General features: G+C 30.1%; 1 protein-coding gene and 1 pseudogene across 1 annotated transcript; both read right to left on the bottom strand.

The window, feature by feature from the left end:
* Positions 1-15,979: 15,979 nt before the first annotated feature.
* Positions 15,980-24,338, bottom strand: LOC111634180 (annotated as a pseudogene).
* Positions 24,339-39,155: 14,817 nt separating this feature from the next.
* LOC111634179 lies at positions 39,156-40,049 on the bottom strand. Its single transcript, XM_023378888.1, has 2 exons — positions 39,314-40,049; positions 39,156-39,253 (listed from the first exon to the last, which is right to left on the bottom strand). Exons 1-2 carry the CDS (start codon positions 40,047-40,049, stop codon positions 39,156-39,158), a joined length of 834 nt encoding a protein of 277 aa, XP_023234656.1.
* Between the last annotated feature and the right edge of the window lie 14,590 nt (positions 40,050-54,639).

The following is a 54,639-nucleotide window of genomic DNA, read 5'->3' as shown; positions in this document are numbered from 1 at the left end:
TAATTTTTTTTCCTCTGATATGTATTATATATATATATTATATATATGTATATAATATGTATGTAATAATATATATATGTAATAATATATATGTATATAATATGTATATAATATATAATGTATATATGATATGTATTATATATATATTTAACTTTAATTTATATCATTTAAATAAACTATAGTTTAATTTAAGATTTTTGCACGAGAAATGCAAACATTCAGGGTGTTTTTTTTAATCTGTATGTATTGATGTTAGTATGTGGGGGACACGATTTCGCTCACCCTGTTTGAAGCTTAATAGCTCCTGTGCTTTTTGTCGAAATTTTCTGAAATTTTTCAGAGAGATTTGTGTATTAGAGCTATTGATACTATTAAATTTTGGTGGTTACAGGTCGAGGGAGTGGAGAGATAGAGGAGGTCGAACTTAATGACGATTTTACTCTTTATTAGTGTTACTGTGAATGACCGATATCTGGCTAATGTCAACATTCTCCGGTGAATGTCAGCATTCACACAGTCGTTTCGTGTATGTACAGTACGAAATATTTGCTAAATATCATTATTTTTCACTTACACCGGCAAATGTCGACAATCAGCGTGCACTGATGGTGAATGTTGAATAAAAATATTTTTATTATGTTAAGACAAAAATGCAACATTTTCATATGTCAAAATAGGAAAAAGCTTAAGTAACAGCGCATATAAATAAACTGTTGAACCTAAAACGAACAGTACATTCTAAATCATTAAAGAAAATAATACAATAATAAACTTGCACATAAATTATATGAATAACGTTATAAAATCTTATTTATTGCAACAACTTAAACTGTTGTGACACTGAATTGCACAAGAGTCCCTTGCTTTTACAGGTGCATTTATTCGTGGAATACTTCTTTTTGCAATGACAGCGTGTATAGTCTTGCCCTCCACTTTTCGAATTAGCTGCAACTGTTTCTCTCAGCGATATTTCTTGAGAAGAAATCTCATCTATGGAAAGTAACTTTTCTTTACAAATTACGAACTGATCATGGGTACAAAGCTGCTTAAGGGTACCATTTTTGTTTGCTAATTTATAAAAGTCGGAGTCTTCTATTCCAACAACAACAACCGCCAACACATTTTCGGCATCTGTACGGCCACGGTCGACATCAGGAACTTGTATTTGTACGATATCACCAATTTGAGCAGAAGGAAACGTCGAAGAATTCGTCACCTCTCTGTCGACATTGACCTCCACCAAAGCTTATCTGTGCTTGTCGACATACACTGGCGATTGTTCGAATGTATAATAATATAACGAAATATTCGGTCTTTTACCGACTATTTTGTATGTGTCGACATTCACCGGAGAATATCGACATTCTCTAATTTCGGTCTTTCACAGTAACATTATCATTTACTATTTTTATAAAATCCATCTCCACCATTAAAATTAAGTCTTTTTTTTTTGTAATTTTATAATTAAAAATATAAAAATCTGTTTTTAAATATACATAATATCAGTTGGCGCCACAGGCAGTTTTAATTGTCGCCGGGAAAGTTAAGCAACTCGTTGCTGAATTTCTTTTTTAAATAAAATATTTCAATTGCATTTGTCTTTTTAAATTTTATAGGTTTGATATATAAAATATATATTTAATTATTTTTCTGTTATTTAATTTGTATTAGTAAGTAATAATAATGTACAGAATAATAAAACATAAATAATAAAACAACAAAGCAAAATTTTAAAAAACCAAGGAAATAATTTGTATAAATATAATATAATTAATATTAAAATAAAGTAAAAATTATATCTATCCATTTTTTAATCATTTTTTTTAAGCAGTAGAACTATTCAATGTCTTGAATAGGTTTATAGAGTCAAGCTAGTCAGTAACGCGTTATCCTATGGGCAAAAAGGACAATTGCCTGGGGTCCCACCAACAGGTGCCCCCAAACTAATCTTTTATAAAAAAAATATTTTCCCTAAGAAAAATGAAATAAACATTGTACATGGAGCTCCCTAATTCAAATTTGCTTGAATTCCATGAAGTTATAACACGCTACTGATGCTAGTTTTGACCATTTTTAGCAGATTCCCCCCATTAATCCTCCTTCTAGGTGCTTTGTAAAATAATTTTTTATAATTTTCTTTTCAATCTTTTATAATCTGTACAGCCTTAGACAGTTTTAATAGCTTAGCATTCATTGTAAGGAAAATATTAAAGAAAAAATCCACAGATATTCAACTTCTGACATGAGTTAAGATGATCAGGAATAAAAATTTTCATGCACTATTAATTGAAATTTTATTTTGTAAAATGAGTTAAGACTATTAACTTATAAGAAAATAATTTTTTTTAATCAATCTTCATCTATTCAAAATTCGTAAATACAATCAAGTGAAATTTGGTAGTATGTAACGTGAATCGTCAAAGAGATTTCCTGTATAAATTAGGCAGTAAAGGTCATAAAGAAAATAATGCATGGTCTACTCTCCCTAGATTTTGTTGAAGCATTACAAAATTAGCAGACAACTCAGACTGATTAAGTGAAGCAAAGTGCATCATGTTCAGGTTCAATTACAGCGTTTTATGATGTTTGAAATGACCTAACACTAACCAAGTGTTTCCTTCCTCTTTCCTCAATTTTATATAATTTAATATTAAATTTTAAAACAAATAACTTTTCATCAAAGCACTTGTTTCGTTTCTTTAAATAATAATAGGTCTTTTATTTATAATTATGTTTTACTTGTCTATTTATGTGGAAGTTTATCTTACGTAGAATATGTACCTGTACAGTACATAATTCAATATGAATTCGATAATAAAAATCGCACAATGTCAACTAATCTTTAATTGACAAGTGTTCGACGCTTATTCTCGATATATAAAATAAAATAAACTCGAATATATGTTTTAAAGCGAAACGTATAGGTTAAATGAAGGGTGGAGATCCTATAGCACGCATTCCCAAGGTGGCACGTAAGGAGAAATCATCTGGTACGTATCGTATCATACGATTTCGATTTTCAACTGTCTTTTTTCAATAATCCTTTCGATTATCAATAAGTTTTTTTACATTTAAACTTTTTAAATGTATAGTTATAAAACCTATAACTTTTTTTAAAATGAATAAAATGGTTTGGTAGGATACGGCAACGCAACACATGGAAAATCTGCCAAAGAGAAATACCTTCCGGGAGAAGTTTCTATAGCCTTATTTAGATGTTATACACGTTAAGAAAACTGCATGTGATCTTTTCAAGAACAAACCTGCTAACAAGCAGTGTTCAGTAGTTTTATTTACTTGGCCACCGGTGTGCGCTGAACATTAGAATGATTAAAATCATAATAATGATGGTGTACTATTCTGAAAAAGTTTCTCACTCTTTTTAAAACAAAACAACGTTGTAAAAAATGCTAATAAAAACAATTCAATAGCGTTTCTATTTTAAAAGGATTCAGATATTCCTTATTATAAATTTGAAACTTTTCAGTACTCACGAAGTGGAAAGACATTTTTCGGCCCGAGGGTATTAGAAAGCATTTTTCAGCAACCATCAAAAATTTAGCCAGGAGGAACGGAGCCAGACATATCCGCATCAGGTAATCCAAGAAAGTTTTAAGAATCCAAACTCGGATCTGGTTTCCAAAACGGCAGAAGAAAGGACAAAAGCTTTCCTATCCAAAATCCAGATCTGTAATATGTGTCAAGATTACACATTTTCTGGTTTCGGTTTACATTAAACTAAATATATAAAATTACATGTCCTCGCTGATTGACTGACTGACTGACTGACTGACTGAATGATTGATTCATCATCGCCCAGAGCAAACCGCTGAACCTAAAGAGATGAAATTTGGTACACAGTTAGGGTATGTTATGAAAATACACACTAAGAAGGGATTTTTTTAAATCCTCCCCGCGGGGGAGAGGGAAAGAATAAAGGCTTAATCTGAGGAACGGTTTCTACTGTACTATTTTAGGTGCGATTTTTTTTCTTTTTGATAGTAATAACCTAATTTCCAAACATACAATATTTACCAAATCATCCAAATCGTTTTCTCAAGCAACGCCAGGCTCATTTGCTAGTCTAGGATAAAAATGATGGGGTAAAAATGTACGAACACAGTATTATACTCTAATTTTTACTTTATTATCATTTAAGTCAAAGGTTATTATTCTGACCCTGATTAGTTTTTAGAAATTTCACAATCTTTGTAGTATTAAGTGTTTATTAATCTATAAATTGCATATGTTTAAACTAATTCTTTCGGTACATAGTCAATAAGTACGAGTAGCATTTTGGGAAAAAGCACGAATGCTGGTGGGACAAAGGTGCGTAACGCTCAATACTTTGGCCAAGTGTTTACTGATGTTCACTAACGAAGATTTTCTTCCCATTGAGGTAATTGACCAAGATGATAGTAATTTAGAACGTTAATAACATCCAATTATTGGGCCGGGTAGATGTGAACAGGACGGAGGAAGAATTAATAAANAAGAAAAAAAAATTTCTAACGTTAATACAAAGAAGCCAAATGCTATAATAATAATCTAGTGACGTTTTCATAAGTAAAGAAAATATTATTAAATAATTGATTTATTTTTACGAAATTTGTTCCAAAACTGACAAAAATGACAATGTTAAATATTAAAATTAAGTAACAAACATTATTATTTATTTATTTTTTTAATTTTATATAGTTCAAATTGCGACAAATTTCAACTTTATCGCAGAAATTTGTTCTCGTTTTACTCATCAGAATATTTTTATATTAAATTTTATAAAGATATAAATAAATAAATAAGCTATAAAATGCTATATAATACGTTATAACAGATTATATTATAAAATAATCTTTCTCTATTAATAAAAATATTTAAAAAGAGAAAATTTGCAATAAATGTGAGAAAATTTGTTGTTTTTTCCAACAAATAATCGTGTTTTATATATAAATCGCTTACCGTTTGTTTCCATCTTCGGCTTCAGTTGTTAGTTTTAAAAGTAATCTATCGAATAACTTTTTGAAGCATTTATAGTAAGTTAACGACCAATAGCGAGTAACGACGTCATTGAGGAGGTTTTTGTGACGTCAAAATTGTGAGAAAAGGCATAGTTTATTTTTTACTCCATTGAAGATAACCTGTTTGGTACGATAAATTCACAGGGAATTTTACACCTTGCGCTGTGATATATATAACTTTTTTTACTTCTTCTTCTTCTTCTTCTTTTTTGTAACTGTTATGTATTATCTTAACAAAATTTAAAGTTTTGAATAAAATATAAAAAACGAATAATACTTGATATAAATAAAAATAACATAATATGACCTAGACAAAATACTTAACCTACTTTCGAGATTCAGGATGAAGTTTGACAGTTAAAAATTCATCTCGATGCTCATCGATCTAATTTATAAGAATTGAAAGATTGAAATCTATATTAAATTTATAAGACGAAGCGTAGATTAGTGAACTTTATATTACAAACCCTTCTGTAATTTCATTAATTAAAAAGTAATTTCTTTTTTTTTTACTTTATTTTACTTGTTGTCTAATAAATTACGTGTTATCTCCTCTTGCATAGCATTTAAGATCGTTGTAAGTGTTTTTTAGAACTGTAATTTTATTTAGAAAACATGAGTTAATTGATTAGGTTATGTGGGAATGAGGTGTAAATTTCGACATAAGAAATAATAAAAAAGTTATTATAAAGAATTATATAAGAAATAATACAAAAGTTCGTCTCTATTTACGAGTGACTTTCAGATACGAACGTGTACTATTCGTTCTCGAAAACCTATTGTAATTACACTGCAATTGTAATTATTATTAAATTCAAAATAAAAAAAGCATTATTTTATTTCAAGTAAATAAAAGAATTTAAGTTAATAAATTTGCATGCTTTATACAGATATACAAACTACAACGTCCTGTGGGCACTAAGAGAGCATTTTTAGTAAGCCCATTATGGGTTCGGCTAAGTCCACAATGGGAGGCAGAGTGATGAGAGAAGAGGCTAAATTCCTGGGTTTTGCGACCCGTCCGAATTTGATCCCAGATTTTCGGTAACTTGCCACCTTAAGTGCACTTGGCGTGAGCATGTAAGATGTAGACGTAAAGCCAACGTATGCCTAGAAGTCGCTACGAATGGACACAGATACGAGACATCTGTTTCCGATTTTTCGTCACTCCTCAAATAAAATCATTCGCGTACTTATTCTCAGGTGCACGAATAATTTATTTTGCTATCCTTGTGCACACATGCTCTTGTCCCAGTCAATTAATTTTAATGTTTAAATAACTGGGATGCATAAAATGGAATAATAGATATTTATGAAAAGTACAGTGTATTACGGAAACGATACATATTACTATTCTAAAACCCAAGTAACGAGTAAAACGAGATCGCTGAACAATTAAATTCGACTGCACAAGTAGCAAAAGTTAAAATGAACAGTCTTTTGTGTGTTTGTATGTTTTTTCCTTTTGTTTTCCTTCTTTGCTGAATTAATAACGACTTAAAAAGCAGCAGCTGCAACTATAATCATTGCTTCTCACATTTTCACACTCACACAAATGAAAATGGAGGATTTAATGTGAATAATAACGTATTCATAAAATGATTCAAGGATATATATTTAGAGAAAGCGCGAATGTGTGCTTGCTCACTCCATGTGAGCTCAACTCTGTACACAACTTTATATGAAACTTGTTGATTTCGTCCAAAAATTGTATACTCTTTTCGTCGATTTGACGTCATCTTTTAAACTTGTTCATTGTAAGACGAAGAGATGACGTTAAATTGACGTTAAAGTATACAATATGTAGACAAACGAACAGGGCAGAGTTCATTTCATGATTATTTACTATGCGCTATTCAAAAGAGACTTCTTACCACAATACGAATTTTTAAAAAAATGAAAGAAATTTTAATTATAGTTGTCATAATAGATTGTTTTTTTTCACTATATTCTTATATATTTGTACTGAAATTTTTAGAAATACAGCAATAGTATTGTTTGTAGTTTGATTACAATTAAAAAGTAAAGCAGGCTGCCAGAATGTTTATCATTCAATCTCACATTAATCTGTATTTATTTTGCCAAATATATTCAATAGTTATTTCAATTAAAATCATATCTGTAATTTAGCTGCAACTGTTTTATATTTAACCTCTATGAAAATATATTGTATAAACGGGTGTCACGGATATCCGTTATGATATCAAGTTTGTATATCTGTTAGATCAATATTTATCGTTATTATTAATTTATTTTAGTATACTGTAATGCCGTGGAATTATCCAGTGTATATTGTTCTCTATTCTCTAGGGATCTCAATACACTACTCGAGAGCTATTTATTGTGATGCGATGATTCACATAAATATATCTGATAACCTGTACTGATTAGTAAGGCCATTAATTTTCAATGATAACATTTTAATTTCTATGAACTGAACCGTGTAATAAGTTCGTTTTAAATAAAATGTAATAGTAAATTGCATTTTTAAGTTTTATATAAATACAGATATTTATCGAAGTTTTCAGGATAAATTTATAAACAACTGATGTAGTACTTCTTAAATATTAAATTCTACGTATTAAAAATAGAGTTTTCTTTTTGTTAGTTGGCATTTGTTAGTTAAAAGGTCAGGATGACGTCGCGTTGGTTGGGAGAAACTCGTTTCAGCCATCGAAACACACGTGTACTGTACATGTTTTAGAATTGTTGCAACAATTACTTCATTTTTACGCCGCTTCAACGAGTGCGAGTGACGTTATAAATATTTATCAAAATAAAATAAAAATCTTCAACCTTTTATTGAACTTAACATATTTTCTGTTGACTCAAATGCAAATCATATTTTGACAAATTAAAAATAAAAATTATATATTCATTTAAACATATAAACAGATGAGAATTTTGATGTTTCTAAATGATAAGCAGCTAAGTAAGCAAACTAAATACGTGAGTAATTACTTGTCACTTAGAAACAGCCTTTGTTTTAATAAAAGGTTAAGCTAAGTCAACGGTAATTGTCTAATCATTACTGTATAGAAAACATTAAATCACATATTTACTTAATCCGCTTAGTAATACTTTAACTCTGTAATAAATTCACAAAAGAGAATTAATCAAGAAGCCCTGTATAGATCTGTGTTATAATTTTTAATTGTGTTATTATCTAAAATTCATATTTAATACTTTTTAATAATAATTAAGAATAAAATCTAACCACTTCATCCAGTTAAATATAAAACAAAGCAATTGTTACTACCGTATAAGATTTTAATAGATGAGAATTTCAGTCGACTTCCCTATAACACTGTTGATTTTTCCGTTTTATATAAATTCCATGTTGTACGAGTCACTTAGATTTTACAAATACGTGAGCCATTCACAGCCCGGCACACGTATTTATAAAATATAAGTGACTCGTACAACATGGAATTCATATAAAACGGAAAAATCAACAGTGTTATAAGGGGTCGACTTGTAGTTGATTCTCTAAAAAATAAGTCAAGCATATGTTGTAAAGTCGAGTGTTTTTAGAATTAAAAAGAAGTCTTGATTATATAATTATACTTAATTTTATCGATTTTTTTCCTGTTTATCGTTTATAACGTAACACGCGATATATATATATATATAAATTTTAGCTATTAAATTAAAATAGCATGTAAGATTTGAAATGATAGTGATGTTTTCAGACTTAAAAATGCTTTTAAAAATGTCAAATGTTTGAGATTTAAAAAGTAAATGATATTTTTATCCTTATATTAGTGCAAGATTTTACATATTTTCAAACGAGTTTAATAATTTGTGTTATTTATAGATGTTATCAATATGTTTGATTTTACCGTTTGTTCACATCGTGACCGTTTCGCTTCATTTCGTGATTTTCTTATCATACTGCACACTTATTGTCAATGTAAATTTCTATTGATTTTATCATTCTTATGGACGATTACCATATATTTATTTTTCATTGTCTTGTTTTTCCTTACCATTTTATTTTTAGAATTTATATATCTTATATTCATTTTTAAATAGTTTTTTTTTTCTTTTTATTGTAATATTCATTATATCTTTCTTGCGTATAAAACAATTTATATCAATAATAGAAANTAAAATTTATTTCGGGAATTTTTACTGTTTCTATATTAATACTAATTATTTTTTTTATTTGGATTGTTTTAAGATCACATTTTAAAAGTAATAAAGTTGTTTTAAGGTTATAAAGTAAACCGTCTGTTGTTCTTAAGTTAAGATTTTTGAGACTACATTAAATATAAATATGTGTAAAAAAATTCTGCAAGTCAAGTGGAAACATTAGATTTACTTACTTATTTTTATAGAAAATATGCATAAACAATACGCATACAAAAAGCATGGCTTTTCAATATACTTATACGTGAAGCTGACTTTCAGTTTATACAGTAATTATACGCAGAGCCGTAGCAATGCATTGGTAACGGGTTAAACAGAAATGAATGTTGTCGCTTCTTGGATCTAATTACTGATTGGATTTTTTCTCCGAAAAGAAAGTAAACAACTCTATCAATAAATACACAATCCAAAACATAAATTTACAGGAATGAATGGAAACTAAAATATTTTTCGACCAGAAGTTTCCCTTACATCGTCTTAGAAGAGGAATGCACAATACGAATACAAATGATTCTGATACGTCATTTGAATTAATAATTAATTATCGTAAAACAGAATAACATCGTTCAACAAACAAGTTAAATTCCATTCTATTTAACCACTCCGTAAAGTTTATTGCTTTTTCCAAAAGAAATTAAACAAGATTCTAGAATACATACAAACTGCTAAACAATAGTTTAATATTTCCCCCTTTTATAAAATATATATATACTCAATACAAACAATTTATCTATAGAAGTCATCGTAAAGGAAAAAATAAAATAAAAATAAAAAATAAAAAAGGTATTATAATGTAAGCAAAATCATAAGTGGATGAGCATCACAGTCCATTGCATTCGATTATAACAGAATACGTGAGTAAAAGATTATTTGGGGAGGACGATGGATCAGCAGAATTTAAATTATAAATGTTTAAAATTTTCCTGTATTTATTTATTAAAAGGAAAGTCTTTATTAACTCGAAAATAGTATAAATTAACAATTTATTTACTTGTATCAAGGCGAAATTTTGAACAATTTTTTCTTTTTTTTTTTTAGTTTTCCGTATCAATTTTTTCGATCTCAGTACGGCTTTTATTTGTTTTATCAATAGTTATTTAACACATGATTTCTTCGCCAGTTATAGCAACATAAATTCATTTTTCCTGAAAGACAAAAATCATTTAAAAATTGAAAGTTATAGTAAAACTTTATANAAAAGAGAATTAATCAAGAAGCCCTGTATAGATCTGTGTTATAATTTTTAATTGTATTATCATCTAAAATTCATATTTAATACTTTTTAATAATAATTAAGAATAAAATCTAACCACTTCATCCAGTTAAATATAAAACAAAGCAATTGTTACTACCGTATAAGATTTTAATAGATGAGAATTTCAGTCGACTTCCCTATAACACTGTTGATTTTTCCGTTTTATATAAATTCCATGTTGTACGAGTCACTTAGATTTTACAAATACGTGAGCCATTCACAGCCCGGCACACGTATTTATAAAATATAAGTGACTCGTACAACATGGAATTCATATAAAACGGAAAAATCAACAGTGTTATAAGGGGTCGACTTGTAGTTGATTCTCTAAAAAATAAGTCAAGCATATGTTGTAAAGTCGAGTGTTTTTAGAATTAAAAAGAAGTCTTGATTATATAATTATACTTAATTTTATCGATTTTTTTCCTGTTTATCGTTTATAACGTAACACGCGATATATATATATATATAAATTTTAGCTATTAAATTAAAATAGCATGTAAGATTTGAAATGATAGTGATGTTTTCAGACTTAAAAATGCTTTTAAAAATGTCAAATGTTTGAGATTTAAAAAGTAAATGATATTTTTATCCTTATATTAGTGCAAGATTTTACATATTTTCAAACGAGTTTAATAATTTGTGTTATTTATAGATGTTATCAATATGTTTGATTTTACCGTTTGTTCACATCGTGACCGTTTCGCTTCATTTCGTGATTTTCTTATCATACTGCACACTTATTGTCAATGTAAATTTCTATTGATTTTATCATTCTTATGGACGATTACCATATATTTATTTTTCATTGTCTTGTTTTTCCTTACCATTTTATTTTTAGAATTTATATATCTTATATTCATTTTTAAATAGTTTTTTTTTTCTTTTTATTGTAATATTCATTATATCTTTCTTGCGTATAAAACAATTTATATCAATAATACAAAAATAGTTAAAAGAAGAACTTAATACTATTTTCTTGTGGTTTTTTGTTTTTATTTTTTACTCTTTTCGTCCTGTAAGCACTAGAGAGACTTTTTTTTTAGGCCTATTGTGGGTTTGGCCAGGCCCACAATGGAATATTGAGGTTTTGAGAGTCGGTATTGAGTGGTCTGTCCCAAATACGTCGGGATTTACCACTCATCGAAAAATTCCCTAGGATTGTTCATTCGGATCGATCCCGAGTCCCCCAGAGCGATAGGTTGACGTCTTAATCACCTCGGTCAGCATTTTTTAAAACTTAATAATGCTATTTTTTAATGATTATCTGATGTATAAGATTCTAAATATCTACTTTCTTTTTAGCATTAAACACTTTAATCATAATCTAAAATAAATTCAAAATTTTATATAAGAACTCAAGCTATAATTGTATATTGTCGATCGTTTTGTTTTTATTAGTTAGATCTTTTTAGAGAATATTTATTATTGTAAATAGTTTATTGTTCTTTATAAAATTACGCAGAACTACAGTTTTTATTCCGGGAACCCCCGGGACAAAATTCTCAGACTTTAGACGGAAATTTTTTTAAAATTTTTCCTCTAAAGAGTCTGAGAGAAAAACATCTCGAGACTTTTATAAAAATCCCCCGTCAGTGGTGGAGTAGATAATTACTGATTTTCACTGGATAAAACCACAGAAAACTGATAATTAGCTGATTACGTGGAATTTTTCTGGGTTTCTTCAGGTCTAACATTTAAATACGGATTAGTAATTTATAGAAAGTGCTCCCAAGAGATTAGTATTTTTCTTGGCTGATTGCCTATGTATTTTATAAAATTAAGTTACAAATCTGAAACAGAAAAGTGTAGAATTTATTATAATTTTTAATTTTATTAAAATGAATATTAAAAAGCAATAAGCATCATTATATGATTAAATGCCTATAAAAGTAGGCCTACTACAAAACAAGTGATAGATAGTCGGAGACGAGATCAGTGGAAAGCATTAGGTTGCAGTCACTAGGTCCATAATTCAAATCAGTGTAAATCCAATTAATTCTTGTTTGGAAGCATAAATAAGTAAAGGCATTAGCCTATCGCTCTGAGGCATTTGGTTTTCCTAGTCTGGGTCCGAATCTTCAGGCATTTTTCATGGGTAATCTTATTTGAATCCGTTCCTCCATCAACCCACTTTATCCTTTATGTGCTAATCCATAATAAGTATGGAAAAAAGACGTGTTTACTGCTTACAGGGTGAAAACAGTTTTTAAAAAAAGGCACAGGAAATAATTAAATTTTTCCTTATCAGACAGTTTGTTAATTAAACGTAAAACTTTTTTTTACATTTGATATATATTAGTTTTCATATATTTTGTTATATGCAATTAGGAAAAAATATAATATTTATTATATATATATTTTTTTACTTCATTCAAATTCACAATTAATTAATTCTATTTTAAATATATTCATTATAATAAAACTTCTTATTTTAACTACTTGGTCTCCGGATTTGTCGTTGATCGAGCATTTGTGGGACCAAATGGTAGGTCATCTTTCGGCTAATTACCAGCCGGCATTTGCTATATTTGTGGACGTATCTGTCGCTGGATAGTCTGTATGCCTTCGTGACCCACTGTATTTCCACACGTATCGAAACAAAAGGAGGTCCTACAAGTACTACAGGTTCGTTTAAATTCCGTCATTATTTCATGGGAAATTGTCCCTTTGCTATTATTTTAATCATTATCATTGTGTTGACACTAATAAAGTTTCATTCTATTCCAACGTCTCCTTCTGTGTACGTAACTTTTTTCCAATAAGTGTAAATGTTTAGATAATAGCATTTTTTTTGCATTATTGCCTTTAACATTTGGATGTTGAATAAGCTGATTAACATTTTAGATAATGTTAAAATTTACTTTTGCAAAATATATTAATTTAAGTTCTTTTAATTACTAAATAATTTACATAAATTACGTATTATTAGAAGCAAAATGACGCTTGGAAATTGGAAATTTGTTATTATTATATTACGACAATCAGGAAGAGAATTAATTATATTTATTATGTTTTAAAAATATTTAAGAGTATTTAATATGAGTATTATTAATCAATATATTAATGTATATTTATATAAACTATAATAAAAATTGTGAATTATAAGCGTAACTCAAATGATGTATCGCCATCTGTTGAATATTATTAAGACTAAATTATTAATGCCAGTTGTAATTCTACATCCCCATTTTATAGTTGTTTCATAAAAGCCAGACTGTGATTTATAAAAAAAATGATAAAAATAGATTATAGAAATGCTATTAATTAAACCTTAATGTCATAAACAGTACAGTATCAGTCGACTCCCCTATAACACTGTTGATTTTTCCGTTTTATATGAATTCCATGTTGTACGAGTCACTTAGAGTTTACAAATATGTGTGCCGGGCTGTGAACGGCTCACATATTTGTAAAATCTAAGTGACTCGTACAACATGGAATTCATATAAAACGGAAAAATCAACAGTGTTATAGGGGGGCCGACTGGTATATCAGATCTTTAATATTGAATACAATGGAAAATGTATACATTTTCCATTGTATTCAATATTAGTTACTTAATCTATGTTTACATGATGCAATTATAAATGTATATAAACCCAACTAGTCAATCTACTTGTAAGTTTTTAGAATGATTTCACTTATCACTACATTATCAGCAATTACAATTATTTGTAACCGCATAATTAATTAATATTGTATTTTTAATACAACATTAAATTACTAGAATAAAAAGTATTTATAATCTTACCTAAACAATGTAATAGCTTTAATTCACGGTCGTATATACAAATTTAAGCACAAAATATCGATGCCTATTATTATATGTTAACATATCTTAACAATATGCACTATCGATTCGAATCGTCTCACTTCACATGGGCAATGACACGAGTCTAAACAGATGATGAAAATCGCATGAATAACGTAGGGCACAATTTCACTGGTAGCAAGGTATATCAATTGTGGCGCGAGCTGACCTTGCTCTTTGCTTATCCTGCTTATATATATATATATATATATATGTTATGGATCAAGTGATTAATAGGGCATTATTTTTAATCCCCAGACATTATGAATAATGACTAAAATGGCCGCTCAGCCTGATAAATATTCACTAATCTATTAAATTGACTAGATATTATGAATACAGCTACACTCCCGTTGGGCAATTTGATTTGTTTACAAAACTCCACTTTTTTTTTTCATTAATCCCTTCGACGTTTAACTACCAAAATTTACTAGCATCAATTTCCCTAATACACAAACCTCCCTGAAAAATTTCAGAAATTTTCGACGAAAGATACGGGAGATATTGTATTCCCACATACATTAACATCCATACATATAGAAAACAAACCCGAATTTGGTTGCATTTCTGAACATTTTAAGGCCCACTAAGTCTAGAGTACAGTCGTAAATTAAAAAATACCAGGGCGCTAACCGATGCCCCGAGTTTGAATCGCCACCGTCTATGGAGTCTATGAGCAAAGCGCAACTTCGTAGCTCAATATGACTTATATATTTGTGTTCAGCGAATACGTATTGGTAATATTTATGTACAACAGATTTATTCGTGATAGAAATATTTTAGTAAGAAAGGACTGTTGTGCTGTAGTTTGTTCGAAGTAGGTTCAATTAGGTTTATTGAGAAACTGCCGTATTTATTAATCGCCGCTAGAGAATACGTGTTGTATGCTTGTTTCGGGCTTTATTTTTTGCTTTGTAATGTTTAAGAAAAGATGCTTTCTGTTAAATTTAAAGTTAATATCGTTTGACGGTAGCTTATTCGAATTTTTCCCATAGATTTTTAAACAAAAATCAGTAGCACTAGAAACTCTGGATGTGATTGAATATACGTCAGTCCTTTCAGCTTGGACACACACGTCTTTTAGGTTTATTATGTTATAAATGGCACACAATGTCCTAAAAGTTTTAAAAAGTTAGGCCTACGTAATAGTATAATTTTTTCGGACATTTTACTTGTTCTTGGACTTAACAGGTTGAAAAACTCTAGTTTAAACTAACTGACTAAATATTTAATAGACTAATTAGGTTATTAAATATTTAATAGACCAATAGACTAATAATTTAACCAGTGGTTTGGGATCTTGTCCCGCTGCACGCGAATATATTTGACACATCGTTTATAAATGATAGAAATAAGACTACTTTTAGTATAAGTTATCTGGAATAGATAAAATATTTTCGGCTCACCCTATGTGCAATTTGGCCTGTTATTCGAAGGATTTAGACGCCACTGATTTACACTAATAGTCATCTTCATCTATTATATATTCGTGTCAAAACGTTAAAAAATTACCGAAGAAAAATGTCTTCGTACAACTTTATTAATAAAATATACATTCTGTAATTTCTGATTAATATAAATATACATTTTTCATATACTTTACATAAATTATACATAATAAAATTTCTTTCCAATTATAATTATGAATTAAAAAAACAATAATAAAACATGTTGTACAAATCATCTTTAATATAAATGGAATATATTGATTTTAATCACGACATCAGAAGTACGTACAATTTAATTTATTTTAAGAGTTTTTGTAGTTAAAGAATTCCTTCTATCCACGTAAGATCGGTAAAATAAATTAACAAATAAAATAAAATATGAAAAATAAACAATAAATGCAATCTGTAGATGATCATAAGGTGTTCTACACGGTTGCCCAATTTTAATTGTCCAATAGGCCCAAACAGTTATAAAAACACCGTATAACATTTGAGTTACCTGCAATATTGTAACAAACATTGCGATATAACGTGGAATCTTTACACCCATGACTTTAATTGCAAAGTAAGAATACATAAAAGAATGAACTACATAATTATTGATCACAAACATAGGGCCAATTGATACTTCCCTAGCTACGCTATACCAAGTAAATATTAGAGTAACAACATGATGATACCAGTGTAAAAATAACAATCTATGTTTTCTTAATATTATAAAAACTGTATCACCAAGTTCAATTATTTTCGAGCAATAAAACAACCATCCCCAGAAGACACAACATTGAATATCTTCTACTATTCTATTGTCGCATATTAAATAATGATATCCAAATTTACTTAGTACTAAATAGAGGATAGGAAGCAACCTGATAGAAGCTAAAATACTAAAAGTAGCTAATAACGTATTCCAAATCATTATCGGTCGTTTTAAATCGAAAGGTTGACGATACTTCATTGACTGTTTTCCAATAAAAATAACGATTATATATAAAATCGACCATAATATGCTGTAATGCCAAGTCTTTTTGATCCAATATCTCAGTGTCTCTTTCTGTACTAATAATTCAATACCAATCGGCTCGGGAAGTAAAGAAATAGTAGCTTCGAAGGAAGTAGTATTACAATATGATTCGTTCTTCATTTTTATTTCGGTATAACCTGAAATTAAAAATATTCATTTCGTTAAATTGAAAGTAAACAATTAGATTCATAACTAAAGATAATCATTTTATTAAATATACCTGTATATATAAATATTAAGAAAATATTTTAATATTATTTTTATTCGAGTTTTGAAGAAGTGTACAAATTGTATAAATAATGTAAATTATATTATTTATTTATGTATTTTTATTGTATATTTGTAACAATCATTCTTCTCTGAATAGTGTAAATACAAGTCTAATACAGTTAAATCTCCGACAACGGCTACTGACGGGAAACATTAAAAAATAACTTTTATTTTGTACTTTTAAGGTGTTTTAAGGTTTTTAATTGAGTCTTTCTGTCTTTTGGGCTCTAAGAGGACATTTTTTCAAGCCTATTTTGGCCAAGTATGCAACGAGGTATACGGGATAGACTATTTTCCGAAAACGTTCCTGGGGGTTTTTCGATCGTCTGGATGTAATTTCGGGTCCTCCGGAGTGGTAGACTGATACCTTATCTGCTTGGCCATCTGTCCGGATGGATAGTTATACTATTATGACATTCCCTAAAGGTGTGGCCAAGAAAAAAGTGGTTTTTCTGTCACAACACCCTGCAAGCTTCAGTCCTCTGAAGAATGTCATAANCTTATATACTGATGGTCAGATTAATGGCACAATAAATATTTTATTCATTCTTTACAGGTGCTTCATTTTATTCACTTTATTATTGTCATCATTATTTTTGTTAAAGAAAAAATGATATGAAATTAAAATATTTTCTATTAAATTACATTGGATTTATAATGAGTTTTCTAAGAAAACAAACCATTCTTGTTTATCTACAGATTTGTACGTGCAGATAGATAAGAACAGAAGAATGTATATACTTATAGAACAGTATAGAGATAAAACCCATGAGGAATTCTTGACAAATAAGCTCCCTTTTGACTAGAGACATACATGACACATCTCAGGAAGAATTAGCTAACTGCAAATTTTATAATTTTTTACAGATAGGTTTCATTACAAAGTGTAATAGAACATGAAATAATTTGATGTAAAAATATATACACTATTTAAATTGAAAATACATTAGGCATAAAAGCTTTTAATTTTTGTAAATCAAAGAATAAAGAAATTGCCAAATCGTCTTTAAGTAAAAATGTTTTCGAAATTTACGATTTTGAAAGAACATTAACCATTTAAGAAAAAATAAAAATAAGTAGACGCGAGAGATTAAAAGTTTTCTATCAAATTAATGATGCCCAAATGCTAACATTTTTAGATGTCCAGGGTACCATTTGCAGTAATGACGAAGTCGGCTGATATCTTACAATAATAGATGATAGGGAAAAAGCTTGAACCAAAAAGTTATCCCTTTATCAATAAAAAAAATTAAGCAAGTTAATTCAAAGTTCTTTGTTATTTAAAAAAAGTTACCATAAACTGGGTTATTTTGGCGTTTGAGAACAACATTGTGCCAAACGTAAAAAAAAAAACTTGAAATTTTATATCATAATACTGTATAGTATAAAGAAATGAAATTAGCTCAAAGTTAGAAATGATATTACTGCCAAACATAAGATGCAATTTTCCTTCTAAATGAAAACGCTTAATTTTTCCATATGTGCAAATTTGAAAATATTTTAAAAATTTTAGCATGTTTAACATGATGTAAGATCGAAAATCTCTGTAAATATATTTTTTGTTCATAAATTTAGTTTGTATAATAATACCTCAATAGTTAAAAATATATCTGCTTCAATCTGATGAATTATGATTTATTTTTTTTATATTATAGATGTCTTAATATATTAAGATGTCACATTATTATTATTATTATTTTCTTAGTACTGTATTCTAAAATAACGCACGTTGATCAGAAAAGAATATTCTGTTTCTGGAATAAACAATTTTATTGGCAATTGAGTTCTATGATTTTATATTATTTATTGCATTTTCCCTGCTTTAATAAATGAATTTTGACATTAACAAATAATTTTATAGCATAAAGTATCGACTCGATTTTTGAAATTTCTCGTTGTTGTTTTACAAATAACAAACTTTCCTGGAAAAATATATTATTGTTCATTAAAAAATGTATATAAAATGTTGATTGTCTTTTGTCATTAGAAATTCATGGAACAAGTGATGAGGATAACGTTTCCAAACTTAATTACAGAATATTGTTTCATCATTAACTTCGTTACAACTAACTAAATAAAATACGAGCATAAATCGTTATTTTAGAAACTCTTAAATGATAATAAATCACATTATTTAGAAAAACTATATAAATTTTTAGTTATATTTAAGTATTTTCGGATGTTACACAATGTAACAGTTAAATCTCCATGTAGTTAATTCCCTCCTAATTAACTCCAACCTCGTATAGTATCATGTATGTTATATAAGATCTTTAAGTCATAAACATGAGGATCATCTATTATAATATTATTTTTATACTATTAACTATCATCTCACCCCTCTATAAAGCTCCTAACTCTGTCGCACATACCCACCTTCAAATTAATAACGCATATTTCCTCGATCAATTTCCCTAAGGAAACAAGGGTGGGGAGGCTTACAAAACATTCCCAACCTTGTAGACACATCGAAAATACCAAGAATATTATTATTATAGACTTCACTACTGTATTAAATATAAGGTAATGTTCATTGTTTTAGGTTTTTCAGTTTAGTACCAATTTCGAGAGTCAAACAAATGGAGTTGAATCGAGGTTTGATCGTAATTCTATTATACATTATCGCATAGAATACGCTATTTTGCATATATCTAAATAATCAAAAATGCATGTAATTAATACAAATTCGGAAAAATATTGAAAACGTTCGTAATTATCGATTTCTTTTAACACAATTTGCATTAAAAATTTCAATGCTAATTGTTTTCCATCAAATATGACGATAAAATTATATAAAATAGCATCATTTTAGAGCGAAATTAAACAGAAATATTCAGTTATAACGACAATATTAAGATAAATTGTAATTATGATTTTACTATTATATATAATAGAAGGAAGACTCCCGAGATTTTTTACATTTTTGGATTAGGGAGACTTTGAAACGTCGAGAAAACCTTGTATTTCTAACGACTCTAATTTCGAACGCTTCAGAGACCGAACGCTAAATTAGACAGAAATTTACCTCGGATTTCGAACGATGCTTCAAAGTTCGAACTGTACATTCACCGCTCGAACCGTAAATGGAAGTCTTATGTCCCGTATATTATTTTATCCGTTAGTTCAAAATTTTCCGAACAAAATTTTTTATACCACATTTGTGTAATAGAAGCTTAGGAGCATCTCTTCCGTATACATTACGAACCTTTTATGCTGCTTGTAGGACGTTATATTATTTACGTATTTTATTGTTTCATTATTATTAGAGCATGAAATTGTCTTCGTTTTACATTAAATAATGTATATTTGCAGTTTTATGTTTATCGAAATGGATATTGTTTGGAGCCAGAGAATGGATTAGGCTAATTCTCTTTCCGTTATTTCTTATAGGTAAAAATTGTTTCGGACTTCGAACAATTCGGAGTTCGAGTTACGAGGCATCACTGTAATTATTCTTTTCGGAAATTGAAAGTCGATTAAGGTATTTTTTAGGCTGAAATTTGAAAAAAATTGTAGACTTATAAATGCCCACTGTCGTCCGTCTGTCTGAGTTGTGTAACTTTCCCAGCAAGAAGTAAAATTCTATGTGGCACTATCTCTATGAGAGTTTATTTAAAAACATTTTATAACTATTATTAAATGCCAAAAGCTTAATTTTGAGGGTAGGAGTGAGTTTTATTAAAAATTGCAAATGCTAATAAGAAGTAAAATCTTCATTAAGTCTTACCCTACTCGAGATATGACATATGACCCTCCTGTATATTTTCACCCCTTGACCTTTAACCACAAGAATTTAATAGTATCATCTTCCCTATAAATGTTTATACACAAATAAAGTTACAGGAGGTATTAAGTTTTAAAGTGGACGTAGAAAATCGTGCCCCCCCCACATACACTAACTCCATACATACAAGGGAAAAACCCCGAATTTTTAGCATTTCTCGGCGTTTGAAGGACCCGCGAGTCTAAAAATGTAAAAATAATGGGAGAAGTAATTTTTTGACCGATCGCCATACTTTTTTATTCTATTATATATAACAAACTGGAAAATAAAATATTACAATTGGAATATAAATTCAAACAAAAGAATGAGACGTAAAAAAATTCCACCAAGTAAAAATTACGGGAATTAACAATGCAATTTAATGCTTACAAGCAAAGAATTAAGCGCGTTAGAAGTAAAAAAAAAAAACTCTATCGGAAACCCCATAAACTTTGACCTATCGACCTGAAGTTTCGCCAGACCTCACCGATAAGGAGAGAGGCTTGTTTAAGTGTTAAATTTGAACTTTCTAAACCGAATAGTTTTTCTCTATGAGCCGAATTTAAGAAAAGAAACAAATACAGCGTTTTTGACGATTTTCGCACGTTTTAATTGCTTAAATAATATGAGGTGATTTTCTCATTCATTATTAAGTCAAAATTTTCATTATATTAAAAGAAATGATTTGTAATGATTATTTCTATAAGAAAATGCTTACGATTTTTAGAATCTTATTAAAATTCATCTAAAATTTTGTATTTAATCTGTTCGTTGCCCGTTCTATTTCAGCACACGTAAAAAAGTGGATTACCTTGAATATTATCGTTGTTTTTTATGAGGCCAAACTCATTATTATTGATGTTAACTTTCTCTCTGACGCACTTAAATAACTTTCTTTTTTTTAATTTTTAAATCAACAGTACAATGTTTACTAAAATCAGGTCGATGATCTCGAAGTCAGAGTTCGTAAGTAATGTCAAATTAATTTGGAATTAATTTCAATTCATAATTTTTATCCTGTCGTGAGTATTAATGAAGTATTAAAATTCATTAACTATCAATTAAAATGTCATTATATTTTATTTAATTTATTCATAAAATAAGTAAAATAAATAAATAAATTTTTCTGGTTATATTTTAAATAAGTAGTTTCCTGTAATCACTCCACATTTCTTATAGGGTAACAGCACAGTATTATTCACGTATTGTATTTATTTATTTATCAATGCGCGAGTAGCATCGTACTGATCATTTGGATCCGTCGCAGAAAATAGGAGTTACTGATAACACCGTCGTAAGACGTAACAGAATAGCAGTATGACATCAACGAGAGAGAGAAAAAAGAGAACAAATGGTGATTCGGAGTTCTACTGTAATTATTCCTAAAGTCGAAAGTAAACTTTTACGTTTTTAAAATTAAATATATATTGTATTGTATTGTTTAATTTGCATTGTCTTAAGAAGCGCTGAAAATTCAAAAGACATACCTAACTATTCTTATAACAATAAATTTTAATATTGTTTCTGTTGTTAATCAATCGAAAGAAACTAGATTATAATAGATTTATGAAAAGTGTTTATTGTTCTATCATTAGGTTACTATGTAGAACAGAGGGTACTATTTTTCACAGCTGTTTTTATTATTTTTATTATTACAGAAAATGCATATTATTCAAATGATTAATTCGAGAGTGGAGCAATTCTATCTAATAAATGTTATGAAATAAGCAATATTGAAAATTTAAGTTTGACGCTAAAATACTTTTAAAAAAATAAAGTATTATTATTTTTTTTTTTTCATTTCGTTAAATTTTATATTCTAGAGAAATTCTTTTCTTGTAGAAAAAATTTGCAATGTTTATAAAATATAAAATAATTATAAGAAAATATAAAATATTACTTACGACTTCTTTCTTTTATTTCTGCTAAAATAAATGGAAACGAATATACACTTTGTGTGTTAGTGTTTATGTATGTATGTACAGTACATAAGATAACTATATCACAGACTTTGTAAACCAAACAGCATACAAAAAGTCGTCTATCGTTTCTGACGTATTTAATATTCTACAAGGAACATGTATATTTAACTCCATGAATGATCTGATGTGAATATCTTTTTTTTTTTTTTCATTCTTCATGTTATTTTTATATTCTAGTTTAAAAACATCCCGACATTTCGCTTAAAATTTTATATATATTGTTTCCAGAATAAACAACGAAATAGCTTTGAATATTGAAAAAACAACAAGGAAATAAAATATATTACTGACATGATCAATTATTTATGCAAATCTAAACAATTAAAATGTCTACATGCGAGATAATATATACGAGTATAAGCACATCTAAACGTTAAATGTTAACGGTAGATTAGTGAATTCAGCTTTCATAATTATATTAATCAATAAAATAATAAGAAATTTAGCATTTTACATTTTATACATGATTCAGGAAGAAAGAAACTCGTTCTTCAAACCTACAACAAAATTCTGATGAAAACGAATCTGGGTGAAGGTACAGGAAAAGTTTTGGAAAATAATTTAAAAAAAAAATATTAATATTTAAGATATAAATTTTTAAATAAATACATGAATAAAAAAGCAACTTTATACAATAAAATGCTCATATTTAACATATAATTTATAAAAAGTTCATTAAGAAAATTTTACTTACGTAGCACTTTTTTGTATTTGATTTTTCCTGTTTGTAATGTATAAAAACTGTTCTTGACTTAAATTAAAACAAATCTTTTAAGGAAGATTACTTGTTTCCTTTTCGATCTGTCATAAAGAAATCTTTGTTGGATATGAATAAATATACTATAATTTATTCATGCACCCATAGCCATTAATATATAATACTATAAAATTAGTAAGTTTCGTTTAAAGTTACTAAAATATTTAATTGGATTATTAACATTGAATATTCTAATATTTTATGTTAAACATCTAGATTAACAAATTAAATTAAAATATTTACAAAATACAGTGTGTTCACTTCAATATTATTTTATCCAGGCCCAAAGAGATCTTTGCAGCATTGCACGAGTACTGTACTTTCATTGAGAAGTTTTTCAGTATAATAAATTCATTCATTCAAAAAAGCAGCATATATAAATCTTTCGGAAGTGTCAAGGCAATACATAAATCTTCCCATTTCTTCTTAGCGCAAGGATAACGGAAAATAATCTTCTTTTTTAGAAGATTTAACTTAACGTACAAAGAATATCTGATTCTAAAAAATTAAAACCAACATTGTATAAATAAAGGCAAAAACAATTACTTTTATTTTTATAGTACATGCCATGTTCATCTTCAGTGGCAATACAAAGGTTGAGAATAACGTTATGGGTGGTATATCTGGTGTCATCGCACTATAAGACTCTGGTGCCCCCACTGGAAAAAATTTGTGGGAACATAGTAGCATCGGAACAGGACCAAGTAGTCTTCTAATCTTTGACAACTGCCACGGTATGGTGAACAACTGATAACGTCTGCCTGGGTATGAGCTGGCATGTCATCCTGCTGATAGCAAACCTGCCGGTAATAGTTGCTCCAACGGCAAGTCATCAAGCCATTCGTCCACTGTCATGCATAGAATATTAATTAAGGTAGCGTAATTATCGGATTACCTTTGATGAATATCTCTACCTGGAAATACTCTTTTTCAAGATGGAGAATATAGTCCGTACTGGATATAACGAAATTGAGATTATAGATGAAAGACTAGTCTAAAGACAACTATTCGCTTCTTGAAAGGCGATAGAATCTTCGAGAGAAAAAGTCGTCCAGAATCGCGTTTGGGGAGAAGCATTCTCTCAAGACGTAAATGTTTAGCCAATCAGAGACCAATTTGTGACCCAAACACTGTCTCTCAAAGACGAGAGATGATAACCAGAATTCATATTACTCGCTTTACGTTCAGAATTGTCGTATTTGTAGATCTTGATGCAACTGGAAAGAACTCATGGAACCTACGTATTTCTCGTGTATTTCTTCTTGTTTTTTCCATAAAGAATAATCATTTTACAGCAGTTGTTCGTGAGCACAAGAAATACTCAATAATTAGTAGACTCTATAATGTTGTCTTTTTAACTGGAACATCGAAAATGTGTGTCGCTCAGTGGAGTGCCGTCCTTGGAAGCGGTGGAAACGCCGCTTCCCTTATATTTTCTAAAATGTAAAGACATATTGTGTGATTATTGTCATATTTTAACGTACTTTGAATTAATTAAAATTAATATTTTATTATGTATCTCATTACAAATTTCTATATAAAAATTCTTATTTCAAAATTCTCTAACGAATACGTGTGAAAAAAAAACGATAAGATTGCTATGCGCTTTACAGAGCACCAACCTCGCGGTTTAACTGATGGATGCTACGCACCAAAATATCGTATAACGTTTCCAATGATTCTATCCAAGACCGGTTCTGGGTTATTAGCCGCCTGCGTGCTAGATATTTGGCCGCCCTCGCACCATTATGTGAATCGCGAGTAGATTTATAACTTAATTCAACCGATAGTTTACTGGTATGTTTTTATGATAGTTCTGTATAGTTGACAGGCATTTTAAAAAAATCCATTAAAATATTTGATATATTTATTCTGCTCTCTCATCTTGTATTACTTACGTATTTCAATGTTAAACTAGTGACATCACAATTTAGTATGTCTGAACTATAAGGGGATGAAGAAAAAAAACGTGTACAATTCTTGTACAGTGTTAAAAATGAAGTGTTACTTTGGCAGCATCATTTACAACTAAATTTATTGAATGAAATGCACAATATACAAAAAACGCCCTAGGATTTATATTCCTTAAATTTACGATTTATGTATCGTTGTCATAAAAATTTCTTTCTACTTCTTTCCCAAGACTACAAATATTCAAGTACAAAGTAACCGGTTTCTACTTAAGAAATAGTTAAATAATTAAGAGATTAGGAAATTAGGGACATAAATAAAACCCTACTGAAAGAGCCGAAATTTTACTTAAATGAAAAAGACCAATGCATAAATTAAATATAAATACTTGAATTAAAAATTTGTTCGACATTTTCACGATAAAATTTATGAAGACATAAAATGGCTTTGTGGATGCATAGAAATGCAAAAATTATTTTGTTGGCCTTGCCTACTATTTTCAAATAAAATTAATGGAATAAGAATGGCTTTGACGACTTAAATAATTTGAGTAAAGCCAGCGAAAGACACGAAAATCGTAAATGTCACATCGACTCTTTCGTAAATTTAAAGCAATTTGGAAATCAAAGCGGAATAGAATTTAACATTAGTAAACAATATAAAATAAATATTGAAAATTATAACAAGATAATTGTGGCTAATAGATATAACATCTATTAATTTAGATATAATATATGTTTTTTTTTTTTTTTTCTTCTCAAAGCAAGAATTAGCATTTAGAGGGCATTGAATCTAATAACAGAAGTACTTATATTGAAGTTGTTTATTTGTTAAGTACGTTAGATACGCTATTAAAAATACATTGAGGTAAGTCTACGGTTTTTACTGGCTTATCGAGTAAACGAATTTGAATGGACCCTAGACCATCGCTGACGCGCAATTAACTGATTGCCCCTGGAAGTCGGCTTCTTATAGAAACACATCTTCCCTATCATCAAATCTCACGGCACGTCACTGGTGCATGGTCTACATGATCTGTCAGGATCGAATTGAAGCTGTCAATTGAAAAAGGCCGATGTCCGGAAAAACCTAACTTTTCATAAACTGCAAAAAATTGAATTGTATGAGCATACAGAAAGATATAATTTTTGTGTTTAGACTAAACGACAGATTACAATAGTTACCAGGATGGCAACCGCACTTTGTAACAATGGAAAACAAAGATCTTAGACTTCTGCCTGTTTTGAGTCGAACAAGTAACAGACAGATTATTTCTTGCAAATAGAGATTATTTTTATTAATTAAATCTCCGGTGTATCCCCATTTCATTTTATATGCGTAGAACTTTTTAATATTTTTCTGAATACAAGACAAAATTTTATATACAACTATGGTATGTGGAAAAGCTAGTAATTATTGTTTTTTAAAATTCTGTTTATAATGGGTCGTGACCGGCAGTTTAATCATTTAATATATTACTTAAAAAGTTTTTTCATATCATGAATTTTGATAGCTTTTAACAGACATTTTAACATTGTACAATCTAAGAACAGCTGAGTTTGGTGTCACATCGTTCCATAATATGAAAAGGTATGGTTTCTATAGAACCATCCATGACATTGTTTGCTGGAATGTTTTATTTATGGTGCTCATTATAATGAAACATTTTCGTTTTTATTTTCATTAGAAAAGTAAATTAGTTTAGAAAAACACCACATTAAAGCATATTTATCGTATTCGTAGAAGTATTAACCGCAATTCTTTAAGTCATAATGAATGAAGTATGTGATTATTTTGAAACTCTTTCTGTTATTTCAGCACAAACATCTCTTATTTTTCATATAAAATTAAAAAAACAAAAATTAATATTTTTACCCAAGGTACGACAAACAATTAAAATATTAAGAAACTTTTATATAAGGACAATAATTTATTTAAAAAAAACAAGTTTCAATTGAAATAAAAAGTTGACAAATGGGAAAAAGGTTTTAATTTGAATTTAACACATAAATCTATTAAGCGCTTGCTTACTCGAATATTGTTACGGCTAACGGGAATCTTAGCCAGGTACAAGTTCAAAGTGGTGAGTTCGTACCCCAAGGTTCAAATCTATTCTGGGGTATAACTTCGTTCTTCTTGCGTCTCGCACTTCGACGTCCTCACAACCAGAGACCAAACCAAAAACTGACTGACCCTGCGGTTCCTCTCGTACCGCGCAGGGATATTCTCCCAACGACTTCCGTTTTAGCGGTTAGGGGTCTTCTGCCTTAGGGGCGTTTTGTCATAATCCCACGAACAATAGCTTCGCGCCACTGGCAACTCGACCAATCACATGTACAGTATAAAGTGTCCGTTACAGTACTCCCCCCTTTAGGACGAGACGTCTCGGCTCGTAACAATTCTCCTAAAGATATCGTAGTTACGATTTACGAGGACGAAGATAGTATTTCTTCTTAGTTTCTGGGAGATCGTCGGTGATGTAATCTGCATCTCGCGGGTCATCGGGTTCTGGTTCTTCGTCGGAATCACTGCTCTCTTGCGTCAACGATGATTCCTTTTCCTCTCTTTGATCTAGGGACTTCATGATGAACTTCGGTGTATAGAACGGTTTCAAGCGCTCTACATGGACCACATCAAGCCAAGGGCTACTATGAGGTTTACAATCAATAGCTTCTATTTCGTAGTTGTTATCGTTCAGCTTGCTTACAATTCTGAAGGGACCTTTATATTTTATGGGTTTGCCCTTCTGTAATTGTTTGGGAATAGCCAGTAATACTAGTTGTCCTTTAAAGTATTCACGAAATTGTCGGCGTTCATTGTATTTGTTCATACAAAGGTCCTTTGCGTTAGCAATATAACCTAGCGCAATTTCACGAGCGGCTTCCGCGCGCCTAACCCAGACAGGAATATTTGTATCAGCCAATTCGTCGTTATCTACAAAATTGATTCTATTTAAATGTAGATCAGTGGGTAATAGAGGGTCTCTACCATATACCAAATAGAACGGAGTGAAGCCTCTAGGCTCACTATATGTGGTATTATATGCGAAGGCTGCGTAATTTAACAATTCTGACCAATTTTTACGGTTTGCTTTGTAAAAATGATTTAAAATATTTTTAATTGTTCTTATTGTTCTTTCTGCAAGACCGTTTCCTTGAGGGTGATAGGCAGAAGTATGCTTCGAGCCTATGCACCTAATTTTCAAAAACGTTTGTGTTGCTTTGGAGATAAATTGCGAGCCTCGGTCAGTCCTTACTTCTCGAGGACAACCGTGCCTTAAAACGATGAAATTTTCTATGAAGTCAATTACATCCTCGGAGCATTCGCTCCGGAGCGCACCTACTTCCACATAACCAGTGAAATCACACACTGCAACTATTGCATGAGTACGTCCTAGCTTATCTTTAGGCCATGGGCCAGCTAGATCTAGTGAGACTCTTTCGAAGGGTGCGTGAACTGGTACTGGCATCAGCATACCTGCTTTAGGACCATTAGGACCTAGTCTTAATTGACAGGATGGACATGCTCTTACGTAATCACGAATCATACGAAACATTTTTGGCCAAAAGTATCTTGATTGTACTTTTTCGTACGTTTTCTTAACTGCAAAGTGTCCACCAAATTTGCTAGAGTGAGCAGCTTGAAGAACTTCCAACTGCAGGCTTTTAGGTAAAACCAGCACTTGTTTTATACCAGTTGGAAGATAAAGATGTTTATAAAGAATACCTTCATGTAGGAAGTAACGCTTAGTAGTGTGAACTCGTTTCGAATTGTTAGCGTTATTACTGCTCCCTGTAATAATACTTTTTATTTCCTGGCAAAATGCATCTTCTGTTTGTGCTTTTAACATGTCAACGTTCTCCACAGTAGTAGTGAATAAGGAGAAGTCGTCCTCTTTGCATTCCAGGTCTATGTTATCTTCATTTGGAATTCGGCTGAGACAATCAGGACATTTATGAGATGCACCTTGTTTGTATATTACATCAAAGTCGTAACACTGAAGGCTTAACGACCATCTACACAGACGACTATTCGCGTCTTTTAAGCGCATTAGCCAACACAAACTGTGGTGATCAGTTACAACTATAAACTTTTTGCCATAGATGTACGGACGTAGTTTCTCGATAGCCCATTTAATGGCTAAACATTCCTTCTGTGTCGTAGGATAATTACACTCACTTTTATTGAGCGTTCGGCTGATGTAGCATACGGGATGTTCTCTTCCATCATTATCCTTTTGAAACAGAGTAGCTCCTAATCCTACATCACATGCATCTGTATGTATATAACACATTCTTTCTGGGTCAAAATGACTTAAAACTGGTGAGTTACATAGACTTTCCTTTAATCGTACAAAACTTTCTTGTTCGATATCTCTCCAAATGAATTTTTGATTGGTTCTAAGTAAACGGAATAATGGTGTGGCGATAGTCGAGAAATCCTTTATGAATCGTCTAAAATATCCACACATTCCTAAGAAGGATCGAAGTTCTTTCACTGTAGTGGGCACTTTCATTTCAGTAATTGCCTTTACTTTCTCTGGGTCGGTTTTACAACCTACATCTTCAACGATGTATCCAAGAAACTTGATGTGATTAGCGGCAAATATGCATTTTTCAGGTTTAGCTTTCAATTGAGCATTTCTAAATCTTTTGAACAATTCGTTTAGTAATTTCAAATGTGATGGGAGGTCTTTGGAAAATGCTATAGTATCGTCGATATATGTAAGGGCCTCCTTCCACTTTAGATCACCTAAAACCTGATCAACTATCCTCTGACATGTTGCTGGGGCTCCTTTCATACCGAATGGCATCTTCAAAAACTCATATATGCCATCTGGGATTATAAATGCGGACTTACATATATCACTTTCAGCCATGGGTATCTGCCAAAATCCAGAGGCTAAATCGATTACCGAATAGAGTTTGTTTCCTCCCAAGATTTCTAACGCATCATCTATACGAGGTAGGGGATAAGTATCTGAGACTGTGAGACTATTTAGACGACGATAATCCACACATAACCGATGTTTCCCATCTTTTTTTGGTACTAGCACTATAGGTGAGGCCCACGGACTCTTTGATGGCCTAATTATACCAGCTTGAAGCATTTGTTCTACTAAATCTCTGACAATTTCTCGTTGATATGGAGACATTCTGTAAGCGTTTTGCTTAATTGGCTTGACATCAGACTGTGTTACTATTTCATGGAATCCTAAGGTGCATACTCCAAGATCAAAACTGTTTTTGGCAAATACGTCTAGGTTTTCTCTCAATACCTTCTCTATTTGTTTTACAGAATCTTCAGATAAATCATTCCCGATATTAAAAGTAAATGACTCTATATTTAGTTTTCGATAAGAATGAACAAATAAGCTAACATTTCTTTCCTTCAACAGGTTAGCGTTTGGTCTTATATTATTCGGATCTGTTACATTACTGTCTGATTGTGATGATAAAGACAAGTTAATAAAGGAATATTCTTCACATGGTTTCCCTTTGGCAACAGTAGATTCTGCTGGGAGTAAAACAGGAGTTGGAGTGCTATTTAATACTAGAATTATACACTCATTGTTTCTCACATCACAAATACCTGATAAAACATTGATACCATTCTCGCCCATTTCGTGCTTTATTTCTACTGTACCCTGTTTAATTGGACAGTGAACTTTTACAGCACGCATAGTAAAAGCATTCACAAGTGTTTCTTCGGTGGTACGGAATTTTGCGTTGCTATGATGTAAAAGGGGCGTTTGAATTTGACTTATACAATTCTCTCCCATTGGCACTATAAATAAGTTGTCTCTGAAGTTGATGGTTGCTTTCATTTGTTCACAAAAATCACTACCTAGTAATAAATCATGTGGAAAATTTTCCAATACTACAAACACAAATTCAATACTATTTCCCATTATTTGTAGTCTACACATACAAGTACCTTCACACTCTATCTTTCTATTATCTGCTACGATTAGTTTAATAGATTCAGGACGTATTTTTAGTCTTAATTCTATACATAGTTTTCGGCTTATCAATGATTTCTCTGAGGCTGTATCAATGATGGCACTAAATGGAGATCCTTCTATTTCCAGATAAATAGTGCGTAATTTTGATTTTGAAATTGCGAGACACTCTAAAAGATAAGGAGGGATTCTAACAGCTTGAAAACAGGGCTCTCCCTCGGGAGCCCGATCCATTAGTTTTTTTGTTCCTCATTTTGATTTTCGAATTTATCCATGAGTTGGCGCATTTTTTCGAATGCATAAAATTTTGGATATTTACAACTTTTCTTATAATGACCCCTATTCCAACAGTTATGACAAACAATATCGTGAGAACTTTCTTCTGAGACTGTCTGATTTCGAGATATAGCATGTTCTGGTTGTATGTCATTGTTTCTATTGTTAGTTCTCCTAAAGGTTTTAGAACACTTATTGTATACGGATTTTCTTTCACGGTCCATTAGTTCACGAGTTTGACGACTCGATTGTCCTTTGTAAAAATGGCTGTAAGGCTTAGGTGACCTTGAAACTCCATTAGGCCTGTTTGAACATTCACCTACACTGAAACTTTTGTAGTATTTTTCGCGCTCTCTCTTTGTTATCGAGTCTAATTCCATAATGGCGTTGGTATAGTCATCTAAGGTATGGAATGTTTTATTCGCAATAGCCATTCTTTCTTCCTTTTGCAAACCATTGTTTAATAATTCTATTTTTTCCATCTCCGAATATTCATGATTTAAAGAATTAATTAATTCTAGTTTATCTAAAACATACGAAAAGGCGGATTCCAATTTCCCTTGAATTCTGTCATACATTTTAATTGTTTTCTTCACCGTGGAATCTGTTTCGTACCATTTCTTAATCTGTGCTTTCAATCTAGTCCAGGTTAATTCATGTCCTTTTGCCTCTTCTAGCCTGATTCTTTTTACTAAATCTATATCTGATTGTAACTTTAGTGTGGAGATAAATGTTGTATCGTCCAATTCGAAACATTCCTTTATTCCTTGCAGCTTTTCCAGCCAAATATTTATATTCTGTGAATCAAACACAGGCCAAGATATTAACTTTTGTGGAATAGTAGGACCTTTCGTAAGTGAAGGACTGGTCGAGAGATGTGAGTCAGCACATTTCGCATTTACAAACGTATTTTCAAGTTTATTAAATCTGTTTTCGAATTCCTCCCTAATTTGGTTTATTAAATTCATTATCAGGTTAATAGGAGAAACAGACGAAACGTCGGACTTTCTATCATCCTCGAGAACAGTAGGGGAAGGTTCTCGTTCCCTTCCAGAGTTTTCGATGTTCCTGTATCTATTTTTTTCTTTCTTCTCAAGATTTTTAATTTTATCTTGTAGTTCACAAATAATAGATTTTAGTTGTATAATTTCGTTATCTTTAGAAGCAATTCTATCCTCTAAAATATCAATTTTGTCTTTCATGGCCAACTTTTTCGGCATTTTGGTTAGATACAATAATTCCTGTCACAATTTAATATAGTTACCCAAAATATAACTTATTTTATGATTATACTGTAGGCTATATAATAATCCCTGGTCGCAAAACCCAATTATCGCTGGACCTTGTGTATGAGACAAAGGAACAATGAACTTACCGTTTTCTCTTCCTTTCAAGTTGAACCTTGCCGTCGTTTCTTTCTTTGTTCTTTTCTTTTTATTCAGATGTGATGAACCTCTGTCCTCACTGGTGGCTCCAATTTGTTACGGCTAACGGGAATCTTAGCCAGGTACAAGTTCAAAGTGATGAGTTCGTACCCCAAGGTTCAAATCTATTCTGGGGTATAACTTCGTTCTTCTTGCGTCTCGCACTGATCGACGTCCTCACAACCAGAGACCAAACCAAAAAGTGACTGACCCTGCGGTTCCTCTCGTACCGCGCAGGGTTATTCTCCCAACGACTTCCGTTTTAGCGGTTAGGGGTCTTCTGCCTTAGGGGCGTTTTGTCATAATCCCACGAACAATAGCTTCGCGCCACTGGCAACTCGACCAATCACATGTACAGTACAAAGTGTCCATTACAAATATAAATTGCACACCCGCGGTTCAATCCAGCACTAAATTAAATAATTAATTAATAAATATTTAGCATCGAAAACCCGCTATTTTCACTTTAATCTAGCTTTTCGTTATGTTTCTAGTCGAATTCAATAAAAAAAATTTAATTTAATTATAATTTATTGAATATTTTAATTTTTTTAATATTAGAATGTAATTAGCATAAATTACATTGTGTCATGTTTAATCTTCGCTCCCGTTCAAGTTTATTGTTCTATACATGTACCGATGTTTATTTTTACTTCCACCCGAGTTTAGGTTTTTATTTCAACCTGGAAAAGGTGGGGAGACGGGCGTCACGTGATCGCATACCTGACTTTTTTACGACAGAAATTTCCTTACATTAAAAAGTTTTATTTTTTTCCTCGATTTTAATTATATTTAACTAACTTCAATTAATATTCAAAAGTTAATATTTGATTATCCAATTAATATTTATTAACCACCTCAGAACGTAAAGGTTGAAGGACCGGTAATGCTTGACAGTTATGTTTTTACCAGGGATGTGGAGTCGCGTAAAAATCTACCGACTCTAATTCCGACTTTTCCTTACCATCCGACTCCGATTTCGACTAGGGGCAGACTTGTTACCGAAAAAGACCCGGAAATTCTGATGTCATCACGTGACCTCAGAATAAAATATTCAATAAATGGAGTTCTAATAAAGATAGAGCGTAGAAACTTTTTATTCCAAAGCTAAAAGACTTCTCTAAGTAATATATAAATATGTATTCGATAATTTTTACTTTTCCGGCTGTTATATAGGCCTATAACAGAGAAAAAGTGTAGCGCGCTCGGTCAAAACATGACCCCTCCCAAATTTTTACATTTTTGGACTCGGGACACCTTGAAATTTCGAGATATGCAAAAGATTCGAGGTTTTTTCTATATGTGTGGATGTTAGACTGTGTATGTGGGGGGGGGATGATTTCGTTCACCCTGTTTGAAGCCTAATAATTTCTGTGGTCAGAGTGGTCAGAATACGAGTCGGATGGTTTAACACAAGAGTTAGTTATTTAAGTCAAAGTGGTTGAACTAAATCATGTCCCCATATACATTCTAACATCTTAAGCGAGAACATCTTAACGGGTTTTACTGTACTATTATAAAATGGCAAAAAAGCTTACTTTGAGGATAAAGACGAGTTTTATTTTATTTTATTAAATTTTGAACGCTAATAACGAGTAAAATATTCGTTAAGAGATATGACACATGATCACTTTTATGTCTTCACCCTCTTCACCCTGTCGACCTTTACTTAAGAACCAAAATTTAATAGTATTAATGCCCCTTTATACGCAAGCTACAGTGCCACATTTCGTTTCTTAAACTTTACCAATTCTAAGATATTGTTTAATATATCAGAACAGAAAATAAAGAAATTAAACAAATTAGACGTCAATGCACACACTCGCGCGAATTTTTTCCCTTTATTGACTTTTTTGAGGGGGTTCGGGAGGTATCCAAATATGTAGATTTGAAAAAAAAACTTGGAGGGTCAAATTTGACACGATTCCAATACTTATCCGTTTTATATACATAACAAGTTGGTAAGTAAAAAGGAGTCGGAGTCGGCGGCTTTTTTGACAACTCCGACTCCGACTCCGACTCCACAGCCCTGGTTTTTACAAATAAACTACATTCAATATACAATTAAATCAATTAGCTTCTATTAGTTTCAATTAATATTTTAATGAACGATTACTTCATAAATAATCAATATATAAATTACATTTTTAAAAATCTTTATTAAATAATCATGAAAATTTTAATTCCGTTTCTTTACAGAATATTTAGGTTTAATGTAAGAATTGTAGAACAGTCTAATAAATAAAATTAAATACGTTAAATAAACTATAAAAGCATATTCAAGGGCATCTTGAGGGGTATCGCATTCGAATCCATTGCGAATCAACCAATAAACATAGAAACTAACAAACACCCCGAAACTCATTTGAAGAGTTTGAATAGCTGTAACACACATTGCAGCTACTCGTGATATTTTTATTTTCATATCTTTAACGGTAAAATATGTATACATAAAACAATGTACTATTAAATTTGTTAAACCGACAATATTTCCAAAAGAAGCTTCTCGATACGATAGATACCAAACTAAGTTTAGAGTTACAACGTGATGATAGCAGTGTAAAAACAACAAATTGCGCTTTCTCAACACTATCAATAAAGTATCGCCCAGTTCCAAAACTTTTGTAGCCAAAAACGTTGCACTCCAAAATGTATATCTAGGTACAGTACGTATTAAAAATTTGTCACAAAGCACAAAATTAATATCAAATTCCATTAATCCTTGGATTAAAATTGGCAAACTTCTTATAACGCCTAAAATACTGTAAATAGCGAGACATCCGTTCCAAAACACTGTTACCGATCTAAGATCATAAGCTGGACGAAATTTCATGTAAAGCTGAAGAAAATATATAGTTATTATGTAAACTGCAGATACGTAGAAGCTATAATGCCAGCGCTTTTCCATCCACATCTTCAAATCATCAAAATCGATTAATGTTTCAATATAAAAAGAACTAGGAATAGGCCCAGATATATTATATTGTCTCATCGTTAGAATTTTCTGAAAAAAGAAAAAATACCATTGAAATATTATTTTAAATTTCTATATTTTATTATAATTAAAATCAGAAACTCGTAACAGCATCGGAAATATTTATTCAAATTTCATTACATGTCTCGATACATCAGATAAATAGCGTTATAATAAATATTAATAAATAAAATGTCCAACATAATAATAAATATAAAAATATTCACAAGTAATAAAAAAACAATAAATGTCTTCATGTCTTTCTTTAATTGCAACTACTCGTATGTATTGTATTCCAAGAGATGTTTCTCAACTACAATTTATGCTATTAAAATGTAATCGGTGAGCTTTGAATTTGTAATTGACACTTAAGTCCATAATTTGAAATAGAAGTTTAGGAGAAAAATTATTTGAAATAAACACAGACTTAAGGGGGTCTATCACTATCAACAAAAGCATTCTAAATTGCGAATATAAAGTACAATTCAAAGCGTAAGAATGTATCAGAGGTTTGCTTTGTAATAGAATATTCGTTCTATTATCACATTAATTGAGCAATTGAATCTCGACGACATATAAATATTCTTTTGTTGGTTAAAACATTCATGTCGCTACATGTAACCGATTTAACGATTAAAAGTATTTCAATAAATAATTAAGTAAGTAACAAACGTCTGTAAGCTACTCTCTGCTTCACTGCTAAATTTCCTCCTCAAACAAAATCTTCTATTTTAGAATGATGAACACATAATGTTAATTCCCACACCGAATAGTTGTTCTGTTATTTATTAAAGAATTATATTAAATTACTAGCAGACCCCGCCACGCGTTGTTGTGGCTAAAAATGTATCTATTATAAATTTATAACACTTCCCCCGTTGGGGTGAATTTTTCGAATAATTTCTTCTTAGTGTACATTCTGTTGACGTACCCTATTAAAACGCAATCAAAAACGCAAAAACCCGCATCTAAAATAGTATAAATAGAAGCAGAGTTCTTTACCGTAAGCCTTAATCCTAACCATCTCCCTTCAGTGGGGGAAATTTCGACACGTATATTATATAAAAACACGTGCGTATTCGAATGCAGCGTTGTGTCAAAATTTCAAAGGAATCGGTAGGAACAAACGAACATTACATTTTTATTTATATAGATAGATAGAAGATGATCTGCTTTAGTTCATTTTCACAGAAAAGCATAATGCCTCACAGAAAAGCAAACTTAGGGCGTCGTACTCGTAGCGCCATCTGTTGGACATAAAAGCCTTAACCTAGATTATATCTTTTAATTTATATGAATGTTTAACGGAATAATATACAGCCTATGTCCACCCTGAAGTTCCATTCTAAATATTGGTGAAAGAATTTTTGAAATCAGATGAGTAGTTTCGGAGATTACCTGCTGCAAAGAAACTTACATACATACAAACATTACCTCTTTATAATATTAGTATAGATAGATTGTCTTGAATTAAACATAATAAAACGAATATATCTTAACGAAAGTAAAACGTAAAATAAAGATATTAACTTACCAATGCACATCGAATAAAATAATTTGACTTGTTAAAATACGAAATTAAATTAATATTTTCATATATATATATATATATCCTTATTTAACGTGATAAATTATTGTAAATTATCATTTATTTTCTGCTTTACTTCCTTTTTATAAACACAATAATTATGCAGTAAAATATGAAAAATTACTTTCAGAGACGTCTCAGATTAATTTGTCAAAAATATTATCATAAAAAAATAATAATAAAATAATTCTTTCACAGTTTAAAATAATTGCAAAAGATAAGTTATTTAAATATTATTGGTCTCTTTTATATATAAGTCTGCATGTGTGTAATTGTAAAAATCTTTTATAAAGAAAACAAGATCTGATTGTCATGTAATAAGTGTAATCATAAAGTAAATCCTGGTTAAGCTTAGCTAAAATTACACGCTTTACTTTATTATTATTAAAATGTTGGATTTATTAATGGGTTATACTTAGTTGACACCAGTAGCTGTGTACTATGCTGGACAAGAGTCAAGGCATAGCAACCAAAACAAAACAAAAATTAAGTATGTCAGTGTGTGTCTGTATTCAGGAATTTCCTAACAATATGACATGTAAGCAATATAATGGCCTTCTGTAGTGTGATGTATGTATTTCTATTCAATCGTAATATTCCCATGCTTTTATGTAGTGTATGTAGTATGACTCCTGTAGAGGAGAGAATGAGAGTTACAATAAGCACCCTTTCCATCCTCCACAGATGCCTTATATCTTGGGAGAGTTCTGTGTACTAATTTTTTCAGTGAATGTGTTTTGTATATTGTGAGTATTTGGAATAGATAAAATTCTTTTATAAAATAATATTTACATAAACGTTTATTATTTCTGTATTAGAATAAATCGAGAAAAAACTTTTCAAAAGGGATAAGGATTACATGGTATTGTCGTTCGAGAGCACACAAATGACAACACTGTATGACAACGAGCGTGATAATTCTTCCTAGAAATTAGTATGGAAAATTATATGTAGAAAAAAAATTATTAATTTATTAAAATACTGATTATATAGGCCTATATGTTTACGTGTATATGTATATATGTTATGGACAAAGTGATTAATCGGGCATTATTCATAATGACCGGACATTATGAATAATGACCAAATAGGGAAGGCAGTGTGATAAATATTGATTAATTTATCAAATTGACCGGTCATTATGAATACTGCTATCACCTAGTCGGGCAAAGTGATAACAATAAGTTGAGGAGTGATCATCTGACATACGCTAGCCAATCGGCACGCTGAGTTGCGTGTGCGTATCGTACAGCGTTTAGTACAGAATTTTAAACTTGATTAAAAAAACTCCACTTATTTCATTTATAAATATTTATTTTTTGTAAATTATATCAAAGTACTATTAACTATATTAATTAAACTAATATTAACGAAAAGTATTATTAACAATTTTTGGTATAAATTATATAAAAAATTAAATGCTTTTTAGTTTATTTATTTGAGCAATTAACATTTTCATGACATTTGGAATTACATAATTTTTTTTTCTTTGGTAGCATTTGCATCTATTAGATTTTCAACCAATTTTTCAGCAGCATTAACTATAGTTGTGGCCATCAGGAATTGATGACATTCTTGCACATTCTCTAAGCGAAATTTCTGCACCCGGTACATCTCCAACAGAAATAAAGTTTTCTTTACAAACAGTAAATTGGTTTCTGGAATATAATAGATTTAATATGCCATGTTTGGTACCCAGTTTGTAAAGGTTTTTATCTTTAACCGCAACAACGACACCTAAAATATTTTTTCCATCACTGCGGGCTCGATCTTCATCAGGTACACGAATCCTTACTGTATCACCAACAATAGCTGCTGTGTATTTGGAATTTGATGTATTAATCATTTTTTCTGCTTGCTTTTTAAGATTAAACAAAGCCCTTGTTTTAGACACACTTCTTATTTTTTCTTCTTTTTTTGGATCAATTGTTTGGATTGTTTCTTCTTCATTCACCAATTCTGTAATACTAATAACATCCTGGTTTAGATTTTTTTCACGTGAAGACGATGTAGATCTTTGAACTTCATCAGTTATATTGCTATGTAAGGGTGGCATTATCAGATAATATTTCATAATGTTTTCTTGGACGGTACCCGGACTTTCAGAGTTTGAGCAACTTTGACTTACTTCGTTGATAGTTTTAAAATGTCTCTGTAGATCCTCTTCCGTATTAACGTTGAACAACGATTCGTTGGGTATAAAATTCTTTAGTCCAACTTTTAACTTTGCTCCAAACATGGCCTCATAGGGGCTGCAGTTTATACCAGTATGATGCGCTCGATTTTTCATCAGTAGTACAAAACGTAATCCTTCCGACCATTTGTTAGTATTGTTAATCTCCAACCAAGAACTAAGCATATTTTCTACGTCTTGATTACATCTTTCTACTGAACCCTGACTTTGTGAGTGCCTGGGCTTTCCATGCACCATTTTTAACTCGGACCGCATATTACACATTTGTTTGATGATATTATTGGCGAATTCTCTGCCATTATCGCTTTGTAGAATACTTGGTGCACCGAAAATTGTAAAAATATCAAAAAGACCATATGCTACTTCTTCAGCCCTTTTGGTTTTTACTCGTTTAATCGGTTGTTGAAGCGATTATTCATATCACTTAATGATTCCTTCGTGATCGTTACTTTTGTCAAAGAAGAAAGATTAACTACTGGTCACATAAATTTAAAGTTCGGTACTAAATGCAATACGCGTGAGCAAGTAAGATGTAAGTTCTGATTGGCTAACGTATGCCGGATGATCACTCCTTAACGTATTATTATCACTTTGCCCGACTAGGTGGTAGCAGTATTCATAATGACCGGTCAATTTGATAAATTATTGAAATTTATTACAATGCCCGATTTTGTTGGTCATTATTCATAATGCCCGTATTAATCACTTTGTCATAACATATACACCATTATACATATTCACACTATACGCGTGCACACACCAAAATGATTTTTAATAAAGATATTAATGTAAAGGGTTCATCTGCATATTTAGGTACTCTACAAGTACTCACACGTGCAAGATTTCAACGATATCTCGAACGAAAAATAAAAAAAAAAATTATACGAAATTAGTATATAAAGTTATTTGATTTATAAGCGAACTAACAGACATTTCTCAGTTCTCGAGGAAACTTTTTTATTTTATAAATAAAGAATTAATTACTTTTGCTGAAAAACAAATTTCAGGAAAAAATATACCTACTAATTACAAAAAATTATATTTTATTATGATAATATATTATTTTTGTAGGAAGAAATTCGTCGACTGAAACTTCCGGATGAGACGATATGCGACATGAAAATCATACGTTACAAGCTAAATTTATGTGAATCTTATTACTAAAGTAATATTAAAATAAGATATAAAACTTCCTGTTCTATGGAATTAATGCTCTATTACTATCGTTTAATTTGTTGCGTTGAACTGATTGAATGTTTGATCATTGAGATCATCCAAAAGAATAAGCAACAGGTGTATAAATTGGAATGCTAACAATAAAAATTTTGTCAATCAGAATATACTTATTGAACTGATACTTAAATGACTGTTGAAAATAATACGAATAAACTATAATAGACAGTTTATATTAGTGTTGCAAAAACTACAACTTCCGGGCCAAATTCGCCCCGTAAACATCACTTATAAATGATAGAAATATGCCTACTTTTAGTGTAAATGAAATCAACGATATATTTGTGACTAACTACCCTACGAAATAGGCGAAATTTGGCCCGATAGACAAAGGTAATTTAATTTTCTAAATAAAGAAAAATAAATAATGATTTATTTTATTAATGCTTGTTATTTTGATATATATTAAAGAATAGATTTAAAGAAACAAGTTAATTAAAAAAACGATGATAAATAATTCTACATTAATCTAATATAAATGTGGAAAATAATATTAATCATTTTAATTGTAAGTTGAAATTAATAATTAACTTTTTCCGTTATTTCCTCGAAGACAGGATTACTTTAATTAATACATAAGTCGAGAAGCATTTGTTGAACAAAACAAAGACAGAAAGCATTCTGTTTTCTTATACTTTGCTTTTTATATTTTGAAGGTATTATTTTTCTTTTTTATATTATGTTATATTTATATAAAATGAGGATAATTTTTAATATTTTTATTAAAATAGTCGTAAATATTTTTTTAATTATCGTTCTTATTTAGAATTTTTGATGTATAGTTTTAATTTATCGTATATATTGTATTTATGTTCTATCGTAAACTAATATAAAAAATTTGGATTTATTTTCAATGTCTACTTTTCTAAATTAAATTATTTATTATTTTGTTATCTATTCATGAAATTAATTAACTTAGCTTTTAATTTATTTTATTTAGAATATTTACGCTTCAAATGAATCAAGTTTTAGAAAAATTATATCCGTCATTTGGATTTGAAAATTTAATAAGTTTTGATTCCGGCCAAAGATGGGTAGAAAACAATTGGTATTTCGTTTTTTATCTTGCCGTTTTCTATATAATCACCATTCATCTCCTTCAATATTATATGAAGTTTCGTCCGGCATATAATTTAAAATATTTATTTGCTATTTGGAATCTAATGATTGCAGTACTCAGCATCCTTGTTTTACTTCGAATTGTTCCAGTAATATTTTATACTTACCGTCATCATTCTTTTAATTGTATTGTGTGTAAATGCGAATCTATGGAATGGTTTAAAATTCCGAGAGTAACATTTTGGGGATGGTTTTTCTTATGGTCAAAAGTATTAGAACTCGGAGATACAATATTAATCGTTTTAAAAAAGCGCTCTCTAATATTCTTACATTGGTATCATCATGCTATAACTCTAATGTTTACCTGGTTTTTAGCAATACATAAAGTGTATTTTGCTGTTTTATTCTTAACACTAAATGCAACTGTACATTCGTTTATGTATTTATATTTTGCAGTGAAGACGATGAACTTTAAAATTCCTAATATATTTCGAATATTGTTAACTTTAATACAAATTTTGCAAACGGTAATTGGATTTTTTATTGTTGTGTACATAAATCTGTATAAGAGAGAATGTGAAATATCAAATGGTGTTTTGTATTTCATATATTTTATAATAATTACACATTTCTATTTATTTAGCAAATTATTTTATGATTCTTATATAAATAAAACCGAAAAGAAAAAAAAAATTAATGTAGAGTAGTTAGTATAATTCATTTATTTGTCTGTAAAATTGTTTTTTTTTTGTGTGTGTGTCAAATTTTCTTACGTATTCTGTAAAAATTCAAATGATTTATATAAGGATTTCCTGTTATTATTTTAAAATATGAAAAATAAAGCTTGCTGTTTGTTGCAAATTTTGATTATTATTATTATTATTATTATCTAAATAAAAACATCAAAAAATATTAATACAAGTAAAAATCTTGTGGATGCAGCTTCGAAATATCAAGCTTATCTATACTAATATTATAAAGAAGTAATGTTTGTATGTAAGTTTGTATGCAGCAGGTAATCTTCGAAACTACTCATCCGATTTCAAAAATTCTTTCACCAATATTTAGAATGGAACGTCAGGGTGGACATAGACTGTATATTATTCCGTTAAACATTCATATAAATTAAATGATATCATCTATGGTTAAGGCTTTTATGTCCAACAGATGGAGCTACAAGTACGACGCCCTAAGTTTGCTTTTCTGTGAGACATTATGTTTTTCTGTGAAAATGAACTAAAGCAGATCATCTTCTATCTATCTATATAANTGGGTTTCACTGTATTTCTATGAATATGAGTTAGGAAACATATCTGTAGGTAGATTAGATTTAATTTTGTGATGCTTGATATCGAGCGAGAGTTATATAATGTAAGGGTCCAAATAATAGGCCCAGCCACATAAATTTTTAGTGAACCCGTACGCGATCTTATCGAAATCTTTAAACGGATGCTCATCCTTTTTCTGCCGGAAGCTACTTCCTCCCTCACCGGATTCTCAACCGGAGTTCTGATGACAGTCATCACCGATAGGTACGATTGGTTATTGTAATCATGTGATCCCGAATATAAAAAGGGGGTTGCCATCCGAAACGGGGTCGGAATAGTCTCTCACGAACTACACCCGATCCGATCTCCTCCTGATCAACCCATCTCATCGCCTACAGAAGCCGATCCGGACGACGATCGCCACACCAATACGAACTTGAATACGAACTTGAACTCGTCCAGAGGTATGATCGCTGACCATGTAAACTCTCTCTCGGTACTACGCGAAAGAACATAATTAGAATAGCGTATCCAATGTATTAAATCTAAATGTATTATTAAATGTTCGTTTTCCTTGCATTTTGGTGTTGTCTATTCGAATATCGCCTAAGCCAAACTGACGACCCTCTCACCTCCTTTAACGCTCTTAGAAAACGCGTCCCGTTGTTACGGGCTAATAACCTTGAACGGCTATCTCCTGACTCGTGAGCGTTGTCGGACTAACGGAAGTAATTACTCGGGTCCGATATCTCACATATAGCCGACCTCTATTATGTTCATTATAGGATTAGTACTGGGTTGCAATCACTCAATATTGAGTAACAACTCTAATGTTAATATCTGAAGCGAACCTTCAACAAGAATGAAAGATGGTGAATGGAGTTACGATCCGAACTATCCATAAAAAGTCTAATCGAATTCGAATACGCATCCCTCACGTCAATAAGATGATATGTTACTAGAAAGTCATCTGTCTGACGATGTAAATGCAGATGAAATTCGGTTACGTGACGTAATTATAAATGAAAAATTGAAATATGAGTGTAGAATATGATCGTATTCTCCATTTTCAGTGTAAGGGATAAAGCAATATGTAATATATTACGACTGTTTTAAATAGTCTGCACGATTATTTTAAAATTTAAACATATAAAACTCATAATTTTAATTTATTTTTTTTCCTCTAAAATTTCAATTTATTTAGTTTCTATATTATCTAAAATACTGTATAAAGATCAGTAAATATACAGTACCGGTACAGTAAAACCTGAATAAACCGGAATCGCATTGTACCGGGTTGGGAAGGTTTCCGTTTTTCACAGGTTTCTTTTCTAACATTTAAAAAATGGCTCCGTTCCGAAGATTTTTCCCGTTTATGCAGGTTTCCGTTTTAGACAGGTTTTATTGTATATAGTTATATGAGTTTATTTATTTATTTATTAAAAATTCAAGAATAAATTTTGATGGAAGAAAGCTATAATAATTCTGTAATTAATCTTATATAAGAGTACTTTATAATTATTTAATAAATATACAAATTTTATTACATTTTATAAACACGAGAATCGATTATAAAACAGTTTATTATATAAATTCTTGAATGATTTATATTCTATAACATTATAGAATTAATTCATAAGATCAAAGTAATCCTGCTAGATCTATATTATAATTAAATAATTAAGTAAGCACAGTCTAGAATAAAACTACAAAAATTGTAGAAATAAATGATAATGTTCACATTTTTAACGTATAAAGAAAATGGTATTTGTACATAGATCTATCAATAAGAATCTCTTCTATAGATCATTTATTATATAGAGTTTCGATTGCGCAAATATATATCCAAACATCAGAAACAGTGAAGAATGGCGAGAGGTAAATAGGGGTAAATGATAGGGGTAAATAGTTTTTTGTGCTGAAGGAAAAAACAAATATTAATAAAGACATAAGTGTATCTGAAAAGGAATCGCACTATCATTTGATCTTTGGTCCAAAGGGACCAGCAATTGTGTTTCTTTGCCATTCATCATTTAGTGGTGATCCTTAGTCTCCAGAATAAGATCCGCTCGCTATATCACTAGAACTTTGGTACGGTCCATAAATTTTATTTCTCTTTTGTCTTTTCTAGCACACAAGACCTATGGAATTCCACGGTTATTAAGTTCTCTCCACAAAAGAAAAAAAATCGATGAGATAAATCGAGTGATCTCACACTACTAAAGGCAAAGTTTAAATATGAATATCAATGTATTATTCGTGTGTAGTTGACGAGAAGCTTTGGATTTTTATTTTTAATTTACTTTCTTAATAAGATCTCGATAGAAAAATAGAAGAAGTACTCGAGAGGATAGCACTTAATCGATTTTCTTATAGCTTATGTAAAGATAATTAAAAAGAAAGAAGTTTTGTTGTACTGTTTCAAAATTTAAAGGTTACAATTGAGAAACTGATTAAGTGTATATACTTCGAGTGTGCTTATTTTGCGGGACTCACTTGTTAAAAAAAAGGGAACTTTTTTCGTTGTTTTATTGTTTTCCCCCTTCTTATTGATCTATTTGGTATATAAAAAAGGGGGAATCGCCTTATTATCTCGAACAATGTAGTTACCACAAAATGGCGGTTGTAAACAGCTAAAAAAAATGAAGAAATTCTGTTTCATTCTACCAAATCTGTTAATGTTTTCCTGTAAAATTTATGAAAATGGCGTTATGCTGTCTAGAAAAGGTCGTCGTGTCGCGTTTGATTCACTTAGAAAGAATAAGAACGAAAAAAATCAAATTTAAAATGGCATATTGGGGTGTTTTTTTATTGTTCATCTGGGACATAATGGTAGAAGTACCATAAACTTGCATTTTAACGATTGCTATAACTGTCCACATAACACTTAAGGTGATTGGTGGCAATGATTCCAAGAGTTGACTATTTTCAGTTTGTTATTTATTTAAATATCCATAATAAATTTGAGCTTTTATGTATCAAAAGGATTTCTCTAGTCGAAAAGAATTGAGGAAAAAGGAGAAAAAATCTAAAGAAATAAAGAGAATTTCTCCTATTCAAAATATAAAAGTGTTATGATTCTTTCAGATATATTTTGCATTTAAATTTTCTTATTATTTCAAACATTTCTACATTCTTCTTAGAATATGAAAATGTTAAGTTAACAAAAGTGTAAACGTTTTTCCTATAAGATTTTAAGCATTATCCATTCACGTCTGGAAATAATAATAATAATAATATAAAAATAAATCTTTAAAAATCTTTATTTAAATACACGGTAAAACCTGTGTAAACCGGATTCGATCCGTGCCGAATATTTTTTCCGTTTTGGACAGGTTTTTTATTGTATATTTCTCTTGTTGTTTGATGTTCCGCACTTCATCACCTCGCACTCACATGACATTATTCTACCTGATTTTTTTTTTCACAATTGCAGATAACTAAGCCCAGCTTATCTATGAATTCCTCTTAATGCACTGCTTTATCTGGATTTCTAAGCTTGTTGTTGGCTTGATGACTTACTATAACAAAGGCAACTATCATAATAGAAACGCAATTTTAATTAAAAAAAATTATTTTTAAAAAGGAATTCTTTCTGAATAGAATTGTATTTTTTCATTAAAGATCCAATGAAGTTGTAGTTTATAAAGAATTGTTTCTTATATTTTTCTGTAAAAAAATACATTTTTTATTCATTTTAAGTGTTTTTTTTAAAATAAACTTAGGCGGTATTTCTTTTAATTTTTAATTAAAAAAATTCAAATAACTTAAATTGATAAATACAGTAAAACCTGTCCAAAACGGAACCTGAGTAAAACGGAAACCTGTCCAAAACGGAACCTGAGTAAAACGAAAACCTGCCTAAACGGAACCTGAGTAAAACGGAAACTTGTCTAAACAGAACCTGAGTAACCCGGAAACCTGCCTAAACGGAACCTGAGTAAAACGGAAACCTGCCTAAACGGAACCTGAGTAAAACGGAAACCTGCCTAAACGGAACCTGAGTAAAACGGAAACCTGCCTAAACAGAACCTGAGTAAAACGGAAACCTGCCTAAACAGAACCTGAGTAAAACGGAAACCTGCCTAAGCGGAAAAAATATTCGGAACGGGCGATTCCGGTTTACACAGGTTTTATATATATAGTTTTTTAAAACAGAAAATCCTTCCGTTCGGAAGATTTAGGCAGGTTTTCGTTTTATTCGTGTTCCGTTTTGGACAGGTTTTTACTGTAATGAATATTAAATATAAAAAATTATAAATTAATAAATCATAAATATATAATTTTAAAATGAATTTAAAAAAATATATATTTAAACGTTTCTATATTTTAAAAGTAATTTCCAAAGTCCATAGAGGGAAAAAAAAAATTATATTTTAAATTATTACAGAATAAAATATTCCGATAAAAAATAAATATGTAAATTTAAGCGATGTAAATATAAAATGTTCAAATTCCTCTTTATATAAAATGCTTTTATAGTACATAAAAATATTACAATTTTCTTTTATAGAGAAATTTTCGGTTTGTGACAAAATTTCATCAAACATTCACAAGAGAAGGGAATGTAAAAAAATTTTTTTTTTAGTAGCATAAAATATTTAAATTAAATTTCATTCGGTTTATACAAGGCAAAACAAAAATGCATAAAAGTTAAGAATAATTTGAGAAAGGATAAAAGGAAAAAGGACATTCCTTGGAGTGGAAATGCTTCTAAATGATAGTTAAAAACTTTTATTTCTCGCTAGAGTATAAAGAAAAACATCCCAAGACAAGGAGAGTCTTTTCCAGAGGAGTTCATCTGTCAGATCCAGAAACAAAAAGTGAAGTTTAAAAAAAAAAATCTTGCCAAATTTCCTTGCACCACCCATAAAACCACTGTAATTGGCCGACATCTGCAGCCGTGAAGATTGAACAAAAAGTAATGTTCTTCGTAATGATTCTTTTTCAACGTTTTAAAATCTTATCCGGTCTATCATTATCTTTCTTTCTACNACCGAAAAACTCACTTTGCTTTTTTTGTTTTCTGACGCCGTTTTCGCCGTAATGTTAGATGAAAGCAATTTTTCAATGTTGGCATACAAGAGGGAAAAATTCTTTGAGGTACAACATGAATTGCTGTAAACCTTTTCCTCAATATCTCGCCCTTTTTTTTTCAATCGAATTTCTTAATCCGGTGAATAATTTATGGACACTCTGTACAATTAAAGTTTTAAAACTTTTTATCGTTTTAATTTTAAATCAATAATTTTATTTTATTTAGGATATTTACACTTCAAATGAATCAAGATTTAGAAAAATTATACCGGTCATTTGGATTTGAAGATTTAATAAGTTATGACTCCGGCCAAAGATGGGTAGAAAACAATTGGTATTTCGTTTTTTATCTTGCCGTTTTCTATATAATCACCATTCATCTCCTTCAATATTATATGAAGTTTCGTCCGGCATATAATTTAAAATATTTATTTGCTATTTGGAACATAATGATTGCATTATTCAGCATCCTTGTTGTACTTCGAATTGTTCCAGTAATATTTTATACTTACCGTCATCATTCTTTTAATTGTATTGTGTGTAAATGCGAATCTATGGAATGGTTTAAAATTCCGAGAGTAACATTTTGGGGATGGTTTTTCTTATGGTCAAAAGTATTAGAACTCGGAGATACAATATTAATCGTTTTAAAAAAGCGCTCTCTAATATTCTTACATTGGTATCATCATGCTATAACTCTAATGTTTACCTGGTTTTTAGCAATACATAAAGTGTATTTTGCTGTTTTATTCTTAACACTAAATGCAACTGTACATTCGTTTATGTATTTATATTTTGCAGTGAAGACGATGAACTTTAAAATTCCTAATATATTTCGAATATCGTTAACTTTAATACAAATTTTGCAAACGGTAATTGGATTTTATATTACTACATTCGTAACTCTAAATAAAAGAAAATGTAAAATATCAAATGATGTTATGTATTTTATATATTTTATACTTATTACACATTTCTATTTATTTAGCAAATTATTTTACGATTCTTATGTAAAAAACACAGAAAAGAAAAAAATAAATGTAAAATAGTTATGTAAAATCAACATAAAATCATGTATTTGTTTTTAAAATTGCATTTGTTTATTAAATTTTCTTATGTATTCCATACAATTTATTGATGATTTATAAAATTTAGAATAATTTTATGTATTTTGTTTTGTAATTTAATAATATAGCAAAATTAAAAGTATAATACGGATTAACAATTTGCAATTATTTTTATGTCTACACTAAAACATTAAAAGTAAAAGAAATTCCTGCTAAATTTAAATTATTACTCAAATATTATATTGTGATTATGAAATTTTAAATTGCAATTTTTATAAATCATTAAAAATAAATCTGAAGCCTACAAAGTAAATTTTATATCAAATACATTGTAAATTTTACATATATTTATGAGTAGCATTTTTGACTTTGTGAAATTTATTGCAATTGAAATTATTTATCGGAACATCTTAGGCGTAAGAACGATTTCTATCGCTTAACATTGAGCTATCCAATTCAAACAAATTATAAATATTATCAATAATTAATCAGTTTATATCTGAAAAAATATAAGAACTATATTTTCCTCGTCGTGGATATTTTTTTCGTCCCAGTTCGTTTCATTGCTTGATAGCATTGCTTGATTGCATTGCTTGATCAGCAGTGGAATTTGCACGAATTTATCAAATTTAAGATATGTGTGTTTCAATCTTTTTAATTCAATTTTATTTAATTCTTGGTTTTGTACAGTTACNTATATAAATAAAAATGTAATGTTCGTTTGTTCCTACCGATTCCTTTGAAATTTTGACACAACGCTGCATTCGAATACGCACGTGTTTTTATATAATATACGTGTCGAAATTCCCCCCACTGAAGGGAGATGGTTAGGATTAAGGCTTACGGTAAAGAACTCTGCTTCTATTTATACTATTTTAGATGCGGGTTTTTGCGTTTTTGATTGCGTTTTAATAGGGTACGTCAACAGAATGTACACTAAGAAGAAATTTTTCGAAGAATTCCCCCCATGGGGGGAAGTGTTATACATTTATAATAGATACATTTTGAGCCACAACAACGCTTGGCGGGGTCTGCTAGTATCTAACAAAGAAAAACTCTTAACAAAATATTTGACTGTCAACTAAATTCTGATAACTTGGTGCAGGTGTTTACGTCTCAGATGTTTCTGTTTGAACACCAAATTATTTTTGGTTAACTATTGTGTTATTACGTCAAGAACTAAGAGGATGACGTTCTGTCCAGTTCGATTGGTGCTCGGGCGACGTGAAGGTTTCCAACGAAAAACTTTCAATACGCTGTTATAAAAACTTTTAATTTGTATAAATTTGAGCTTGTCATTCTGGATAACATTTCGAACAAAATTATTTGTTTCGATGTAATTTTAACAAGCGTAAAAATAAGCGATAACAGTAAAATAGCTCTATGGGAAACCCTGTGAACTTTGACCTATCGACTAATAACAAGAGAAGCTTAAGTTTAAAATTGACCCTGTGGTATTTTTTTCTAGGGGTGTCTGCAATTCCGGGTGAAGAAAAATAAGAAAATGCAAGCCTTTTTTGGCAATTTTTGCTCTTTTTGTAATGTCCCGGACCGAATTCGAAATTACGTGCTAACGAGTGTCGGACGGTTGCAGTTAAACGCCCACCTTTCGAATGAAAAATAAATAAATAAATAAATAAATTACGATATAGCGAAATGATTTACTGTATTTAATTAAACAATATCTTGCGGAAACGATTGTAAATTCATGATGTTTATAAAGTAAACACAAATGGCTTGAGTTACGAGAAAGGGTTTTAAAGTTCGATAAATACCATCCGATCGGCATCAGAAAATGGTATCAGGTTAAACGTCGATGTTCTCCCGCGACCCGAAAGGTCTAGAAGTGTCATCTGGAGACAAAAATGAGCCAATCGGAAAGTAACGAGGGATATCGTCGATCAATGGAAATGCAAGATCGCGGGGCCCTTTAAAAACTTGTGTCTCTAGAACACGAAGTTCTCCCTCAAGATTCAACTTCTTTCTCTAAATAGGTCTACACAGCATACAGTTATGATGTTACTGTTACATACGATATATGAAAAGAAGAATTCAGTGCACCTTAGATTATGCACGCAAAGGCTGTTGGAATTAGTGTATGATGTTATTATATTAGTAATTTGCAAAGGTTTAAATTCGAATGGCATTCCAATAAATATATCACGACAAGAACAAAATTAATTAATGTATATATTACTTTCGGCTGTTATACAAAAAAAAAAAAAAAAAATTAATCAGTAAATTTTTCGTAGTTCACACAAGTTATAAAGTTAAAATTATAAATTTACGTGTGGCGTCATCTGTTATGAAATTTTGTAATTTTGTTAACAAGTAATTTTTATATTATTAATTATTATAAAAAAGGCAAAGTGCTTATTTTTCATTTGTGAAGGTTTTACGCATTATTACCATTTAAAATTTCTGTAAAAGTTCACATTCATCCCTTAAAATAGGTGTGAACTTTAGATATATCTCGAGTACGGTCGGATGAAATGAAAGTTTTACTCGTTATTAGCATTTACAATTTCGATATGAACTTACTCCTATCCCCTATAATAAGTCTTTTACCTTTTTATAATAATTAATAATACAAAAATGAATTTTTAACAAAATTTGATACAGATGGCCCGACATAACTGTAATCACTACGCTTAGAGTTCTTAATTATTTGTTTCTATTACTGAACTAGTAGATACGTGCGGCATTGTCCGGCCAAAAAGTAAGAAGGATAAACGTTAAAATGAAAACTATATTCGAAGATTTCGAAAATAAAGAAAAAATTATCCAAAGAATTAAAGTTTATCATTATCTAGGAATACGATGAAAGAGAAAATTTTAGAAATGGCGAAAAATATAAGCTTTTAACAACAAGTAAATATAAAATCTTGCAATTTTATTTCCATTTGCCTTGATACTCATCAAGGCAAATGGACGTAATAGGTTCAACTCGTTTAGCAATTTTTGTATGTTATTTTGTTCAAAATAACGTTAAAAAAGAATTAATAAGTTTATCAACACTAACAACAACAACGACAAAAGAAGTAGACATTTGTAATGCAGTTATAGATGCATTGGCAGAAAAGAAATATGTATTTCCAGAATTGTATCAGTAACAACTAACGTGCGGCGACAAATCACGGACTGGTGAGATGGTGCCACTCCTCTACGAATTTCCCGGGAATCCCGGATAGAAAAAGGGGAACTGGGTTTTTCCCAGAGAGAGAATTCTGGGTATTGTTGCTTTTTTCTTCTTGTATTCCCCCCACTGAAGGGAGATGGTCAGGATTAAGGCTTACCGTAAAGAACTCTGCTTCTATTTATACTATTTTAGATGCGGNGTCGGGTGATCGCTGCCATGAGCACGTGTAGCTCTCTTTCAAGTGTACTCGAGGATTGTTGTAAATAAATGTTGTTTTAGTTTAAAACGTGGTCGTGGACTTAACTAATTCACGTTTACAGCCTTCTGATAAAGACAGTCTTTGTGGAGATGTAAATGGATGGAGAAAGACGGTCAGGTTTCGTCTAACTGACGGCGGCCATCCATTACCTCCAAACGGTACTCGCAGCATTATTAAACAGGAAAATGGGTTTATATATTTATTTACAAAATATATTGGACATTCAATTCTCGGTTTCTATTGCATTATTCACCAGCAAGCGTTGTGTGTCAAGACAGGTTTAAAAATTTTGGATGATATTATGAGTTTGGTGATAAAAGTAGTCAATTTTATATCAGCACGGGCTTTAAATAAAAGAAAATTTCAGGAATTGTTAAACGAGGTAATCTCATACAATAGCTTATTTTTGTACAATAATGTACGGTGATTAAGTCGCGGAAATGTTTTGCAAAGATTTGTAGATTGTTTGGAGGAAATTAGATTATTTTTAAATAATGAGAATGTTATTGAACTATTACAGTCATTAGAATGGCTTGCAAAACTATTGTTTTTGTTTTTTTTTACTGATTTATGTTCTCACTTAAACGAGTTAAATATCAAACTACAAGGTGTTAATAAAACGATCATTGTAATGTTTAAAAAGTGCAAAATTTATTTTATATCCCGATAAAATACTTTTTGATAAATTAAATTTAAAACTCTCTGATTGGTTAAATTTGTATGACATACAAATTCAATTAATTGATTTCCAGTCAAGCTCCATATGGAACCAAAAATTTGCTGATTTAAGAAAAGATTTGGAAGTAATTGAAAATAATCGATTATTAGGTATAATAAATAAATAACCATATGAAATGCAATTCCTGAAATTTTCGATTGCTTAAAAAACATTAGCAAAAGCAATTTTATCGATATTTTTATCGACGTGGATATGTGAGTCGCTATTTTCTGAAATGAATTTTATAAAAAATAAATTTAGAAATAGGATGATGGACGAATCAAGCTTTGCATGTGTACTTTTAAAAATAACAAAGTATAATCCAGATATAAAATCCTTATCATCTAATATGTCGCAACAAAAATCACATTAAAAAACAAATGTTTATGTGTATTTTGTAAAACATTTAAATTACCCTTAACAAATTGTAACAGATGTAATTTTTAAAATCATAAATTAAACCATATTAATAAAATTGTTTAACAAAAAGTTTTCTTTCTTTGTTTATTGAATTATTCTCGAGAGTGAAAGGAAAAGAGAAAAAAAATCATAAAATAAAAAATAAAAAAAACTACAAAGAGAAAAATATAAGAATCATAATTTATGCTAGACAATTTTAGTGTGAAACGTTAGTAATTTTATAAAGATTATTTATAAATTTGTGGCACGAAACAATGAAAAAGGTTCTCTATCTCTGGTCTAGTCCAACAGACTAAGCTCTACACTGATTTATGCAATATCATTTGAACGAATATAAATTGTCTTCTAATCATACTCCAGAATTGGGGATGTCGTTAAGGTTAAAAATGTTTTAAATAGAGTCTATTTATTACTATTTAATACATTAAATACATCTTTCATCCACAGATTCTGCTGAAATTCGCAATAGAAATTCAAATTTTATAACGCATACTTTGTTACTATTTCATTATATAACTTCAAAGATACTTCTAAAATAATTATAGAATATCTATAAAAACTATTAATTTCCATTAAAAAGATTTAAATTTGTTTGAATTTAATAAATAAAAAAAATATATATATATA

The sequence above is a fragment of the Centruroides sculpturatus genome, unplaced genomic scaffold (genome assembly GCF_000671375.1).
Source record: "Centruroides sculpturatus isolate CEXI.00-Female unplaced genomic scaffold, Cexi_2.0 scaffold778, whole genome shotgun sequence".
NCBI classification, from domain to species: Eukaryota; Metazoa; Arthropoda; class Arachnida; order Scorpiones; family Buthidae; genus Centruroides; species Centruroides sculpturatus.
The sequence above is the reverse complement of the archived record's forward strand: the minus strand, read 5'-3'. Positions and strand labels throughout refer to the sequence as shown.

Bases quoted from the DNA above. Each gene is read 5' to 3' on its own strand.
- LOC111634179 (XM_023378888.1), bottom strand. From the start codon at position 40,049: ATGGTGCATGGAAAGCCCAGGCACTCACAAAGTCAGGGTTCAGTAGAA. The intron at 39,254-39,313 runs GTACCAAACATG...CTGTTTGTAAAG, and splicing joins TAAAAACCTTTACAAACTGG to AAAACTTTATTTCTGTTGGA.